The 72,089-nt window shown below is 43.2% G+C and overlaps 2 protein-coding genes across 6 annotated transcripts in view; one reads left to right on the top strand and one right to left on the bottom strand.

The window, feature by feature from the left end:
• Window positions 1-23,258: 23,258 nt before the first annotated feature.
• On the bottom strand, window positions 23,259-59,085 carry cerk (ceramide kinase). Its single transcript, XM_064938237.1, has 12 exons — window positions 58,779-59,085; window positions 41,520-41,645; window positions 41,244-41,366; window positions 40,719-40,844; window positions 39,673-39,739; window positions 36,221-36,366; window positions 31,022-31,096; window positions 30,382-30,534; window positions 29,984-30,178; window positions 28,538-28,749; window positions 26,384-26,592; window positions 23,259-24,871 (listed from the first exon to the last, which is right to left on the bottom strand). The coding sequence occupies exons 1-12, from the start codon at window positions 58,951-58,953 to the stop codon at window positions 24,760-24,762; spliced, it is 1,719 nt and encodes a 572-aa protein (XP_064794309.1). The 5' UTR covers window positions 58,954-59,085; the 3' UTR covers window positions 23,259-24,759.
• A 7,589-nt stretch (window positions 59,086-66,674) lies between these two features.
• Window positions 66,675-72,089, top strand: part of tbc1d22a (TBC1 domain family, member 22a) — a 208,758-nt gene continuing 203,343 nt past the window's right edge. For all 5 annotated transcript variants that reach the window (XM_064938236.1, XM_064938233.1, XM_064938234.1 and 2 more), the window contains exons 1-4: window positions 66,675-66,889; window positions 67,805-67,861; window positions 71,356-71,539; window positions 71,704-71,929. In XM_064938236.1, the coding sequence (XP_064794308.1) occupies window positions 66,828-66,889; window positions 67,805-67,861; window positions 71,356-71,539; window positions 71,704-71,929 (529 nt within the window). In that variant the 5' untranslated portion in view covers window positions 66,675-66,827. The remainder of the gene's footprint in view (window positions 66,890-67,804; window positions 67,862-71,355; window positions 71,540-71,703; window positions 71,930-72,089) is intronic.

Here is a 72,089-nt window from a genome sequence, read left to right as displayed (position 1 = left end):
ATCTACATCTACTCATGTTCAAATCAACGTTCCTTTCTCCCCTAACCTCGATACACACATCTACATCTACTCATGTTCAAATCAACGTTCCTGTCTCCCCTAACCTCGATACAAACATCTACATCTACTCATGTTCAAATCAACGTTCCTGTCTCCCCTAACCTCGATACAAACATCTACATCTACTCATGTTCAAATCAACGTTCCTGTCTCCCCTAACCTCGATACAAACATCTACATCTACTCATGTTCAAATCAACGTTCCTGTCTCCACTAACCTCGATACACACATATACTCATGTTCAAATCAACGTTCCTGTCTCCCCTAACCTCGATACACACATCTACTCATGTTCAAATCAACGTTCCTGTCTCCCCTAACCTCGATACACACATCTACTCATGTTCAAATCAACGTTCCTGTCTCCCCTAACCTCGATACACACATCTACATCTACTCATGTTCAAATCAACGTTCCTGTCTCCCCTAACCTCGATACACACATCTACATCTACTCATGTTCAAATCAACGTTCCTGTCTCCCCTAACCTCGATACACACATCTACATCTACTCATGTTCAAATCAACGTTCCTGTCTCCCCTAACCTCGATACAAACATCTACATCTACTCATGTTCAAATCAACGTTCCTGTCTCCCCTAACCTCGATACACACATCTACATTTACTCATGTTCAAATCAACATTCCTGTCTCCCCTAACCTCGATACACACATCTACATCTACTCATGTTCAAATCAACGTTCCTGTCTCCCCTAACCTCGATACAAACATCTACATCTACTCATGTTCAAATCAACGTTCCTGTCTCCCCTAACCTCGATACACACATCTACATCTACTCATGTTCAAATCAACGTTCCTGTCTCCCCTAACCTCGATACACACATCTACATCTACTCATGTTCAAATCAACGTTCCTGTCTCCCCTAACCTCGATATACACATCTACTCATGTTCAAATCAACGTTCCTTTCTCCCCTAACCTCGATACACACATCTACTCATGTTCAAATCAACGTTCCTGTCTCCCCTAACCTCGATACACACATCTACATCTACTCATGTTCAAATCAACGTTCCTGTCTCCCCTAACCTCGATACAAACATCTACATCTACTCATGTTCAAATCAACGTTCCTGTCTCCCCTAACCTCGATACACACATCTACATCTACTCATGTTCAAATCAACGTTCCTGTCTCCCCTAACCTCGATACACACATCTACTCATGTTCAAATCAACGTTCCTGTCTCCCCTAACCTCGATACACACATCTACATCTACTCATGTTCAAATCAACGTTCCTGTCTCCCCTAACCTCGATACACACATCTACTCATGTTCAAATCAACGTTCCAGTCTCCCCTAACCTCGATACAAACATCTACATCTACTCATGTTCAAATCAACGTTCCTGTCTCCCCTAACCTCGATACACACATCTACATCTACTCATGTTCAAATCAACGTTCCTGTCTCCCCTAACCTCGATACACACATCTACATCTACTCATGTTCAAATCAACGTTCCTGTCTCCCCTAACCTCGATGCAAACATCTACATCTACTCATGTTCAAATCAACGTTCCTGTCTCCCCTAACCTCGATACAAACATCTACATCTACTCATGTTCAAATCAACGTTCCTGTCTCCACTAACCTCGATACACACATCTACTCATGTTCAAATCAATGTTCCCTGTCTCCCCTAACCTCGATACAAACATCTACATCTACTCATGTTCAAATCAACGTTCCTGTCTCCCCTAACCTCGATACAAACATCTACTCATGTTCAAATCAACGTTCCTGTCTCCCCTAACCTCGATACACACATCTACATCTACTCATGTTCAAATCAACGTTCCTGTCTCCCCTAACCTCGATACACACATCTACATCTACTCATGTTCAAATCAACGTTCCTGTCTCCCCTAACCTCGATACAAACATCTACATCTACTCATGTTCAAATCAACGTTCCTGTCTCCCCTAACCTCGATACAAACATCTACATCTACTCATGTTCAAATCAACGTTCCTGTCTCCCCTAACCTCGATACAAACATCTACATCTACTCATGTTCAAATCAACGTTCCTGTCTCCCCTAACCTCGATACACACATCTACATCTACTCATGTTCAAATCAACGTTCCTGTCTCCCCTAACCTCGATACACACATCTACATCTACTCATGTTCAAATCAACGTTCCTGTCTCCCCTAACCTCGATACACACATCTACATCTACTCATGTTCAAATCAACGTTCCTGTCTCCCCTAACCTCGATACACACATCTACTCATGTTCAAATCAACGTTCCTGTCTCCCCTAACCTCGATACACACATCTACATCTACTCATGTTCAAATCAACGTTCCTGTCTCCCCTAACCTCGATACACACATCTACTCATGTTCAAATCAACGTTCCTGTCTCCCCTAACCTCGATACACACATCTACATCTACTCATGTTCAAATCAACGTTCCTGTCTCCCCTAACCTCGATACACACATCAACATCTACTCATGTTCAAATCAACGTTCCTGTCTCCCCTACCCTCGATACACACATCTACATCTACTCATGTTCAAATCAACGTTCCTGTCTCCCCTAACCTCGATACACACATCTACTCATATTCAAATCAACGTTCCTGTCTCCCCTAACCTCGATACACACATCTACATCTACTCATGTTCAAATCAACGTTCCTGTCTCCCCTAACCTCGATACAAACATCTACATCTACTCATGTTCAAATCAACGTTCCTGTCTCCACTAACCTCGATACTCACATATACTCATGTTCAAATCAACGTTCCTGTCTCCCCTAACCTCGATACACACATCTACATCTACTCATGTTCAAATCAACGTTCCTGTCTCCCCTAACCTCGATACACACATCTACATCTACTCATGTTCAAATCAACGTTCCTGTCTCCCCTAACCTCGATACAAACATCTACATCTACTCATGTTCAAATCAACGTTCCTGTCTCCACTAACCTCGATACACACATATACTCATGTTCAAATCAACGTTCCTGTCTCCCCTAACCTCGATACACACATCTACTCATGTTCAAATCAACGTTCCTGTCTCCCCTAACCTCGATACACACATCTACTCATGTTCAAATCAACGTTCCTGTCTCCCCTAACCTCGATACACACATCTACTCATGTTCAAATCAACGTTCCTGTCTCCCCTAACCTCGATACACACATCTACATCTACTCATGTTCAAATCAACGTTCCTGTCTCCCCTAACCTCGATATACACATGTACTCATGTTCAAATCAACGTTCCTGTCTCCCCTAACCTCGATACACACATCTACTCATGTTCAAATCAACGTTCCTGTCTCCCCTAACCTCGATACAAACATCTACATCTACTCATGTTCAAATCAACGTTCCTGTCTCCCCTAACCTCAATACACACATCTACATCTACTCATGTTCAAATCAACGTTCCTGTCTCCCCTAACCTCGATACACACATCTACATCTACTCATGTTCAAATCAACGTTCCTGTCTCCCCTAACCTCGATACCCACATCTACATCTACTCATGTTCAAATCAACGTTCCTGTCTCCCCTAACCTCGATACACACATCTACTCATGTTCAAATCAACGTTCCTGTCTCCCCTAACCTCGATACAAACATCTACATCTACTCATGTTCAAATCAACGTGCCTGTCTCCCTTAACCTCGATACACACATCTACATCTACTCATGTTCAAATCAACGTTCCTGTCTCCCCTAACCTCGATACACACATCTACATCTACTCATGTTCAAATCAACGTTCCAGTCTCCCCTAACCTCGATACACACATCTACTTATGTTCAAATCAACGTTCCTGTCTCCCATAACCTCGATACACACATCTACATCTACTCATGTTCAAATCAACGTTCCTGTCTCCCCTAACCTCGACACAAACATCTACATCTACTCATGTTCAAATCAACGTTCCTGTCTCCCCTAACCTCGATACACACATCTACATCTACTCATGTTCAAATCAACGTTCCTGTCTCCCCTAACCTCGATACAAACATCTACATCTACTCATGTTCAAATCAACGTTCCTGTCTCCCCTAACCTCGATACACACATCTACATCTACTCATGTTCAAATCAACGTTCCTGTCTCCCCTAACCTCGATACACACATCTACATCTACTCATGTTCAAATCAACGTTCCAGTCTCCCCTAACCTCGATACACACATCTACTCATGTTCAAATCAACGTTCCTGTCTCCCATAACCTCGATACACACATCTACATCTACTCATGTTCAAATCAACGTTCCTGTATCCCCTAACCTCGACACAAACATCTACATCTACTCATGTTCAAATCAACGTTCCTGTCTCCCCTAACCTCGATACACACATCTACATCTACTCATGTTCAAATCAACGTTCCTGTCTCCCCTAACCTCGATACACACATCTACATCTACTCATGTTCAAATCAACGTTCCTGTCTCCCCTAACCTCGATACACACATCTACTCATGTTCAAATCAACGTTCCAGTCTCCCCTAACCTCGATACAAACATCGACATCTACTCATGTTCAAATCAACGTTCCTGTCTCCCCTAACCTCGATACACACATCTACATCTACTCATGTTCAAATCAACGTTCCTGTCTCCCTAACCTCGATACACACATCTACATCTACTCATGTTCAAATCAACGTTCCTGTCTCCCCTAACCTCGATACAAACATCTACATCTACTCATGTTCAAATCAACGTTCCTGTCTCCCCTAACCTCGATACACACATCTACTCATGTTCAAATCAACGTTCCTGTCTCCCCTAACCTCGATATACACATCTACTCATGTTCAAATCAACGTTCCAGTCTCCCCTAACCTCGATACACACATCTACTCATGTTCAAATCAACGTTCCTGTCTCCCATAACCTCGATACACACATCTACATCTACTCATGTTCAAATCAACGTTCCTGTATCCCCTAACCTCGACACAAACATCTACATCTACTCATGTTCAAATCAACGTTCCTGTCTCCCCTAACCTCGATACACACATCTACATCTACTCATGTTCAAATCAACGTTCCTGTCTCCCCTAACCTCGATACAAACATCTACATCTACTCATGTTCAAATCAACGTTCCTGTCTCCCCTAACCTCGATACACACATCTACATCTACTCATGTTCAAATCAACGTTCCTGTCTCCCCTAACCTCGATACACACATCTACATCTACTCATGTTCAAATCAACGTTCCTGTCTCCCCTAACCTCGATACACACATCTACTCATGTTCAAATCAACGTTCCTGTCTCCCCTAACCTCGATACACACATCTACTCATGTTCAAATCAACGTTCCTGTCTCCCCTAACCTCGATACAAACATCTACATCTACTCATGTTCAAATCAACGTTCCTGTCTCCACTAACCTCGATACTCACATATACTCATGTTCAAATCAACGTTCCTGTCTCCCCTAACCTCGATACACACATCTACATCTACTCATGTTCAAATCAACGTTCCTGTCTCCCCTAACCTTGATACAAACATCTACATCTACTCATGTTCAAATCAACGTTCCTGTCTCCACTAACCTCGATACACACATATACTCATGTTCAAATCAACGTTCCTGTCTCCCCTAACCTCGATACACACATCTACTCATGTTCAAATCAACGTTCCTGTCTCCCCTAACCTCGATACACACATCTACTCATGTTCAAATCAACGTTCCTGTCTCCCCTAACCTCGATACACACATCTACATCTACTCATGTTCAAATCAACATTCCTGTCTCCCCTAACCTCGATACACACATCTACATCTACTCATGTTCAAATCAACGTTCCTGTCTCCCCTAACCTTGATACAAACATCTACATCTACTCATGTTCAAATCAACGTTCCTGTCTCCCCTAACCTCGATACACACATCTACATCTACTCATGTTCAAATCAACGTTCCTGTCTCCCCTAACCTCGATACACACATCTACTCATGTTCAAATCAACGTTCCTGTCTCCCCTAACTTCGATACACACATCTACTCATGTTCAAATCAACGTTCCTGTCTCCCCTAACCTCGATACACACATCTACTCATGTTCAAATCAACGTTCCTGTCTCCCCTAACCTCGATACAAACATCTACATCTACTCATGTTCAAATCAACGTTCCTGTCTCCCCTAACCTCGATACACACATCTACATCTACTCATGTTCAAATCAACGTTCCTGTCTCCCCTAACCTCGATACACACATCTACATCTACTCATGTTCAAATCAACGTTCCTGTCTCCCCTAACCTCGATACACACATCTACATCTACTCATGTTCAAATCAACGTTCCTGTCTCCCCTAACCTCGATACCCACATCTACTCATGTTCAAATCAACGTTCCTGTCTCCCCTAACCTCGATACACACATCTACTCATGTTCAAATCAACGTTCCTGTCTCCCCTAACCTCGATACACACATCTACATCTACTCATGTTCAAATCAACGTTCCTGTCTCCCCTAACCTCGATATACACATGTACTCATGTTCAAATCAACGTTCCTGTCTCCCCTAACCTCGATACACACATCTACTCATGTTCAAATCAACGTTCCTGTCTCCCCTAACCTCGATACAAACATCTACATCTACTCATGTTCAAATCAACGTTCCTGTCTCCCCTAACCTTGATACAAACATCTACATCTACTCATGTTCAAATCAACGATCCTGTCTCCCCTAACCTCAATACACACATCTACATCTACTCATGTTCAAATCAACGTTCCTGTCTCCCCTAACCTCGATACACACATCTACATCTACTCATGTTCAAATCAACGTTCCTGTCTCCCCTAACCTCGATACCCACATCTACATCTACTCATGTTCAAATCAACGTTCCTGTCTCCCCTAACCTCGATACACACATCTACTCATGTTCAAATCAACGTTCCTGTCTCCCCTAACCTCGATACAAACATCTACATCTACTCATGTTCAAATCAACGTTCCTGTCTCCCCTAACCTCGATACAAACATCTACATCTACTCATGTTCAAATCAACGTTCCTGTCTCCCCTAACCTCGATACACACATCTACATCAACTCATGTTCAAATCAACGTTCCTGTCTCCCCTAACCTCGATACACACATCTACATATGTTCAAATCAACGTTCCAGTCTCCCTAACCTCGATACACACATCTACTCATTTTTCAAATCAACGTTCCCGTCTCCCCTAACCTCGATACACACATCTACTCATGTTCAAATCAACGTTCCTGTATCCCCTAACCTCGACACAAACATCTACATCTACTCATGTTCAAATCAACGTTCCTGTCTCCCCTAACCTCGATACACACATCTACATCTACTCATGTTCAAATCAACGTTCCTGTCTCCCCTAACCTCGATACAAACATCTACATCTACTCATGTTCAAATCAACGTTCCTGTCTCCCCTAACCTCGATACACACATCTACATCTACTCATGTTCAAATCAACGTTCCTGTCTCCCCTAACCTCGATACACACATCTACTCATGTTCAAATCAACGTTCCTGTCTCCCCTAACCTCGATACACACATCTACATCTACTCATGTTCAAATCAACGTTCCTGTCTCCCCTAACCTCGATACACACATCTACTCATGTTCAAATCAACGTTCCAGTCTCCCCTAACCTCGATACAAACATCTACATCTACTCATGTTCAAATCAACGTTCCTTTCTCCCCTAACCTCGATACACACATCTACATCTACTCATGTTCAAATCAACGTTCCTGTCTCCCCTAACCTCGATACAAACATCTACATCTACTCATGTTCAAATCAACGTTCCTGTCTCCCCTAACCTCGATTCAAACATCTACATCTACTCATGTTCAAATCAACGTTCCTGTCTCCCCTAACCTCGATACAAACATCTACATCTACTCATGTTCAAATCAACGTTCCTGTCTCCACTAACCTCGATACACACATATACTCATGTTCAAATCAACGTTCCTGTCTCCCCTAACCTCGATACACACATCTACTCATGTTCAAATCAACGTTCCTGTCTCCCCTAACCTCGATACACACATCTACTCATGTTCAAATCAACGTTCCTGTCTCCCCTAACCTCGATACACACATCTACATCTACTCATGTTCAAATCAACGTTCCTGTCTCCCCTAACCTCGATACACACATCTACATCTACTCATGTTCAAATCAACGTTCCTGTCTCCCCTAACCTCGATACACACATCTACATCTACTCATGTTCAAATCAACGTTCCTGTCTCCCCTAACCTCGATACAAACATCTACATCTACTCATGTTCAAATCAACGTTCCTGTCTCCCCTAACCTCGATACACACATCTACATTTACTCATGTTCAAATCAACATTCCTGTCTCCCCTAACCTCGATACACACATCTACATCTACTCATGTTCAAATCAACGTTCCTGTCTCCCCTAACCTCGATACAAACATCTACATCTACTCATGTTCAAATCAACGTTCCTGTCTCCCCTAACCTCGATACACACATCTACATCTACTCATGTTCAAATCAACGTTCCTGTCTCCCCTAACCTCGATACACACATCTACATCTACTCATGTTCAAATCAACGTTCCTGTCTCCCCTAACCTCGATATACACATCTACTCATGTTCAAATCAACGTTCCTTTCTCCCCTAACCTCGATACACACATCTACTCATGTTCAAATCAACGTTCCTGTCTCCCCTAACCTCGATACACACATCTACATCTACTCATGTTCAAATCAACGTTCCTGTCTCCCCTAACCTCGATACAAACATCTACATCTACTCATGTTCAAATCAACGTTCCTGTCTCCCCTAACCTCGATACACACATCTACATCTACTCATGTTCAAATCAACGTTCCTGTCTCCCCTAACCTTGATACACACATCTACTCATGTTCAAATCAACGTTCCTGTCTCCCCTAACCTCGATACACACATCTACATCTACTCATGTTCAAATCAACGTTCCTGTCTCCCCTAACCTCGATACACACATCTACTCATGTTCAAATCAACGTTCCAGTCTCCCCTAACCTCGATACAAACATCTACATCTACTCATGTTCAAATCAACGTTCCTGTCTCCCCTAACCTCGATACACACATCTACATCTACTCATGTTCAAATCAACGTTCCTGTCTCCCCTAACCTCGATACACACATCTACATCTACTCATGTTCAAATCAACGTTCCTGTCTCCCCTAACCTCGATACAAACATCTACATCTACTCATGTTCAAATCAACGTTCCTGTCTCCCCTAACCTCGATACAAACATCTACATCTACTCATGTTCAAATCAACGTTCCTGTCTCCACTAACCTCGATACACACATCTACTCATGTTCAAATCAATGTTCCCTGTCTCCCCTAACCTCGATACAAACATCTACATCTACTCATGTTCAAATCAACGTTCCTGTCTCCCCTAACCTCGATACAAACATCTACTCATGTTCAAATCAACGTTCCTGTCTCCCCTAACCTCGATACACACATCTACATCTACTCATGTTCAAATCAACGTTCCTGTCTCCCCTAACCTCGATACACACATCTACATCTACTCATGTTCAAATCAACGTTCCTGTCTCCCCTAACCTCGATACAAACATCTACATCTACTCATGTTCAAATCAACGTTCCTGTCTCCCCTAACCTCGATACAAACATCTACATCTACTCATGTTCAAATCAACGTTCCTGTCTCCCCTAACCTCGATACAAACATCTACATCTACTCATGTTCAAATCAACGTTCCTGTCTCCCCTAACCTCGATACAAACATCTACATCTACTCATGTTCAAATCAACGTTCCTGTCTCCCCTAACCTCGATACACACATCTACATCTACTCATGTTCAAATCAACGTTCCTGTCTCCCCTAACCTCGATACACACATCTACATCTACTCATGTTCAAATCAACGTTCCTGTCTCCCCTAACCTCGATATACACATCTACTCATGTTCAAATCAACGTTCCTTTCTCCCCTAACCTCGATACACACATCTACTCATGTTCAAATCAACGTTCCTGTCTCCCCTAACCTCGATACACACATCTACATCTACTCATGTTCAAATCAACGTTCCTGTCTCCCCTAACCTCGATACAAACATCTACATCTACTCATGTTCAAATCCACGTTCCTGTCTCCCCTAACCTCGATACACACATCTACATCTACTCATGTTCAAATCAACGTTCCTGTCTCCCCTAACCTTGATACACACATCTACTCATGTTCAAATCAACGTTCCTGTCTCCCCTAACCTCGATACACACATCTACATCTACTCATGTTCAAATCAACGTTCCTGTCTCCCCTAACCTCGATACACACATCTACTCATGTTCAAATCAACGTTCCAGTCTCCCCTAACCTCGATACAAACATCTACATCTACTCATGTTCAAATCAACGTTCCTGTCTCCCCTAACCTCGATACACACATCTACATCTACTCATGTTCAAATCAACGTTCCTGTCTCCCCTAACCTCGATACACACATCTACATCTACTCATGTTCAAATCAACGTTCCTGTCTCCCCTAACCTCGATACAAACATCTACATCTACTCATGTTCAAATCAACGTTCCTGTCTCCCCTAACCTCGATACAAACATCTACATCTACTCATGTTCAAATCAACGTTCCTGTCTCCACTAACCTCGATACACACATCTACTCATGTTCAAATCAATGTTCCCTGTCTCCCCTAACCTCGATACAAACATCTACATCTACTCATGTTCAAATCAACGTTCCTGTCTCCCCTAACCTCGATACAAACATCTACTCATGTTCAAATCAACGTTCCTGTCTCCCCTAACCTCGATACACACATCTACATCTACTCATGTTCAAATCAACGTTCCTGTCTCCCCTAACCTCGATACACACATCTACATCTACTCATGTTCAAATCAACGTTCCTGTCTCCCCTAACCTCGATACAAACATCTACATCTACTCATGTTCAAATCAACGTTCCTGTCTCCCCTAACCTCGATACAAACATCTACATCTACTCATGTTCAAATCAACGTTCCTGTCTCCCCTAACCTCGATACAAACATCTACATCTACTCATGTTCAAATCAACGTTCCTGTCTCCCCTAACCTCGATACACACATCTACATCTACTCATGTTCAAATCAACGTTCCTGTCTCCCCTAACCTCGATACACACATCTACATCTACTCATGTTCAAATCAACGTTCCTGTCTCCCCTAACCTCGATACACACATCTACATCTACTCATGTTCAAATCAACGTTCCTGTCTCCCCTAACCTCGATACACACATCTACTCATGTTCAAATCAACGTTCCTGTCTCCCCTAACCTCGATACAAACATCTACATCTACTCATGTTCAAATCAACGTTCCTGTCTCCCCTAACCTCGATACACACATCTACTCATGTTCAAATCAACGTTCCTGTCTCCCCTAACCTCGATACACACATCTACATCTACTCATGTTCAAATCAACGTTCCTGTCTCCCCTAACCTCGATACACACATCAACATCTACTCATGTTCAAATCAACGTTCCTGTCTCCCCTACCCTCGATACACACATCTACATCTACTCATGTTCAAATCAACGTTCCTGTCTCCCCTAACCTCGATACACACATCTACTCATATTCAAATCAACGTTCCTGTCTCCCCTAACCTCGATACACACATCTACATCTACTCATGTTCAAATCAACGTTCCTGTCTCCCCTAACCTCGATACAAACATCTACATCTACTCATGTTCAAATCAACGTTCCTGTCTCCACTAACCTCGATACTCACATATACTCATGTTCAAATCAACGTTCCTGTCTCCCCTAACCTCGATACACACATCTACATCTACTCATGTTCAAATCAACGTTCCTGTCTCCCCTAACCTCGATACACACATCTACATCTACTCATGTTCAAATCAACGTTCCTGTCTCCCCTAACCTCGATACAAACATCTACATCTACTCATGTTCAAATCAACGTTCCTGTCTCCACTAACCTCGATACACACATATACTCATGTTCAAATCAACGTTCCTGTCTCCCCTAACCTCGATACACACATCTACTCATGTTCAAATCAACGTTCCTGTCTCCCCTAACCTCGATACACACATCTACTCATGTTCAAATCAACGTTCCTGTCTCCCCTAACCTCGATATACACATCTACTCATGTTCAAATCAACGTTCCTGTCTCCCCTAACCTCGATACACACATCTACTCATGTTCAAATCAACGTTCCTGTCTCCCCTAACCTCGATACAAACATCTACATCTACTCATGTTCAAATCAACGTTCCTGTCTCCCCTAACCTCGATACACAAATCTTATTTGAGGCTGACATTGACTTTCTTATCACTGCCTTGCGTTGTCCCAAAGGTGGAAAACAGACGGTCTGCTTATCGTTCTGCTTATCGTTCTGCTTATCTTGGACAGAGTTTGACGGGAGTGAACCCTCTCACTTCTCCTCTTCCACTCTGATTGGACCTAAACAAATTGACCTCATTACCTGGGTGACCACCAGAGTGGCTGTCAGAAAATCACAGGTATAGTCTAGGGTTTCCCAAACTGTTTCACTCAGGCCCCCCCTTTGTCTTTTATTGCATGAATTTGTTGTTTGTCTGCCACCAGGTGGAATGGTTTGATTTTTGTCTTACACAAACAAAATAAGAAAACATGTTTGTTTTTTTAAATCTACGAAAATAAAATAGGATAAGGGTTGTTTGATAGATAGGTAGTTGCAACACTATGTCCTCCCCCAAAAGCAGTGCTTACTCAAACATATGCTGCTGTGGACGCCCGCTGGGGTTTGTGTGTGTGTGTGTGTGATCATACATAGACATGCGTCTCCTGGATCAGTGCTGCCTAGATTGGCTGGTGGTTTGCGGCCCGGCCTAGGCCTCATGAGGAGTGGCGGTAACAGGAAGTCCGCGTCCCAAATGCCACCGTGTCTCGTGTAGTTATACCCTGGTCAGAAGGTAGTGCACTAAATAGGGAATAGGATGCCATTTGGGACACACGCGCAGCCTCCTGTTTGCCTGGCGCACAACGTAACCTTTGAGAGGATGGATCCTGACTCAGCGGGCCGTGTTTGACTTCACAGCCCGGGAATGTGAGAATCCAACTGTCAGCGGCAGGAAATCATCAGCACAGGCCTGCTGGCTTCCCCGCAGACACTGCCCTGAACACACACACACACACACTGCTGACACTCTCCTCTCCCCGGAAGGAAATATTTCTTTAGCATGCCGTGTAGGAGACGTGAGGTGAATGATTGCGCTGCTTCTGTGGAACAAAGTGTTTCGCTGTTTTTGTTCAATCATACATTGAAGAGAACCTTTAATGGAAGGCTGGACCTACGTTGATTGCTTTGTTTATTTCAATTTTTCTGTTAAGTTCAAATGAAAGGATGACTTGTGGTTGGACTGGGGCAAAGATAGGACTCAACTTAGATATAACCCCGTTTTTTTTTTAATGGGCCTTGCCATTGAGGGCTTTTAAAGTAGTCAACCATTTTTTAACCACTGGGTGGAGATTCCTATGGGATGGGAGTGGTTAGCCAATGGTCAGAGCATTGTCTTCCTCTTCAAATTGGGCGCTATGGTTTGTAAATGGTTTTAAGACATATCACCGCAATCTAGTGGCCACAATAAATACATGAATAATTACTTAGTTCAGGACTCCAGCACTGCAGATGGTGGTAAATCCCAAATATGAGCTTTACACTTTTTTTTCAAACACAAAAGAAGAAGAAAATGAACTACTTAAAAATGGAGAAAGCCTCAATGGCGTTGACCATGTCACAAACGGCATAATGGCACAGATACAAGGTTTAGACCTCTTTCCATCTCTATGGGCTGGGGTTAGATGGTTTTGAATGGATGCGTTTCATAGGTGGATGAGTTCCAGGGGGAAGCATCTTACTGGCTGTAACTGAAATAAGAGCAGGTCAGGCGTGCATACCTGGCTCACAGAGGGAGAGGTGGGTTGCCTTCAGGAGAATGCGGCATTGGAGAACACGGAGGATAGAAATGTAGTGTAGAGACCTGATGAGACTCTCTGTTCTACATGAGAGAATGATGTCTGTTCTACACATCCTAGCAGTGGTCTTTAGCATTTCAACCACATCAAGGTGTAATGATATCTGAAGTGAAGGGGGGCACACAGAGCTATTTGTTTTCCTTCTACACCTGCATTGCTTGCTGTTTGGGGTTTCAGGCTGGGTTTCTGTACAGCACTCTGTGACATCTGCTGATAAAAATACATTTGATTGATTGATTGATCAACTGGTTGTAGGGCAAGGGGAGACAGCCGAGATGGATATTTGACTTGCTCAGGTGACATGGAGAGAGTCTTCTGACTTTCTGGGCATTGACGACAGTCAGCCAGACCACCCTTCGGGGACCGCTGTGATGATCAATGACAATATTACCTGCCGTCAGCAGCCTCTTTGGACCAGTACACCTAGCCACCCCCCCCCCAACACACACATAGAGAATACATGAGTGTGGTCAATGCCCTATGAAAGGAGTAGGTCAGTGCTGTATACTGGTGTATGATAGTATATGCCACCCAGCTCTCCTCCGTTAACCAGGCTGCAGAGGGTGTTGACATCTGAACACCATCTACAATAAGAAGCAGGGAGAGAGATGGTGGCTTTCGTCCTGGACTCTCTGAATGTCAATGGGAAGATAGATACTAAGGACTGTAGGGGCTGTAAATGCCAACAAGAACAGATATAATAAGTGCAGAAGGGACTCCGTGCTGTGGCGTGTTAGTCAGAAAGAGAGAAAATCCTTCAGTCTCTCCATACAATCACAGATTGGGACATTTCTGTGCTGTGTCCCTGTTGACATGCATGCAAGTGTAAGGTCAAATATTAGCACCACAGCAGCTGAGGAAAGACTGAGCTGTTCCAACAAACCCACCTGTTTACCGTCCCAGAGGGTATGCAGTGTACCGACAGAAGTCTTATCATTCCAACACTGTGCGTCTGTGCCTGTGTGTGTGTTTAACGCAACACTTTTTTGTGACTAAACGAGTTGAAAATGCGATGGAAACACATTGAACTTCAGATGTTTAATTCGGTGTATAAAAACTTAAGCGAAACAAAAAGTACAACAAGCATCATCATCATCATCATCATCATGCACTGATTTTCACCCACAACAAGTCTGTTTAGTGAAAACACAACACTGGCAGGAACATTTGCAGATGGGAGAATATTCGCATGAAAGTCTGTCGCCAATTGGATGGACACCTAGCTAGTGTTATCATTCCATGCTGTGTCCACACTCCAACACACCTAGTTAGTGTTATCATTCCATGCTGTGTCCACACTCCAACACACCTAGTTAGTGTTATCATTCCATGCTGTGTCCACACTCCAACACACCTAGCTAGTGTTATCATTCCATGCTGTGTCCACACTCCAACACACCTAGCTAGTGTTATCATTCCATGCTGTGTCCACACTCCAACAGCAGCAGTGTCTTTGTGGATCTGGATGTTCTGTGTGCTCATTTTAATGGGTTCAAAGGCACGGCTCCAGGCGTATGATAAAGCCAGAGAGAGATGGAGGGGGAAAGACTGTAGAGAGAGAGAGAGATGGAGGGGGAAAGACTGTAGAGAGAGAGAGAGATGGAGGGGGAAAGACTGTAGAGAGAGAGAGAGATGGAGGGGGAAAGACTGTAGAGAGAGAGAGAGATGGAGGGGGAAAGACTGTAGAGAGAGAGAGAGAGATGGAGGGGGAATGACTAGAGAGAGAGATGGAGGGGGAAAGACTAGAGAGAGAGATGGAGGGGGAAAGACTGTAGAGAGAGAGAGAGATGGAGGGGGAAAGACTAGAGAGAGAGATGGAGGGGGAAAGACTAGAGAGAGAGATGGAGGGGGAAAGACTAGAGAGAGAGATGGAGGGGGAAAGACTAGAGAGAGAGAGATGGAGGGGGAAAGACTAGAGAGAGAGATGGAGGGGGAAAGACTAGAGAGAGAGATGGAGAGGGAAAGACTGTAGAGAGAGAGATGGAGGGGGAAAGACTGTAGAGAGAGAGATGGAGGGGGAAAGACTGTAGAGAGAGAGATGGAGGGGGAAAGGCTGTAGAGAGAGAGAGATGGAGGGGGGAAGACTGTAGAGAGAGAGAGAGGAGGGGGAAAGACTGTAGAGAGAGAGAGATGGAGGGGGAAAGACTAGAGAGAGAAAGATGGAGGAGGAAAGACTGTAGAGAGAGGGAGAGAGATGGAGGAGGAAAGACTAGAGAGAGGGAGAGAGAGATGGAGGAGGAAAGACTGTAGAGAGAAGGAGAGAGAGATGGAGGAGGAAAGACTGTAGAGAGAGAAATGGAGGGGGAAAGACTGTAGAGAGAGGGTGAGAGAGATTGAGGAGGAAAGACTGTAGAGAGAGGGAGAGAGAGATGGAGGGGGAAAGACTGTAGAGAGAGGGAGAGAGATGGAGGGGGAAAGACTGGAGAGAGAGGGAGAGAGATGGAGGGGGAAAGACTGGAGAGAGAGGGAGAGAGATGGAGGGGGAAAGACTGGAGCGAGAACAAGAGATTGAAGGGGAAAGACTGTAGAAAGACGTAAAGAGACAGGGTAAGAAAGGAGAGAGTATAAGTGGGAGACATGTAAGACGGAGAGAAATAGGGGCTAGCGAGAAAGAGGTGGGGTAGAGAGAAAGAGGGGCTAGCGAGAGAGAAGAGAGAGAGGGGGTAGAGAGAAAGAGGGGGTAGCGAGAGAGAAGAGAGAGAGGGGGTAGAGAGAAAGAGGGGGAAGCGAGAGAGAAGAGAGAGAGGGGGTAGAGAGAAAGAGGGGGTAGCGAGAGAGAAGAGAGAGAGGGGGGTAGAGAGAAAGAGGGGGAAGCGAGAGAGAAAAGAGAGAGGGGGGGTAGAGAGAAAGAGGGGGTAGTGAGAGAGAAAGAGGGGGTAGAGAGAAAGAGGGGGGTAGAGAGAAAGAGGGGGTAGCTAGAGAGAAGATAGGGGGGTAGAGAGAAAGAGGGGGTAGCGAGAGAGAAGAGAAAGAGGAGGGGTAGAGAGAAAGAGGGGGTAGCGAGTGAGAAGAGAGAGGTGGGGGGTAAAGAGAAAGAGGGGGTAGCGAGAGAGAAGAGAAAGAGGAGGGGTAGAGAGAAAGAGGGGGTAGCGAGAGAGAAGAGAGAGGGGTGGTAGAGAGAGAGAAGAGAGAGAGAAGGGGGGTGGCGAGAGAGAAGCGTGAAAAGAGAGAGAAAGTGACAGGACAACCAGAGGGGGGCACTGTAGGGCCGTCACTTCTCTCTCCTCTTCTCTGCACAGACAGTTTCACAAATGTGGGCGGCAAACTCAGAGACATTTCCTCTCTCTCTCATTCTCTCTCCCTCCATCTCCTGGAGAGCCAGGCTGGGACGGTTATTGTGCAGTAAAGAGGAATGGGATGTGGCTGTTCTCTCACAGCAAGGCTTCTTCTCTTCCCACAGACAGTGTGTGCACCCAAGTGTGTCTGTGTGTGTGTGTGTGTTGGTGTGTTCTCCTCCCCGACAAGGATAAGATGTCTCCCTCCTGGAGGGAACGTCAGTTTAACCCCATCAGATAATGACCACATTTGTTTGTCATTGTCATGCTGTGCTCCATACAGGGTCCTTTCCACTGACGCAATGGCCCATGATCCCCAGCAATGACAAACAGGAAGAGAGTCATGTGAAATCAAATGACACAGGAGGGGGGAGACTAATGTACTGTAAGCTTCTAACCAAACATCCCTAAGCTCTAAGCGACCAATGGAGAGAGAGAAATGGATGCAACGGAAGTCGTACACATATATATATATATATAACGGTTCCACGTTGTAAGTCACTAAGCTCTTCAGTAAGGCCATTCTACTGCCAATGTTTGTCTGTGGAGGTTGCATGGCTGTGTGCTCGATTGGATACCCCTGTCAGCACCGGGTGTGACTGAAATACCCAAATCCAGTCATTTGAAGGGGTATCCACATCCTTTTATATATGTATGTATGTATGTATGTATGTATGTATGTATGTATGTATATATATGTGTATGTGTGTGTGTGTGTGTGTGTGTGTGTGTGTGTGTGTGTGTGTGTGTGTGTGTGTGTGTATATATATATATATATATATATATATATATATATAATATATATAAAAGGATGTGGATACCCCTTCAAATGACTGGATTTTGGGCATTTCAGCCACACCCGGTGCTGACAGGGGTATCCAATCGAGCACACAGCCATGCAACCTCCACAGACAAACATTGGCAGTAGAATGGCCTTACTGAAGAGCTTAGTGACTTACAACGTGGAACCGTCGCAGCAATGTCACCTTTCCAACAAGTCAGTTCTTAACATTTTTTGCCGCGCTAGAGCTGCCCGGGTCAAATGTAAGTGCTGTTGTTGTGAAGTAGAAACGTCTAGAAGCAACAACGGCTCAGCCGCAAAGTGGTAGGCCACACAAGTGGTAGGCCACTCACTACCGAGTTCCAAACTGCCTCTAGAAGTAACATCAGCACAAATGTTTGTTGGGAGCTTCATAAAATGGTTTTCCATGGCCGAGCAGCAAGCCTAAGATCACCATGAGCAATGCCAAGCATCGGCTTGAGTGGTGTAAAGCTCGCCGCCATTGGACTCTGGAGCAGTGGAAACGCATTCTCTGGAGTGATGAATCACGCTTCACCATCTGGCAGTCCGATGGACGAATCTGGGTTTGGCATATGCCAGGAGAACGCTACCTGCCCCAATGCATAGTGCCAACTGTAAAGTTTGGTGGATGAGGAATAATGGTCTGGGGCTGTTTTTCATGGTTCGGGCTAGTCCCCTTTAGTTCCAGTGAAGGGAAATCTTAAAGCTACAGCATACAATGACATTCGAGATGAATCTGTGGTTCCAACTTTGTGGCAGCGGTTTGGGGGAAGGCCCTTTCCTGTTTCAGCATGACAATGCCACCATGCACAAAGCGAGGTCCACACAGAAATGGTTTGTCAAGAACTTAACTGGCCTGCACAGAGCCCTGACTACAACCCCATCGGACACCTTTGGGATGAATTAAAACGAGACTGCGACCCAGGCCTAATCACCCAACATCAGTGACCGACCTCATTAATGCCCTTGTAGATGAATGGAAGTCCCCACAGCAATGTTCCAACATCTAGCGGAAAACCTTCCCAGAAGAGCGGAGGCTGTTATAGCAGCAAAGGGGACCAATAATAATTTTGCAATGAGATGTTCGACAACACGGTGTCCACATACTTTTGGACATGTAGTGTAGATGGGAGTTTGTTTTTCCTACGGTGTCTTTGTGTTTGACCCGATTCTGAAGAACGGGTGTGAAGTTGGCAGTCTAGACCAACAGGATGATCAATCAATCAGCCAGCCAAGGCATTCTTCTCAATGCCAAAACACACTCCTAATGAGACCAGGATTGCATCCCAAATGGCACCCTAATCCCTTTATAGTGCACTACTTTTGACCAGGGCCCACAGTGCTCCATGTAGGGAATAGGGTGCCATTTGGGACACAGACACCTCAGTTGATAGAAGGAACCCATCTCATCCAACTGCAAAGGAGTAGAACATGTTTATATTTCCGCCAATGCATTTTTATTTATTTATTTTATTTCACCTTTATTTAACCAGGTAGGCCAGTTGAGAACAAAAAAACAGAGTTACACATGGGATAAACAAACGTACAGTCAATAGCACAATAGAAACATCTATATACAGTGTGTGCAAATGTAGTAAGATTAGGCAGGTAAGGCAATAAATAGGCCATAGTGGCAAAATAATTACAATTTAGCATCAACACTTGGGTGATAGATGTGCAGATGATGATGTGCAAGTAGAGATACTGGGGTGCAAATAAGCAAATATAAATAACAATATGGGGATGAAGTAGTTGGGTGTGCTATTAACAGATTGGCTATGTACAGTTACAGTGATCGGTAAGCTGCTCTGACAGCTGGTGCTTAAAGTTAGAGCGGGAGATATGACTCCAGCTTCAGTGATTTTTGTAAATCATTCCAGTCATTGGCAGCAGAGAACTGGAAGGAAAGGCAGCCAAAGGAGGAGTTGGCTTTGGGGACGACCAGTGAAATATACGTACCTGCTGGAGCGCGTGCTACGGGAGGGTGTTGCTATGGTGACCAGTGAGCTAAGGCGGGGCTTTACCTAGCAAAGAGTTATAGATGACCTGGAGCCAGTGGGTTTGGCAACGAATATGTAGTGAGGGCCAGCCAATGAGAGCGTACAGGTCGCAGTGGTGGGTAATATATGGGGCTTTGGTGACAAAACAGATGACACTGTGATAGACTCCATCCAGTTTGCTGATTAGATGGTTGGAGGCTATTTTGTAAATGACATCGCCGAATTCAAGGATCGGTAGGACAGTCAGTTTGAGGTCGTGGCGATGAACGTATAACAATGCACAACAGATCTTAGAAATACTGCCTAACAACACAAATCCCTTCTAACAACTTATGCTGTACTTGTTTTCTATCCAACCATGCAATCTTTTAGATAAACCTTGTATCCAGTCAATTAAACTCTCAGTGAACCCGAGCCTCATTTGACTTCAGTTGCCTGAGAGTCATCAAACGCAATATGGTTAATAGTATCATTTAGAGGGGAATGGAATGGCCTCAAATGCCCACCTATTCAATTTATGGGACCTGGTCAAACGTAGTTCTCTATGTAGGGAATAGCATGCCATTTGGGATGCACACATTGTTCCCATTGGATTGGGCTGATCTGATGGGGCTCAGCGAAGGGGGGGGGGGAGAAGGAGGAACATTACGTGGTGTGGTTACTTTAAGCACCTTTAGGGATGCAATGTCGCTACTGAACAAGTCCAGCTTGGCTGGTCTGAATTGGACAGAGAAAAAGCTGTTCCACTATACACAGTCCTAATAAACTGACTAACTGTCTGGTAGAGACCAAGGTTTGGAGTCTATTTGAATTGAATGAACATCAATAGCTTTTCATTTTTAAAAGTTGATTGAGAAGTCATTGAAAATAAGACTGCCTTTTTACAATTATTGAATTGGAATTTCAGTGTAAATCCTGAATTGACTGCTTTCAATTTTTTTTTTAAATGGACCTAAACCATGGCACCTGCAGTAGCCTGTTACTACAGCTGAGGGTAAATTGCTACAGGCATAAAGGTCTCTGCTCACATTGCCATGTCATGCATCATTTTATGTTTGTAATTAAACAGGAAGTAAATGACAGCAGTAAATGCCAGTGTTTTGGGAATTATATCCAACAGCTGATTATTGTGGATGGCAATCATTCAACTGCAATGAAGCAGGCCTTCAATTGTAGACAGAGAAAGGTTCCTAACCAATACAGTCTTTACCTCACCACGCTCTCTCCAGTGTTCACTCTTGTCTGCCAGTGACCTCCCAGTAGGTAACATTCTCTCCAGCCAGGCCTGTGAAGTTTTTATTAGTGTCCCACTGTGAGAGGCTATGTAGGGTTACATTGTGAGGGCAAGTGTAGGCCCAGCCGGCACAGAGCTAAGGATTGGGGTAATTGGGTATACACAGCTCTCATAGCAGACTGCCTCGTCTGGCACAGTGGTGTAGAGTGTGTGGTCAGTCCTCTCACGGCCTGCGGTGATGGGTGGGAGGGGGGGGGGCGGGTATCAGGGTGTTTGAAGTGGGCGTGTTGGACCCATTGATCTATGGCAGTCTCACAGGAGTTCTCTCTCACAGGAGAAATGGAAGCAGGAGGACTGCTACAATCAATAGATGGATAGAGCCCAGCGGCAGCCAGCAAGCAACACTTTGGGTTCACTCCTCTGATCCTGGTTCTTGCACTCCTCCGCTCACAGCCACCGCCTCAGGGAATACAAAACACTTTCTCCATCTCTCCCTCTCAGAGGGGGTGGCAGATAGCCTAGTAGTTAGGAGCGTTGGGCCTGGAACCAAAAGGCCGCTGGTTCAAATCCCTGTGCCGAGCAAGGCAGTTGACCCCCAAACAACAAGTACTCCACAACTGCCGATGACGTTGATTAAGGCATCCCCCTTCCCTCATCAATGTGGTGATATCTTTTATCTTATTTTCTTTTAACTTAAGGACCCGAATGATTTGCTTTTACCCAGTTCTGCATCACATGGCCTTACGATTTCTTCTGCATCGCTGCATTGGCTCCTTACCTGGAGTGGCTGTATCTCTAGTCCATTAGAATGCATTACCTGAGCCCAGCTGTGGCTCTTTAGGGCCCGAGATTAGGGATCAGTGTAGACAGCTCCTATCCTGGGTTCTGACAGAGCGGAGCTGTCTCAAGGTGGATGGGATAGAAAAACAACTCATCGTCTGGGTAAAAATGCAAGTGTAATCACACTCACAATGAGTTGTCTCCAATCTCCATGCAGTTCCGGTGTGAGCCAAGGACAGCAGCTGGCTGTGTGTGTGTTTATTGTTGTGTCTCAGGACGAAGGCCGGGTTTCTTGAGAATGAGACAGTGGGTCCCGACGGGAACGCGACCCGAAACCCGCTTTCAATGAAGACACAGTGAAGCACGAAAGATGGGAGGAGAGCGGGAGGAAATTGAATGCACTCCGAGGGTAGGAAGAGGAGATCGGAAAATGACATTACTTCATTGCCATGCCGATCCAGATAGCACCGTTACGTGTGGGACATATCAGAAACAGTGAGTGGATGAACAAATGTGGTCGAGGCAAAATATCTCTCCATCGGACGCCAGGGGAGAAGAGAGGAGCCAGAGACAATTTATATCTCCCCTGCAGTCGTTTTCATGTAATAAGCCCATTAAATGCTGTGGGCGTCTCATTCGTCCCTTTCCCCAGTAAAGCATATCTGTCAGCGGAATGGGCTTCGCGGCACATGCAGCATTATGGAAGACCCTTAGAGATAACAGGGAAACATGTATTGGTTTCATGTAGTTCATTTATAATAACATCCTGTAAACCATGCCAAGAGAGGATAGGGATGCCAGCCACCGACAGTGCTGCGTCTGGGGCCCGTTTTTCAGTCTGTGCTTTTGTGTGTAGGCAAATGTCCTTCCTGTTTAAGGAATAACAAGAGAAGAGACATGGAGAAGACATGAACAAGGAACACACATAGACCCACTACAAAACCTTCACAGGGTTGATGAAGGCTTTAAGTTTATTAAAAGCCTCAAAGCCTACTGTAAAAAAAAAAAATAATACAATTTGCACTTGACACCAAAGTCACAACCTTCAAAATGCCCTCCGACCATTTCTAGAAAAATACACATTTTTCACACACTTATTAGTTTAAAAGCACTTTAATTAAGCTGTATCCAAACATTCATACATATTCAATCTTTATCAAATCACAATCCACATCACAGGTTAGTTACACACAGTGTGTCATGTCATCTTGAGACCTGCAAGATGAATGGTTTACATAAATATTTCGGTCATTATAAAGCCTTCAGCAGAACTCATGTGTTCGTCAAAACGTTCCCCCACTTCAGCTGGCTTAGCGAGTCAGCGTGGGACTGACACCGTTTGGTTCCACACAGATATATCCATTGTACAGCAAAGAAACATCAGCCAGTTCATCAGAACGGGACAGCCACAGACCGTTCACCCACAGGGAACATTATAAGCATGACCTGATTCACTCACAGCTCAGAGTTGAAATATAATCATGGCCTTTCGCAGCAACCAGTAATGATCGTGGAGAGGCTTCCAAAAGAACAGGCCGAGCCTCCCACAGTGTTGAGAGTTTAGGTCTGTGTGTGGTTTCACAGTGGCAGATGATAGATGTGTGTGCGTGCATGGAGTGTGTGTGTGTGTGTGTGTCCTAGAGTTGGCTGATGTTTTGGCTGCAGGAAGCAGCATCTGTCTGATTGTGGGCTGGTGTATAATTGTAACGGCGCTAACTCATTATGATGGCACTCTCACAAAGACATTACCCTACACACAGAGGACAACCCACTGGCAGCAGCCCCCCCCCCCCACACTAGTGAGAGGGGCTACTAGTCTTAACTAAATAACTTCAAAATAGACAAACTGTAGCTCTGTGCCACAGGTGCGAAACTTCCTGGGAAAGCAAAATCACTTAGGGACCTCTGATTGCCCAGGAGTTTCTCTGCCCTCACATTGTATCACAGCGATACGCAGAAGCAGTGAGGCATTGCCGACAGTCTAGCTTGGTGATTTCTACCTCCCATCGCATTGTCTTTGGATGCCCACACAGTACATCAGTCACATACTTGATTGGAGGTACATATAACAGATTCCTCCTTTTCGTTCATCTCCATATTCTCGGGAAACCTGTACTGCAATCTGGTGTAATTGCAGCAGATACTCGCTTAAGCTCCAGAGGGGAGATGCATCAGGAGAGATACTTGACTGGGAAGGGAAAGCGCCATATGACAGCCTATATGTTTTGTCAAAAGCGCAAGCTGATGGCAGTTCTCCTCGAATAAATGGGAAGTCTGAAATAAGTGATCAACCGACTTAAAAAAAAAAAAAATGAAAGTTATAAATTGAAAAAAGAAAAAATGCAGGACTTGCATGTGTGGTTGCAGGATGGAGGGATAAAGGGTCCAAATGCAGGACTTTCTAGCGCAATTGGGGACAGTTGGTCCCCTTAAGCTTGCCACGAGAGACTTGATCCCTCTATTACAGACCATGTGTAAGTGTCAAACGTGGTCCTCCCCTCGACACCTCGGGCAAATAGTCTGATCAGCTGGCAGTGAACACTGTAGAGAGAGAGAGAGACACACACACACACACACACACACAGAGAGAGAGAGAGAAAACAGTTACACATGTATTAACATAATGAGTGTTCGTTTTCAGTCTGACACAGATGTAAAACTAATGGAATGGAGATCAGGTTCCAAACTCAGAAGCGTCCCTTGATCATTTTAGAGTAAAAACCGAGATTGTTATTTAGCGTTCAGGTGGCCTGGTTACAGAAACACTGTGATGAAACTTGGAATGGTCCAGTAGTAGTGTGGAGGTTAATGCATTAGACAGACCCCGACTTCAATAAGGGTTCAACTCAGATTTCATTTTCCAGTCAGTCACACTGGTGGTTCAAATAGTATGTGTGTCTAGCAGTGAAAGAAAGCAGCCTATTTCTTTTCTTTTCAGGGGGGGGGGGGGGTGATCAGGGTTATCGCCATTAATTATCTCAGCCACTCATTCGCGGACTCATTCCAAGAACAATTACTGGAGAGGAAAAAAGGCAATAAATGAAGGGACTAAAAGGCTCTTAACAGTGAAAGGGATATTGAATTAGATAAACTAGGATTACACAGCCATGCCTCATTGGCAAAGTATAACGGAGCATAAAGTAAATGATGTGTTCAGGAAGAAAGCCACTATTGTGCTATATAAGGAACTCTACTCATGTTGTGGTGGTGGGAGGGAGAGGCACCATCATGCTATATAAAGATCTCCACTGATGTTGTGGTGGTGGGAGGGAGAGCCACCATCATGCTATATAAAGATCTCTACTGATGTTGTGGTGGTGGGAGGGAGAGCCACCATCATGCTATATAAAGAGCTCTACTGATGTTGTGGTGGTGGGAGGGAGAGCCACCATCATGCTATATAAAGATCTCTACTGATGTTGTGGTGGTGGGAGGGAGAGCCACCATCATGCTATATAAAGATCTCTACTGATGTTGTGGTGATGGGAGGGAGAGCCACCATCATGCTATATAAAGATCTCTACTGATGTTGTGGTGGTGGAGGGAGAGCCACCATCATGCTATATAAAGATCTCTACTGATGTTGTGGTGGTGGAGGGAGAGCCACCATCATGCTATATAAAGAACTCTACTGATGTTGTGGTGGTGGAGGGAGAGCCACCATCATGCTATATAAAGATCTCTACTGATGTTGTGGTGGTGGAGGGAGAGCCACCATCATGCTATATAAAGAACTCTACTGATGTTGTGGTGGTGGAGGGAGAGCCACCATCATGCTATATAAAGATCTTTACTGATGTTGTGGTGGTGGAGGGAGAGCCACCATCATGCTATATAAAGATCTCTGCTGATGTTGTGGTGGTGGAGGGAGAGCCACCATCATGCTATATAAAGATATCTACTGATATTGAGGTGGAAGAAGTGGGACCCCTGTGTGTGTGTGTGTGTGTGTGTGTGTGTGTGTGTGTGTGTGTGTGTGTGTGTACGTGGGTAAACCTCAAACTTCTTCAATCTCTTAACAAAACCAACATATTACAATTCTGAATAGCATACCTCACTTGTATATCCGCATGAGGCAAGATCTCCCCATCACAGTTCCAGTTGCTATGGCCCGTGTCGTTGTTGGGATGGGCCGTACAGACCTGGTTACAGACCTTCTTCCCACTGGTCTCACTCAGGTCCACCTCTGAGATCCCGTTGCTTTGCTTTGGAACAAAACGGAACCGCCGCACACGGTGCACCTCCACAAAGGACATGTCAAACTGTGGAGACAGAGAGGGATGGAAGTCAGGGGAGGGAGGGACGGAGAGGGAGGGACAGAGAGGGAGGGACGGGGAGGGAGGGAGGGACGAGGAGGGAGGGAGGGATGGGGAGGGAGGGACGGGGAGGGAGGGACGGGGAGGGAGGGAGGGACGGGGAGGGAGGGACGGAGAGGGGAGGGACGGGGAGGGAGGGACGGAGAGGGGGGACGGAGAGGGAGGGACGGAGAGGGAGGGACGGAGAGGGAGGGACGGAGAGGGAGGGACGGAGAGGGAGGGACGGAGAGGGAGGGACGGGGAGGGAGGGACGGAGAGGGAGGGACGGGGAGGGAGGGACGGAGAGGGAGGGACGGAGAGGGAGGGACGGAGAGGGAGGGACGGAGAGGGAGGGACGGGGAGGGAGGGACGGGGAGGGAGGGACGGAGAGGGGGAGGGACGGAGAGGGAGGGACGGAGAGGGAGGGACGGGGGAGGGAGGGACGGGGGGAGGGAGGGACGGGGAGGGAGGGACGGGGAGGGAGGGACGGAGGAATAAGGAGAAGGGAGTAAAGACAAGATAGAAAGTCGGGAAAAGAGGCAGAAAAGAAGGGGTCAGTCAAAGGTCTGAATCTTTCACTGCCCCAGAAAACAATCTCCCTTTATCCCCCCCCCATCACTACTCAGTTCTACTCCACAGATTGTCTGAGAGGAGAGGAGGGTGTTAGAGCGATTTATTCTCCATCACACTCACTTTATGACTGGGCCTGGTTAGTATTCATACCAAGTGTCCCCTAAAAAGCTTTCGACAAAACTATGAATACACTTACTGGCCTCTCACTCCATGTTTCGCTCCGTGGTGGATGGGCTATGCAGATATTACAGAGGTATAATACAATGGAAATCCTAACGTCCCACCTGTGTGTGTGGCAGTATGCGCAGGAGGATGATGCAAGTTATCCAGAGCGCCTTGTAGAATTGGGATATCACCTTGTAGAATTGGGATATCACCTTGTAGAATTGGGATATCACCTTGTAGAATTGGGATATCACCTTGTAGAATTGGGATATCACCTTGTAGAATTGGGATATCACCTTGTAGAATTGGGATATCACCTTGTAGAATTGGGATATCACCTTGTAGAATTGGGATATCACCTTGTAGAATTGGGATATCACCTTGTGTAGAATTGGGATATCACCTTGTGTAGAATTGGGATATCACCTTGTGTAGAATTGGGATATCACCTTGTAGAATTGGGATATCACCTTGTAGAGTTGGGATATCACCTTGTAGAGTTGGGATATCACCTTGTAGAGTTGGGATATCACCTTGTAGAATTGGGATATCACCTTGAATCACCTTGTATATCACCTTGTAGAATTGGGATATCACCTTGTAGAATTGGGATATCACCTTGTAGAATTGGGATATCACCTTGTAGAATTGGGATATCACCTTGTAGAATTGGGATATCACCTTGTAGAATTGGGATATTTACGAAAAGTGAGAGAGGGCGGAGTGGGACACAAGACAGTGTCTGAACTGAGGTATACCCCGATTTAGAAAGAGCTGTGTCAGCCAACTAAACCATGAGGTCTGCAAGCAAAGTACAGGGAAACTCTTTCCCACTCAATCTCCATCTCTCACCCGTGACATGCAGTAAGTGAGAGAGATGAGTGACTAAGCAAGAGACGTAGGAATTCTCCATCTCCCCCCGAACCCCTTGTGACTTTCAAAAACTTGTATTGTGGACCAAGACAGTACATTGCCAGAGATGAATATGGTTTGAAAATAATCCCGTACTTACTTAGCAAATAACTTTGTTAAATCTGATCACTTTTTGGCGGGGTGATAACCACCTCTGATGGAGGCATCTTACATCCAAATGATCTTTTATGCTTTTGCCAATGTGAAAATAAATAAATAAAGCGCTAAATGTTTCTCTCAATGACAACTCAAGAGTTCCCACCTGGTCGTCCTTGTTGGTGTGTCGTATAAGGTGTCGGAGGAAATCGAGGCGGGAGGCCTTGCGTACCAGGATGAGGTCTGTGGTGCCGTCGGCCAGGTGGGCATAGGGCGACAGGCCTCTGGGGCTGCGAGGACAGGCACAGCTCATACTGGCAGCGTTGATTGCTAGGAACTTGCCCCGGATCACACGCCATACACCATCACCACTGGTCTCTTTAAACACAAGAGGAGATGATCGATAAAAAAAAAAAAAGTGTCATCCCTTTTGGGGAAAATTCTTCCTACAGTGCTGCGTCTGTATTATTGCTAGTAAAATATAAAAACATTCGTTGACTCTTTGGGTGCTCTAAAATCAGGAGCGAGGCTGGACAAAATATTATGTTTTATTGCACTCATGTGACGCCACTCGGTAACTGTTAGGTGAATCAAAGTCTTCTGCCATTAAATGACTGGTTGAGTGGTTTAATGGGGGATGTATAGTAACTCCAAAATGTCTGAGTGTTTTACGATAATATCCCTGATGGGGAATATTATGTGATCCGAGTCCATAAAACGCTTAATTATTCTAGTCGCCTCGTAAAACAAACTCACAGGAACGATAACCTGAACCAACGTTAACAAGTCCACCGGGATTAAACAAACTAAACTAATTTACTTGGAAAGTAAATGATTAGACGTCTTTAAAAACTACCAATGGGATTGCGATTAGACATCTACAAACTTGACTGTAGGTCTTGGCATCGTCTTAGCTCGGGAACCTCTCAAGTGTCCCCGCACACATGAAACATTTCGGGAGGCTCGTTTGCGACGTGGCACCGAGCCGGCGTCTTGCCCCATTTGCTTAAGCAATTGTTGGAGATTTGATCACCAAAACGTGTGCAGCAAGTCTGCCGCCAACTCTGGCAGCCAGACCAACTATCTCCCTGATTAGTGGGGTTCTGACTCCCTCTGTCTGTCTGTGTGTGTGTGTGTGTGTCCCAGCACCACAGGGACCTGTCGCCTCAGCCAGCGCTCCAGCCAGCCACAACAGAGAAGCCGGAAATTAACACCAATTAGAGTCCCGGGAGATGAGAGGAGAAAGGGGATCTCTGTGGCTCTCAGTAAACTCAGAATAAATAAATGCAGGCTGAGAAGAGTTTCCCATTTCCCAAAAGTGGGGACTGTAGTGTGTGTGTGTGTGTGTGTGTGTGTGTGTGTGTGTGTGTGTGTGTGTATGTGTGTTGTTTGTTAGATAAGGGTCTGGGATGAGAAGAGTGGGCTGTGAGGAGTGTGTGTGTTCAACACCATACGGTATACTATGACTGTCTGTCGGGCGTCATGGCAGTGAGAGAGAGACAGACGAGGGGACAGACATGGGGACAGGAGGGACATCAGCTTTATCAACAGACATGGCAACAGGGAAAAGACCACACACGGCACACACTTACAGAGGACCATAACCTCTTACCCTTGTCAGTGTTCTCTTCAGCCATCTTGTAGACATGATCCCCTGAGAGGAGATGCCCATTGTTGGCACCCTGCTCACAGATATGACACCCAGTCATGCACGTGACCTTGTCTCTAGGGTTCCCCAGGTTGTCCTCAGCGGGCAGGAAAGCGACGGTCCCTTCATAATACTGATGGGTCAGGAACGTCTTTAGGCCTGCAATGTGTGAAGAAGCAGTGTGTGGCTTTGAAAATCCTGATGTTGACATTGTGTGAAATGTTTAGTTTCTCCACTCATTCCTCCCTTTCCCTGTAGGTCATATTCGGAAATGGAGATAAAAAATTTTTTTTTTACTACATGACGTAGTCACTAAATCGTTGGACTGCAATTGTAATAACACGTATAACTCCATTATTTACCCGAGAAGTCGTATCTGGAAGGACCCATCCAGCGCTTCCTCTCGCTGTCTGTCAGCACGTCGCCGTAGAAACCGTATCCGAGCAGCGAGACGGAGTACCTGAGGAAGGTGTTGTTGTGATGGACAGAACACACATCCATGGGCTGGGAGTCACCTGGAGGAGAAACACACAGAAAAACAGACCGAAAGGGGGCCTCATTCAACTGGTTGGAATGTCGTCACGGAACACTCCCTGTAGAATAGTCTTGGCGTTCGGGTCAATGCCATTTCAATATCAGTCCATTCAGAAAGAGAACCAAATTAAAAATTGGGTCCTCATTGAAAAGCATGGAAGAGAACTGGAATAACCAGTGTCCTTCCTGAATTGACCCAACCCCCCCTGGACAGGACTCTAGTAGAGTGCAATGTTATCTCTTTCAACCACACTCCAGACTGTGCGCATGGGACAACACAAGTGTACCTACAGGACTTAGGATGGTGTACTGTACTCAGACATAGAATGTTTGTACTATTGAGAGATGCAGCTAATTGTGAGCATTGTCACCGAGATATATTAAGACATTCTATTAAATCTCGACGTGAACAGGTAGGAGACCGATAGACCTGTTTGTTTGTGTTTGTGTGTGTGTATGGTTACTTACCCATGATGATGTGCAGGGCTGAAGTCACTGGATCGTTGGTGCCTGTGGTAGAATAGCAGATACAGTCAGTCGAACCTGTTGGATAGGAGAGATACAGGCCTCGTCAGTCACGTAATAGTATCTTGAATCTCAAGAATAATCCCAAACCACCAACTTTGGGGGCCGTTTTCCCCAGAAACAGATTAGCCCTAGTCCTGGACTAAAAAGCACATCCTATGTAAAATCTCTAATGAAATGGCTTTTTACCCCAGGACTAGGCTTTGTCTGTATCCAGGAGTTTTTGTTTAAGTGTTTAAATATGGTTTTTATTGAATCATCAATGGCCATAAAAGTGTTTTATGATTAGAGTTTTGAGATGGAGTTAGAACAAGAGTTTAAGTAGTTTTATTAGGCAGAAAAGAGATGATATGTACCAGGGCCAAAGAAAGATATCATAGCCAATGGGTGTGTCTGGATCTGGCCAATCAGAACTCACTACACAGTAAATGAGGGGAAAGCGAGACGCAAACCCTTCCTGGCACTTGAGAGAAATGTTCCGTTTGACTTCGAAATCTCTGATTTGATATTATGGTAATAGGTGTCTATCGACCGTGCGCTACCGTTCAGCTGGGGGACAGTCATTTCAGGCATATCTGTCACAGTTAGATAATTTACGATCTGTTGAGACGAACCAACGACACCAAGACAGACCGGTGAGGAGACAGACTTATTTCCTATTTCCATCTCTACAGATAGACTGCAGACTGATGCTAGGGATGCTTCCCAAATGGCACCCTATTCCCTAATAGGCTCTGATCAAAAGTATTGCACTATATAGGGAATAGGGTGCTATTTGGGATGCAAGCTAGATGTTTTCAGCTGACTCAGGGAACCGTGACAGAACAGAGAGCCTGGGAAATCAGCCCTGCCGTTCACAGATGGACTCATTGCTTAGTAATCACACTCCTCTCTTTTCAGATTGCTCTTATCAAGAATCTGACAATGACACAGCAGAGAGTAAAAGGGTGACATGGGCTGACTGGTTTGCTTCTCCAATACTTTTTGAAAAGTTATTGAATTAAAAACTAACTGTAGTGCTACAGACTGGTTTACACTTCCATATTTCTTCATCAGGTGAAGATTGAAGATGTGTGTGTGTGTGTGTGTGTGTGGAAGCTTGGCTGTCTTGGGTGTGTGACTGTGTGAGCCGAGCATGTATTTATTATGGATCCCCATTAGTTTGCCCTACTCTTCCTGGGGTCCAGCAAAAGTTTAAAAACATTACAATACATTCACAGATTTCACAACACGCTGTGTGTCCTCAGGCCCTTACACCACCACATATCTACAATACTAAATCCTTGTGTATGTGTGTGTGTGTGTATGTATGCATGTGTCTGTGACATGCATACTTCTCATAAATAAAACTAGTGATGAAGTCAATCTCTCCTCCACTTTCAGCCAGGAGAGATTGACATGCATATTATTAATATTAGCTCTCTGTGTACATCCAAGGGCCAGCCGTGCTGCCCTGTTCTGAGCCAATTGCTGAGTCAAGTCCTTTTTTTGTGGTACCTGACCACACGATTGAACAGTAGTCAAGGTGCGACAAAACTAGGGCCTGTAGGACCTGCCTTGTTGATAGTGTTGTTAAGAAGGCAGAGCATTGCTTCATTATAGACAGACTTCTCCCCTTCGTAGCTACTACTGCATCAATATGTTTTGACCATGACAGTTTTCAATCTAGTGTTACTCCAAACAGTTAAGCCATCTCAATTTCCACAAGATTTATTACAAGATTTGGTTGAGGTTTAGGGTTTAGTGAGTGTTTTGTTCCAAATACAATGCTTCTAGTTTTAGAAATATTTAGGGCTAACTTATTCCTTGCCACCCACTCTGAAACTAACTGCAGCTCTTTGTTGAGTGTTGCAGTCATTTCAGTCGCTGTAGTAGATGACGTGTATAGTGTTGAGTCATCCGCATACATCGACACTCTGGCTTTACTCAAAGTCAGTGGCATGTCGTTAGTAAAAAAAAAACAAAAAAAAAACAAGGGGCCTAATCAGCTACCCTGGGGAATTCCTGATTCTAACTGTATTATATTTGAGAGGCTTCCATTAAAAGAACACCATCTGTGTTCTGTTAGACAAGTAACTCTTTAGCCAAATTATTGCAATAACACATACATTTTCCCAGCAGCAGACTATCAATAATGTCAAAAGCTGAACTGAAGTCTAACAATCAGCCCCCCCAATCTTTTTATCATTAATTTCTCTCAGCCGTTGGGTGTAAGTGCTGTGCTTGTTGAGTGTCCTTCGCTATATGCAGGCTGAAATGCTGTTGTCAATTTGTTTCCTGTGAAGTAGCATTGTATCTGGTCCAAAATAAAATCCAGAAGTTTACTAAGGGTTGGTAACAGGCTGATTGGTCGGCTATTTGAGCCTGTAAAGGGGGCTTTACTATTCTTTGGTAGCGAATGACTAACTTCCCTCCAGGCCTGAGGGCACACTCTCTTCATTAGGCTTACATTGAAGATGTGGCAAATAGGAATGACAATATCATCTGCTATTATCCTCAGTAATTTTCCATCCAGATTGTCAGACCCCGGTGGTTTGTCATTGTTGATAGACAACAATTTTTCTCACCTCTTCCACACTGACTTTAGGGAATTCAAAATTACAATTCTTGTCTTTCATAATTTGGTCCGATATACTTGGATGTGTAGTGTCAGCGTTTGTTGCTGGCATGTCATTCCTAAGTTTGCTGATCTTGCCAATGAAAAAGTCATTAAAGTAGTTTGCAATATCAGTGGGCTTTGTGATTCAATGAACGAAGGAGCCGAGTTGGCCTTTTTCCCAAAATGTTATGTAAGGTGCCCCAAAGCTTTTTACTATCATTTTTTATAGAATTCATATTTGTTTCAGGGTGTAGTTCATTTTTCTTTTTCTTTAGTTTAGTCACAATGTTTCTTAATTTGCAGGACGTTTGCCAATCAGTTGGGCTGCCAGACTTAATTGCCATACCTTGTGCCTCATCCATCTCAACCATACAATTCACAGTCATTTTAATTCCTGTGCTGTTCGTAACTACCCTGGTAGGTTGACTGACAACCTGATTCAGGTTGCAGGCACTGGTTACAGTTTGAAGTTTTTTCCTGAGTGGGCAGCTTGATGATAGCCAATCAATATTTAAAAATCACCCAGGAAATATACTTCTCTGCTGAGATCACATACATTATCAAGCATTTCAGACATATTATCCAGATACTGACTGTTAGCACTTGGTGGTCTATAGCAGCTTCCCACAAGAATGGGTTTTAGGTGAGGAAGATGAACCTGTAGCCATATTACTTCAACAGTATTTAACATTAGATCGTCTCTAAGCTTTACAGGAATGTGGTTCTGAATATAGACCGCAACACCGCCTCTGTTGGCATTTCTGTCTTTTCGGTAGAATATATAACCATGTATTGCTACCACTGTATCAAAGGTATTATCTAAGTGAGTTCCAGAGATATTCAGAATATGAATGTTATCTGTTACAAGCAAGTTATTGACTTCATGGACCTTGTTTCTTAGGCTACATATGTTAATATGGGCTATTTTTAGCACTTTTCTGGGTTGCTTGATTGTTTTTAATGCTTTACTGGGAAGCTTGTCAGAGGTAGACTTACTCATGTTATTTACATTGGAGCTGAAGTGAGCTAAAGTGGGCTTCCTGCTATTGCACACCGCCTCAGTGCTAACAGTAACTTTGGTTTATAGGCTCATGATTACTGCTTACAATAAGCTGTAGGATAAGCAGATATAGTCGGTGAAATTAGGGGTACATCACTTAAATTACTTACATTGTGTTTGCCAATGCCCCTAAGATCATGTACATTTGATGCGGCATTATGACGACTCATTGTCACAACGGTCGGGATTAATTGAGCTGGGTCTTGGATCATCTACCAGTCATTGTTTCAACGCAGTCCTTTTCAAACAACAAACCTTAACACCCAGTCAAAAATATTCACAGAAGAGAGGAAACTAGCTACTCTCTCAGCTCCCTCTGAATTTCCAGATTTTTCCTCGAGGAGATATTTCCCGCAGTTTTGACTTACTTCCTCATTCAAATCATTCCAAAGGCTCTCTCACTATCTCTGTCTGCCTACCTAATAGAATAACAGTCAAGGTTCAGTCATGAACCTAAACATACTACCTTGAAAATATGTGATAAGACAATGTGAATGTGTTGAACGAGACACACAGCCACTAGGTTTCTAGGTAGGTAACCTGATAACACCGTGGACTTTGGGTACTCTAACCAAGGTTGTGTGTGTGCTGGGTTGACTTTGTAAACACTCATACTATTTCAGTCTATTTGATACAGAGAGGTTCTGTTCGCTATCTTACCACGTCTGATTAAAACGTCATTATTACTTTGAGTTATTATTTCTCCTGGTATACGGAACTGCACTACAACATGACAGTTGGTTATCACTATCCCTTATCGGCCTCAAAATTATGTTTCGATTGATTGATAGGTAACAATGTTTAAAATGTTTGTACAGGATAAGCAGTGGCAGCAGAAAAGGCCACACTTGACCTCATGAGACCTGTCAGTGGGACACCAACCAGGGCAAATGCACAAACAAAAACTGTGATACTGTGAGTCCTTTTCTCTAGATATATAGTGTTAACTGGCTTATAGTAATAATTTCATCTTCATCTGACTGACTGGAAAAAGAAAATTCTGGACCCCAGCAGCAGCAGGCACTCAATGCTAAGTAGAAGCATTAACCTACAGAATCACTGAAGCTATAGGCCAAACCAGCTGTGATTTGATTCTCCTCCTCCATCTTCAACCTAAGGTATTGTGAAGTAATGGATTTCAAGGTGGTGAAATGTATGATGATTTTTTTATATATTTTTTTAAACTGGTCACACAGCACAACAGGCCCCCTCTAATTGAGTTTTGAGTGATGGACTCTTCAGAACCCCCTGTGGGACCCCAAGCCCTGTTGCTATAGGGATTCAAACTCGTAACTCAGCAACAGCCAGAAAACAGAACATGGGGATTAAGGTTAGCCACAGTGGGAGTCAATCATAGCCATGGCCACTAACAGAGGTATAACACAGTCCCATTCTATGAGCTAGAACTGGCCTTTACCTTACCATAACTTAACTTAACTTCTCCCATTCCTTCCTCTCCTCTGCGTCTCTCCTCCCCTCATACCTGCAGGGATGATTCCGATGCGGAGCGCACATGGAACCAGGTCCTGGTTCGGTTGGTTCTGGTCCACTCTGGAATCACTCTGGGTCCTAGAGACCAGGCCGTGGACAACCTCGCTGAACATCCCGTCCCCTCCCACGCACACCACCCTGAACAGGGACACACACACACGATGCATGAAAACATTCCATTGAGACCAGCCTTAGGGTCTGCTGGTTTTTGATTTCCTTTTAATTTGTGTCCAATTAAGACCTAGACAACCAGCTGAGGGAATTTCCTAACTAAATCAGTGACCATAATTGATTAATCTTAGGATTCATATGTCGGGTCAAAATGACGCAGCCTAATGTTTTTTTTGTTTTTTGTTGCTGTACTGTTCTTCCCCCAAAATGTCATCTAATATTCCAGGAATTCCTGAAATAATGTGTCTTTACTGTTCTAACATCCTAGTTTTGTTTTTTATATCTTATCTTTTAAGGAAGAGTTTTTGCATCACTACCTCACGTTTTCATATGTGGGTCAAATATGACCGGTATGTATTTCCTATAGAATTCACTGCATTGCACTCGTCAAACTAACCTTTCTTTTTGCTACAACAATAAAATATAAGTAATTAATAACATTGATTAAATATCTTGTTTTTAAATGTTCATTAATCACCTTTTCATGCATCCTTTTGAACTCTTTGAGTAAAAGGAGTTTCATTAAGGAGGCTCATAAGAATGTGGTCAGATATACAACCAAAATGGTTTTACAGATGCTGGATGAGGAAGCCATTGGTGCCTCTGACTCAGAATCTGAGGTATCCAATTCAGATGACACATATTCTATGTGCCTGTGGGTCAAGTTGGAGTTGTGGATGCACCTAGTAGTCCAGCTGTCCTAGATGATTCTACAGATGGGGAGGATTCCTCGGAACCGAAATGAATAAAAAAGGGGTCTTACTGGAGTGAACACTCCTGCCCTCCCACTAAAGTCAGGACCAGAACCAGAACATCCGGAGGAGCTGCCCAGGGCCTGTGCCGGGAAAGCAGTTGTGTCACCAAAAGTAGCCTGGGAGCTGTTCATTAGTGACAACACCGTTGAGGAGGTCCTAAAGTCTACAAATTTAGAAGGACGGAGAAGAGCGACAGGAAAAGGGACAGAGTGGAGAGAGGTCAACAAGGAGGAACAAAAAGGCCTTAATTGGTTGAACCCTCCTCGCCGGCAAGGAGAAAAGGTGGGATGTCTCCACACGGGAGATATTTTTGGATCCACTGCAGAATCCAATGTATAAGGCCACCATGTCGGTCGGAAGATATCTGGCGCTACCTGAGGCTTGATGACAAGAGGACCAGAGTGTTCAGAGAGGCAACGGATCACCTGGCAGCCTTCCAGTATGTGAGGGACCTTTTCAAAGCAAAACTGTAGAAGGTTCATCCCCATCGACTGCGTCACAGTGGATGAGCAGCTTTCCTCCAGACGTGACGCTTAGCATTCCATCCAAAGAGTTCAATCTTGGTTTCATCAGACCAGAGAATCCTGTTTATCATGGTCTGGGAGTCCTTTAGGTGTCTTTTTGGCAAACTCCAAGCGGGCTGTCCGGTGCCTTTTACTGGGGAGTGGCTTCCGTCTGGCCACTCTACCATAAAGGCCTGATTGTTGGAGTGCTGCAGAGATGGTTGTCCTTCTGGAAGGTTCTCCCATCTAAACAGAAGAACTGAGACAATGGAAAGATGTGGGGTGATGAAAGAGCCATGCCACTACCACTCAGAGCAGCCAGGGCCAGAAGAGGAAGAGGTGCCAGCTCTACCCACCACTCAGAGCAGCTAGGGCCAGAAGAGGAAGAGGTGCCAGCTCTACCCACCACTCAGCGCAGCCAGGGCCAGAAGAGGAAGAGGTGCCAGCTCTACCCACCACTCAGCGCAGCCAGGGCCAGAAGAGGAAGAGGTGCCAGCTCTACCCACCACTCAGCGCAGCCAGGGCCAGAAGAGGAAGAGGTGCCAGCTCTACCCACCACTCAGCGCAGCCAGTGCCAGAAGAGGAAGAGGTGCCAGCTCTACCCACCACTCAGAGCAGCCAGGGCCAGAAGAGGAAGAGGTGCCAGCTCTACTCACCACTCAGAGCAGCTAGGGCCAGAAGAGGAAGAGGTGCCAGCTCTACCCACCACTCAGAGCAGCTAGGGCCAGAAGAGGAAGAGGTGCCAGCTCTACCCACCACTCAGAGCAGCTAGGGCCAGAAGAGGAAGAGGTGCCAGCTCTACCCACCACTCAGCGCAGCCAGGGCCAGAAGAGGAAGAGGTGCCAGCTCTACCCACCACTCAGAGCAGCTAGGGCCAGAAGAGGAAGAGGTGCCAGCTCTACCCACCACGCAGCGCAGCCAGGGCCAGAAGAGGAAGAGGTGCCAGCTCTACCCACCACTCAGCGCAGCCAAGGCCAGAAGAGGAAGAGGTGCCAGCTCTACCCACCACTCAGAGCAGCTAGTGCCAGAAGAGGAAGAGGTGCCAGCTCTACCCACCACTCAGAGCAGCCAGGGCCAGAAGGTGAAGAGGTGCCAGCTCTACCCACCACTCAGAGCAGCCAGGGCCAGAAGAGGAAGAGGTGCCAGCTCTGCCCAAGTGCAAAGGATAGAAGTCAGCTGCTGGTGTTCTCAGTGCAACACATCCATCTGCAAAGAGCACAGTCACGTGCTTGTGGTTTGTAACAAATGCATGGACTAAGAGCACAAGTAAGCATCACACACACATGCACACGTTGTTCCTTTTAGTGTTCATGCTTTCTATATTCAAAATTGTTAGTGTTGTCGGTTATATTGATGAACTTTGGATTTTTAAAAAAATGTTTTGAAATATTATAAAACATGCTTAATTAGGGTGGCTTTATTTGGTTCTTCACACTAAAAGGTTGAATGTGAAACTTTGATTGTAAAGATTGACTGTAAGAAAAAGATGCCAATATTTTCAATAGCCATTATGGAATTTCATAATATGTCATCATTGAAATGGAGCGGTTGAAAAGCGACTAAAAAAAACATTTCTAACAATAAAATAATTATTGAAAAAGTCCAAATCATCACTCAAAATAATTATATTTCACAAAAAGGATAATATTTTTTAACCCATATAAATAAAACAGATACGACATTATCGGGTCATTTTGACCTGGCAAATGCATCCATGGGGCGGCCATGTTTACAATGCATCCTCCAGTACAATTTGAGGAGTAAAAACCCACAGACACTCTGCCCCCCTCAGCTTTCATGTTAATGCGGTTGTTGTATTGATACTGCTAATAATGTCCATTTTGCTCTCAGCAGTCTTCTTCCCTCAGACATGAATGCATTGTGGTTGAACATTAACTGTTTTTATACTGAAATCTTCACTTAGTCTTTTGCACCAACAAAGTCATTTCTGACTGAGATAGTAAAAAGTCTAAGCCAGGTGATTGAAGTGTTTTCCTGCTGTGTTTAAAACGCACCCGTCACATTGCTTCAGATCTACCTCCGTCTTCAAGTGATCCCTGGCATGATTGGCACTCTCCGTAACTATGGAAACAAGTTATATCGTCACTATTAAAAACCCATGATGAACATCTCACAAGCTTGTCAAGACGTTGCACACACATTACAAAAAAATGGTTAAGCCAAGAATCCTGCATCCAGTATTGCACTTCCCATTGTCTAAAAGGAAAGAAAATATGTTTTTTACCATAAAGTGTTTCCAACAAATGGTGAAAGGCCAACACCAATTAAAACACCTCGAGCTATGGGTCTGGGTCCAGCCTTAAACCCATGACAGATCTATGGCCGCGAGCTGCCAATACCCTAGACGAGGGATCGGCAACTCCAGTCCTCGGGGACCTGGTTGGTCTCACACTTTTGCTCCAGCACCAGCTAACACACCTGACTCCAATAATCGACTAATCAGGACATTCAGTTTAGAATGCAATAAGTTTTAAATCAGCTGCGTTTGCTAGCGATGGGGAAAAAGGGAAACACCAATCCCGGCCCCCGAGGACTGGAGTTGCCCATCCCTGCACTAGACAATTCATGATCTTCCCAAGCTATGTGATGCCTCCCCCTGCCAATACCTTAGACCCCTCAAACTCAACTCTGGACCTTGAAGCCAACTCCAGTACTCGTTTTCATTTGTCCTCTCTAATCAGGGTCCCGATTTAGACCTGGCACCCCAAGTGGGTGCAATTAACTATCAGGTAGAACAGAAAACCAACAGGCTCTGGACCTCGTAGGGTAAGAGTCGAGTAGCCCGGCCCTAGACGATCCATGGTCTTCCCAAAGCATCCCATGAATCATAGATGTGTTTGGAATGGATTCTCATGTTTATCGACTATCACAGCTTCCATTACAGTGTTCCATTGATGGATGGTGCTATAAATAAAACCATATTCTTGGGAGTGGTTGGCGGGTATAGGCTGTTTGCCAAGTCAACAAATAAATATTTGCCGGGCCATAAAAGCTCATTTTTTATTTAAATGTTAATGTAGGCCCCCTGACAGGAACTCACCGATCACGTCGGTGGAGATGGAGGCTCGAGAGAAGAGTGGGGCTACTCTCTGCTCGTAAATCCACTTCCCGCGTTGTTTCCCACTGTAGGGATTGATGTACACTAGCAAGCGTTTCGGTCGGATGCCTGCAAAGTGAAGGAGAGCCTGTTTGGTCATTAAAAATGGAGGACTCAACATTTAGTTTAACGGACGGTAGAGTGTGATTGTCTGACAACTTCATGAAGTTTCATTAACCAACAAAACTTTACAGAAATGCTCCGTTATCAAACTGACATCCTCTGACTGATTCTCTTAATGTTCTCCAGAATAAATTGTTGGGATATTGAAGGCTAGATGAGCAAAACGCATTGGAAAGGTACTTCTTGGTAAGATGCTAAATAGTGTATTAATGGTTGGTAAAATGGTCCCACTTTACACAGACAACACATTTAAAGAGATACGCCTTCATAGATGTTTCACAAATCGAGAGCCTTTAAAGTTGGTGTGTGTTTAACGTAAAACAGGCTGCATTGAAAAGGACATACTGAGTAGTGAGAGTTGGTTGTTGATTGTCTGGACCCACTGTTGACGCTGTGCCTCGTCTAAGCAATGGAAGATGATGTCTTTACACTGCCAGCAGTGATGTTTGGTCCTCTCCGTGTAGGACACTATTTCGAAAAAGAGAGAAAGACAGAATGGAAAACTGAAAAGTCAAGAGGGATACTATCATTCCAACAAATTCATGGCTTGTTTGGGTTGATTAAACAAAAATGTCTGCCTCCACAAACCATCCCATGCCAGATTATGTATCCCTCCCCTACCTGTAAATGCATACGGATACAACAGAACTCTATGCTTCCTTCCACCATCTTTGTTTGTTTGGTCTTCTTCTTCTTTGGTCTCTCTGGCACCAACTATCTCAGACACCAAGAGAAAATGGTGGTCTGCTGTAAACATTAAGAAACAACACAGAAAAACAGTTAAATACCCCATAATAACACAGCAATTACACAAAGGACAAATTGACATGCGGTCAGGATTTAGAATTCAACAATAGAGATTCGATATCAAAAAGGCAAAGATAACCTAGGGTTAAATTTACCTGAATGGGTGTCTTTTTAGGGTCATATTCCCCAGTGCTTGCATGAATGAAAATCAAGGAACATTATTTATGTCCTGGGATCATGTGAACGCTTAAGAATGAGCCTTCCTGTTTAGTTGACTATCCTATTAACAGGCTGTGGGCACTACATCTTGCATCACCATATGCCAGTAAGCATCTCATGTGACCGTGCCACACTGGGATTAGGGTGACAGTATCAGAGTCATTATGGCTTTGTTCAAGGAAGTGGAGGGTTCAGACCAGGCACAAGGTGACGTTAATGATCTACCTCAGTCATAGACAGTAACCACCTAACGTTGACATACAGTACCAGTCAAAGGTTTGGACACACCTACTCATTCATGGGTTTCTTAATTGTTATTATTTTTTTACATTGTAGAACAATAGTGAAGACATCAACACTATGAAATAACACATATGGAATCATGTAGTAACCAAAAAAAAGTGTCAAACAAATCCAAATGTATTTGAGATTCTTCAAAGTAGACACCCTTTGCCTTTGACAGCTTTGCACACTTGGTATTTTTCTCAACCAACTTCATGAGGAAGTCACCTGGAATGCATTTCAATTAACAGGTGTGCCTTCTTAAAAGTTAATTTGTGGAATTTTTTCCTTCTTAATGCGTTTGAGCCAATCAGTTGTGTTGTGACAAGGTAGGGGTGGTATACAGAAGATAGCCCTATTTGGTAAAATACCAAGTCCATATTATGACAAGAACAGCTCCAATAAGCAAAGAGAAACGACAGTCCATCATTACTTTAAAGACATGAAGGTCATTCAATACGGAACATTTCAAGAACTTTGAAAGTTTCTTCAAATGCAGTTGCAAAAACCATCAAGCGCTATGATGAAACTGGCTCTCATGAGGACCACCACAGGAAAGGAAGACCCAGAATTACCTCTGCTGCAGAGGATAAGTTCATTAGAGTTACCAGCCTCAGAAATTGCAGCCCAAATAAATGCTTCAGAGTTCAAGTAACAGACATCTCAACATCAACTGTTCAGAGGAGACTGCGTGAATCAGGCCTCCATGGTCAAATTTCTGCAAAGAAACCACTACTCAAGGACACCAACAAGAAGAAGCGAGTTGCTTGGGCCAAGAAACACGAGCAATGGACATTCGACCGGTGAAAATCTGTCCTTTGGTCTGATGAGTCCAAATTTGAGATTTTTAGTTCCAACCGCTGTGTCTTTGTGAGACGCAGAGCAGGTGAGCGGATGATTTCCGCATGTGGGTGATGGTGCTTTGCTGGTGACACTCAGTGATTTATTTAGAATTCAAGGCACACTTAACCAGCATGGCTACCACAGCATTCTGCAGCGATACGCCATCCCATCTGGTTTGCGCTTAATGGGACTATCATTTGTTTTTTAACAGATCAAGGACCCAATACACATCCAGGCTGTGTAAGGGCTGTTTGACCAAGGAGGAGAGTGATAGGGTGCTGCATCAGATGACCTGGCCTCTATAATCACCCCAACTCAACACAATTGAGATGGTTTGGGATGAGTTTGACCACAGAGTGAAGAAAAAGCAGCCAACAAGTGCTCAGCATATGTGGGAACTACTTCAAGACTGTTGGAAAAGCTGGTTGAGAGAATGCCAAGAGTGTGCAAAGATGTCATCAAGGCAAAAGGTGGCTACTTTGAAGACTAAAATAAAATATATTTTGATTTGTGATATTTCATAGTTTTGATGTCTTCAATATTATTCTACATTGTAGAACAAAGTAAAAATAAAGAAGAACCCTTGAATGAGTAGGTGTCCAAACTTTTGACTGGTACTGTCATGAACATCTAGGTCTACAGCCTAACCTGCGTCATGATGAAAGCCACTTTTTGATAATGAAAATGATAGAGGGCAGCAAGAACAGCACTTGAAGAATTATCGCTCATAATATGAGCTGCTCCTCATACACACTGCAGCAGGGTACCCCAACTGGTGGCCCTCGGGCCGAATTTGGCTCGCATGCGATTTTATTTGGCACCCCAAGTTCTGACCCCCCACCCCCCCCACCCACACAAACAATCCCCCAGTGTTTAATTTATTCAAAGGAATCCCATGCATAACAGAGCAATATATGTGATCATATACTGTAGAAATGTAAGCAAGGTTTGAAATCATTGTTTTAGTCAAATGTTATATCTGTTTGGGATTCAATTTATATCTGTTTGGGATTCAATCTGTTTGGGATTCAATTCTTTAGTCACATGTGGACTCTGTCTGATTAGTGATAGCAGAGCGATGGGGACGGGTGACTCCAGGTTTACACCCGTCATAATCATAAGGGCTTAAATCGGTTTTATCACTGTGACGCTATGGGCGTATGACATGATGGAATAAACCAAACACTCCAATAAAAATATGAAATACATTGATGAAACACTGGGTAAGTGGAAGTTCACTGGCACAACGACTGACATTCCAAAGATGCTCTGCCTTTATTTCATAGCTTAACGCCTAAGAACAAATCGTGGGGGAAAAAAAATGGTCAGCAAGAAACTGTCAACGTGAGAACAAGTGAACTACAGTGTCATGTGTACATTGCTGGGCCTCAGTCATCTGTGACTGGGTCTTCCTCTTCAAGAAACGTCAGTATTAGGAGCTGATGATTATAGAGCAGACCCAATTTGCGTAAAGCCTCTTCAGCCGATGGCTAACTAAGCACTGCCTTGAATCACTGGCTTGCACAGCGGACTCCCCTACCACGCTGAAAACACAAACCAATTACTGTTGCTGGACAGTATGTGACCTGACCTGGCAGTGTGACGCAGGTTAGAAAACACAGGCGCTTTTGCCACACACTGTTCACTGGTCTGGCACAGCTATAACCAGGAAAAGGTGTCTAACAACTACTGTGTGTAGAATGCACAGTGCTTCGAGATTGTATTGACAACATGACCTAACTGTGACCCAAGAGTTTTTATAGTCAGGTCATATGGTCAGGAAAAATAACTCAGTTCTAATGTGTACAGTCAGATATAACCAAGGGAAGAAGTGTGCATATGATCTCATAATGTCTGGCTAATACAAACGCCCCAAATGGGCAATTAGCAGTCCTCCAGCTACAATTCAAATATATATATATATATTTTTTTTTTAAATCCATAGAAAAAGGTGAGCTGCATAAAGCAAAGCATGGGATTTTTATAAAGTACTTAACTCAGCGGTTTTTGAACCTCAAACCCATTCCTACTTGGCCTGATAATGGAATAGTACAATTTCTAAACGATAACAATCCTAAGTTCCCCCATGTCACCTCGCTCCGACACACACTCCCAGTCAAACCTTTAATCATCTTCAAGACCCTGGTGCTTGCCTACAGAGCAACAACTGCACCTCCTTACCTTCAGGCTCTGCTCAAACCCGACATTCCAATTCGAGAACTCCACCTTTGGTCCCTTGGCCCTCTGTCCTGGCACCCCAATAGTGGAATAAGGCAAGCTTCCTCCTAAAGTCAGGACAGCGGGGTCCCTGCCCATCTTTTGAAAACTTAAAGTCTGAAAGCCTACACCTTTGAAGAGTCTTCTTAAGGCAGTTAACCCACTGTTCCTAGGCTGTCATTGAAACTAAGAACTTGTTCTTAACTGACCTACCTAGTTAAATAAAAGGTTAAACAAATAAAAAAAAAAATCTAAAATAACCTTCACGGTGCCCCCAGCCACCCCTCCCAAAAATAAGCACTTCTCTTTTCCCACTTGCATTGACTTTGCTGATAAATACCTTGTTGAGGGGAAATGCACGATGCCATTGGGATGTGTTGTTGTCTCACCTAGCTATTTTAAGATGAATGCACTAACTGTAAGTCGCTCTGGAGAAGAGCGTCTGCTAAATGAATAAAATTTAATGTAAATTATGGTTGTGGTGGTCAGGAAATTACGCAAATAACTGCCGGTCTCACAGTAATTGACCGTTAATGAACGTTAAGATGAATTAATCTCTTGGCTTCCACGCACTGCCTTCAAGCCACTGATGCAGACCTTTGGAACATCTACATTTTTAAAAATTTAATTAAATTAATTTAATATATCCGGCTATTCCCAAACTGGGGCACCTAGCAATGCGCAATGCCGCAGGGGATATGCCACATTTTCAAACAGTCCATTTAGATTTGCCAACGGTGCTATACATTTGGGTGATGTTTTTTTCCTCGCTTGAGTAGCCTCGTTTCACTGCCCCAAATAAAATGTAACCATCTAGTGTTCAGGGAATTAACAACACAATGTCAAATACATGTAGCCTAGTCAAATAATTAACATCCAATCACATTAACCATTACTCTCTAAGCTGGAATTCCACTAATGGTCTGTATGTAGCCAAAAGTAACTTCTGCTCATTCCGTTTGCTCGAAAATGGATGAATTGTTACAAAAAGTAAGGCCCGCATCCTTAGAGACACATACCAGCTCAACTGGTAGTACTACACCTGTACCTGTCGATGACAAGTTGTTCTCCTTCCACGATCACATCCAATGCTAGCATCAGTAATTCTACATTTGTTGTTAGCACAGCTAGCATGGACACTGACAGTTGTGAATCTCATGCAGCCGAACAGCTACTGCCCCCTCACCCGGGAAAGCACAGAACAACAGACAGGGACGTTGGACCATCGAAGAGGCGCAAATATGATGAGAACTACATTGATTTGGGGTTCACTTATATTGGGAGTAGTGCCTTTCCTCAGCCACAGTGTGTTATATGTGCAAAAGTACTCTCACAACTCGATGAAACCTTCACTCTTGTTCAGACATTTAGAAGTATGCCAATTTGAAAAATAAGACACGGGAGTTTGAGCGTGAATTAATACGACTTTCGAGTAGTAAAACATGTATAAAAGCAATAGATACCATTAATAAGGGTTAGAAGCGTCTTAAATGGTGAGCTACCGAGTGGCTAGTACAGGCAAGCCCCATACTATTGTGGAGGACTTATTCTTCCTGCTACAGCGGATATGGCTAGGACCAATGCTGGGGGAAAAGGCCCCCAAAAAATATTATAGAGACAATGACTTCATAAAACACTTTCACGACGCATCAGTGACATGGCAGGAGATGTTTAAAAACAATTACTGCTTCGCATACAAGCCAGTGAATTCTATGCATTACAGCTCGATGAGTTAACAGAGGTGGCAGGCCTGGCACAGCTGCTGGTATATGCCTGTTACGTTTGTGGGGGGTCAATTAAGGAAGACATCCTCTTCTGCAAACCACTGGAAACCAGGACAACAGGAAAGGATATTTTTTAAAGTACTGGACAGCTTTGTGACATCAAATGGACTTTGGTGGTCAAGATGTGTTGGTATCTATACTGATGGTGCAAAAGCCATGACAGGGAGACATAGTGGAGTGGTACCGCGCATGCAAGCAGTTGCTCCTGGAGCTACTTGGGTTCACTGCAGCATCCACCGAGAGGCTCTTGCTGCCAAGGGAATGCCTGACAGCTTGAAACATGTTTTGGACACAACAGTGAAAATGGTTAACTTTGTTAAAGCAAGGCCCCTGAACTCTCGTGTATTTTCTGCAATATGCAATGATGGGCAGCGACCATGTAAAGCTTTTACAACATACTGTGCTGGTTATCAAGGGGCAAAGTATTGACACGGTTTTTTTTTTAAATTGAGAGCTTAAACAAGCTTAACGGACAATGTCAAATGTGATATAGGGAAGCACCTGAGTGAGTTGGGTGCGCAATTACGCAGGTACTTTCCCAAAACGGACGACACAACCAACTGGATTCATTAACCCTTTCATGCCCTGCCTACAGTCCACTTACCGATATCCGAACAAGAGAAACTCATCGAAAATGCAACAAATCAGAAGCCACTGCCAGATTTCTGGATAGGGCCGCTCTCAGATTATCCTGCCTTGGCAAATCACGCTGTTAAGACACTGATGCCTTATGCAACCACGTACCCATGTAAGATGGCTAAATAAAGAACAAAATAATTGATTATATTATTATTTGTGCCCTGGTCCTATAAGAGCTCTTTGTCCCTTCCCACAAGCCGGGTTTTGACAAAAACTCACACTGATTGTTATATTTAATAAATGTATCGTATAGTGTGTGTGTGGCAGGCTTACAATGATGGCAAAAAACAACATTTGAGAGTGCGCTGACCCTGGTGCTAGAGGGGGTAACGCAGCTGGAGGGTTAATGTTTGAAGGGGTACGGGACTATAAAAAGGTTTTGGAAAACCATTTTTTTAAGTATAAAGAATACAACTGAACATAGCTAAATAAAAGGATATTTTCTCCTAACGATTTCTAAGGAAGTGTGCAAATGCCCATATTCTGTGTTGAGCAGTTAACAAAGAAACAGCTCTTCCTATATCCTTAATTTTAGAGTTATTTATGCAACTTTAGTTGTGATACAAAAGTCGGCTAAATTTTTCGATTTTGAATACCATTCAAAGGCAACATGATTCGACTAATGATGATTTGAAAAAAGTGGCATGAAAGGCATGAGATCTGATTTGTTTCTTCTGCAGGCTGCACACATTCTCTCACAAGATAATATTCTCACCAGGCATTGAATTTCCCGGCGGGATTGGTATGTGTGGCTGTAATGCCTCCTAAAAAAATCTGTGCCCTTGGGCTGAATATAATATTTATAATTCCCTTCTCCCGTGCTCCAAAGCACCTCTCACTCACATGGCTCTCTCAGATCTCAATTCTTATTAGCCAATGCCATTACTTGATCGGGTCCTTCTCACAAGCATCTCAGGTAAGAAGTAGGCTACAAGTGAAGACAGACACATCGGGGACGCAACTGCGCATATCCCTCTTATCGAATTCCAAGGTGCATATTGAAGATGACATACAAACTGTCCACATTTAGCCTACTTTTTTTGTCAGCCAACAAGATGAGTAGGCCTAACAAACAGCAAAAGCACTAGCCTATGTCAATCTACTATCCCCCATAGCAAAAAAGTTGACCTATTATATTGGTCAACATGTCCTTCTGTGCAAGAAATAAAATATTCCTAGCATACTCTGGGACAGTTGTGGGATGCGATAGATTCCCCCCCACCAAAAACAATAAATAAATAAAATGATTAAAAGCAATAATGCTGATGCAACAGATCATTTAGCTTAAAATGTTGATAAAATGTGGAGAAATAGTTTGTCAAATGGTTTAAGTGCAGCAATGAACACAGGTTATAGGTTATAAGGGCAAATGTTTCAAAATGAAATAAATTAGCGCAAAAACACTGTCCTCAAAAGTGACCACAAATGCAATTACGCATGTAATGGTTTATTATAGAGGTGAATTTTTATGGTGTGATTAAAACATGTAGGCCTATGGGCTAGTCTACATGAGGTGTGATACTGACATCATTAAAACATATAGGCCTATGGGCTAGGCTACATGAGGTGTGATACTGACCTCATTAAAACATATAGGCCAGGCTACATGAGGTGTGCGACTGATTAGAAAAAAGATGCAAAAAAAAGGCATGTGCTATTTCTTGCCTTACTGTATGATCAAGTGATAGGCTAATATTAACACCCAACAGACTACTCTTAATTTAATCTTGTCTTGTCTTTACATATTCCAAATAATGTGTGTGAAATTACAAACATATAGATTACAAACATATAGACGGGTATACAGAGATGACCAGTTTTTAATTTAGAAAGGTGCGTGATAATGCTCCAGTCTCGGAACAGGGGCATAGGGAATGCCAGGTAGGCTATTCTCCTGTTGTAAAGTGAAGCAATCTGCTTAATATTAGGAAAGTTGTTAAATAAATATAGTAGGCCAAGCCTATAGAGAGCTGATGGGATCTTCTTTTAATATGTAAAAAAAATATATATATATAAAAAAATTAATGCAATTGCATAGAAATGTTGCGCAAAATGAGCTCTCATGAAGTGTTTGATTTGACTTTCGAAAAAACATTCACATTGATGTCAGAGTGATTAGTGGGACAATAGGGCGCGAAGTACCAGGCAGTTAGCTAGTTCTACTAATGACAGCAGCAACAGAGCTTGGAGAAGCCTAATTACTGTGACTAAATGTTCATGTGGAATTTCACTGTGGTCATAACTCATGATCGCCGGTGTGGCGGTAATGCGGTCAGCCCTAGTGTAAATGTAATACACTTTGCCCGCAGTCTCCCATAATGTAGTCAGGTGGCATACTGACAGACAGGATTCCTGCTCTGCGCAAACAGAACATACTGTACTGTTTTGGTGTCTCCTTCACGCTCCAGATCTTCCCTTATGCAAATAGGCCAAGAGGCCAAACTCACAGCTAAAATACGTTTCCTGTAAGCGCAGATTTTGGACCAGCTAACCCTCAAACAATTGTAACCATAACTACTGTGGGAAATGACAACATGCAGTCATTAGGCTATTTCAACTACACCTGTTGCTGAACAGTGTAAAAAAAAAAAAAAAAATCATACAGTCATGCAATCTCCATAGACAAACACTGGCAGTATTAAAGCCTCCATGAAGAGCTCAGTGAATTTCAACTTGACATTGAAGGTGGCATCCTTCACTGTCAAAGGATGCCACCTTCCCAAAAAGTCAGTTCATAAAATGTCTGCCCTGGTCAACTGTATGTATGTGCTGTTATTGTGAAGTAGCAACGTCTAGTAGCAACAACTGCTCAGCCGCGAAGTGGAAGGCCACACAAGCTCACAGAACGGGACCGCTGAAGCGCGTAAAAATCTTCAGTTGCAACACTCACTACTGAGTTCCAAACGGTCAATGGAAGCAACATCAGGACAATAACTTTCATTGGTAGCTTCATGAAATGGGTTTCCATGGTGGTGTACGTTGGCTGGAGTGGTGTAAAGCTCATCGCCATTGGACTCTGGAGCAGTGGAAACACGTTCTCTGGAGTGGTGAATCACACTTCACCACCTGGCAGTCCGACAGACAAATCTGGGTTTGGCATATGCCAGGAGAACACTACCCTGCCCCAATGCATAGTACCAACTGTAAAGTTTAATGTAGGAAGAATAATGGTCTGGGGTTGTTTTTCATGGTTCGGGCTAGGCCCCTTAGTTCCAGTGAAGGGAAATCTGAACGCTACAGCATGACATTCTAGACGATTATGTGCTTTAAACTTTGGCTTCTATGCCTTCATTTCCTAAAAATGTATTTAACGAGGCAAGTCAGTTAATAACAAATTCATATTTACAATGATGGCCTACCAAAAGGCCTCCTGCAGGGACCGTGGCTGGGATAAAAAAAATAAAAAAATGTTTTATATATATATTTAAACTAAAATGGACAAAACACACATCACGACAAGAGAGAACACTACATAAAGAGAGACCTAAAACATAATAGCAAGGCAGCAACACAACATGGTACAAACATTATTACTGGGCACAGACAACAGCAAAGGGCAAGAAGGTAGAGACAACAATACATCACGCAAAGCATCCACAACTGTCATTAAGAGTGTCCATGACTGAGTCTTTGAATGAAGAGATTGAGATAAAACTGTCCAGTTTGAGTGTTTTTTTGCAGCTCGTTCCAGGTGCTAGCTGTAGCAAACTGAAAAGAGGAGCAATCCAGGGATGTGTGTAGATATCTCAGATAGGGGGGACTGAAGCCTAAGAGGGTTTTATAAATAAGCATCAACCAGTGGGTCTTGAGACGGGTATACAGAGATGACCAGTTTACAGAAGACGATAGAGTGCAGTGATGTGTCCTATAAGGAACATTGGTGATGGTCGCTCAAGAGCCCCCTCACCTGCGATCTATAAATTATGTCTCCGTAGTCTAGCATGGTCATTGAATTAGGGTTCGTTTGGCAGCTGGGGCAGCTGGGGTGAAAGAGGAGCGATTATGATAGAGGAAACAAAGCCTAGTCTGCAGCTTTGATATGTGCTGAGAGGCCAGTGTACTGTTTAGCCATACACCCAAGTACTTGTATGAGGTGACTACCTCAAGCACTAAACCCTCAGAGGTAGTAATCACACCTGTGGGGAGAGGGGCATTCTTCTTACCAAACAACATGAGCTTTGTTTTGGAGGTGTTCAGAACAAGGTCAAGGGTAGAGAAAGCTTGATGGACAATAAGAAAGCTGTGGAGTAGAGCATATAACACAAAATCCAGGGATCGGCCAGCTGATTAGAATACTTTCATCTGCATATAAATGGATGAGAGCTTCCTACTACCTGAGTGATGTTGTTGAGGTAAATTGATAAGAGTGTGAGGCCTAGGATTGAGGCCTTGGAGTACCTCCCTTGATGACAGGCAGTGGCTGAGACAACAGATTTTCTGACTTTATACACTGAGGTATTTAGCAGACCAGCCCAAAGACCCCTCAGAGACACCAATACTCCTTAGCCGACCCACAAGAAAGGAATGGTCTACCCTATCAAATGCTTTGGCAAAGTCGATACAAATAGCAGCACAATATTGCTTAGAATCAAGGACAGTGGTGACATCATTGATGACCTATAAGGTTGCAGTGACACATCCATAACCTGAGCAGAAACCAGATTGCATACCCGAGAGAATACGATAGACATTAAGAAAGCCAGTCAGTTGATTGTTGACAAGTTTTCCAACACTTTTGTTAAATAGGGCAAAATAGAAATAGGCCTATAACAGTTAGGATCAGCTTGATCCCCCCTTTAAATAACAGAACCGTGGCTGACTTCCAAGCAATGGGAACCACCACATAAAGAAGAGACAGGTTAAAAAGGTCAGAGATAGGCTTGGCAATAATAGGGGCAGCGAACTTAGAGGGGTCAAGTTTAAGGAGCTCCTTTCACACCTCGGACTTAGTGACTGCCTGCAGCGAGAGACTTTGTAGAGGAGCAGGGGAAACAGAGGGAGAAGCACCAGGGATAGTCGCATTAGAAGGGGTGGGAGATGAGGAAATGTTGGACAGCCAAGGAGGCATGGCTGAATCAAATAGGGATCCTGACTTAATGAAGTGGTGATTAAAGAGCTCAGCCATGTGTATCTTGCCAGTAACAACCACATCAACTTTAAGGGACATGGACAGCTGTGAGGAGAAGGGTTTATTCTCCAGGTCTTTAACCATTTTCCAGAACTTCTTGGGGTTAGACCCACAGAGAGAGAACTGCTCCTTAAAGTAACTAACTTTGGCCTTCCGGACAGCCTGAGTGCACTTATTGCTAATTTGCCTCAACGAAAGCCAGTCAGCCTGAGTATGCGTGTGCCGAGCCTTTAGCCAAATGCAATTCGAGATGGAGTAACCCTGCAAGATCACTGTCGAACCAGGAGCTGAACCTGTTTTTAATTCTCATTATCTTTATGGGGGTGTGTTTGTTAACAATACCACTGAAAATATCAAAAAGAAGGTCCAAGCGTCTTCGACAGAGGGGATCAAGCTGATTCTATACCATTTTACAGAGGCCAGTTCATTAAGGAAGTCTTGCTCATTTAAGTTTCTTAGCAAGTGTCTATGACAAATCAGGACAGGTCATATCACTGAGCAGCCATTACAAACACAGGCTGTAAAACAGTGATCACTAAGGTCATTACAGAAAACACCAGACTGATACCGATCAGGATTATTTGTGAGGATAACAGAGGAGAGTAGACTTTTCTGGGTGTTTGGGGTCATACCTTGTGGGATTGGTAATAATCTGAGAAAGATTTAGGGAGTCCCATTGCTTTCGGACTTGGTCAGGTGGTTTAAGCCCAGTTTAGGTCACCTAGCAGGACTAATTCAGACTTGGTGTAAGGGGCCAGGAGAGAGCTTAGGGCATGTAGGGTACAGGCCGGTGTTAATGGAGGACCATAGCACCCAGCAACAGTCAACAAAGACCTATTTGAACGTTTTATACTAAAAACCAGCAAATACAGTAAAATACAGACTCTTAGCATTCATATGACACACAATTTTATAAGCTCCGATTGGTGCTCATGGGTGCTCACATGTTGGTGCTCATGGGTCCTTTTGGAAGGAAATGCCCTAATGAGTTATTAGCCAGGTTAACACCCTGACTCCCCAGCCCCTTTTTTAGTTTACAGATAAGGACAGTGACCCTTGTTGTCAGTGTGCTAGTCGAGGGTGTGTGTGTGTTTGTGTGTACGTTTGATATTGCTGCCATGAGTGAACATTGACCTGAGAGCTTTCGAGGGTTATTAAAGGCCATTTGGTTCCACTTAGAGAAAGGCCAATGGCAGTGCGCAATGTTAAGTGATGATAATCACTGTATTTACTGGTGTAATAGGATTGTGTCGTGTCTTTACTATCATTAACTGAAGACTGATAGTTCTTATCAAAGATTCTCTGTAATTATTTACTGGAGCAATCAACTGATTAATCACGTAACTAATTAACTAGGAAGTCGGGGCACCAAGGAAAAATATTCAGATTACAAAGTTATCATTTCCTAAAATAACTTTTCAAATATTTTATCTGATCAATTAGTCTTTGAATTAATGAATTATTTACTTTACCTCATGTTAGTCTCATTCCAAACCTCGTAAATCGTTGGTTGTCTTCACTATGAGTCACCCATACATCAATTGTCTTAAATAATTTATTTATTACCAACTAAGTAATTCACAGAAATGCATAAACAAACAAGGTAAATGTGGTTACATGAAATGATAGGAGAATGTGCCCTAGTGGGCTAAACCGGCATGGCGGCTTGTTAGACAAAAGGGGAGGTGGGGGTCGACTAAGAAATCACTAGAGAGTGATAATTATAACAATTGAAACGCTAATCCTTTGCACATGAATGCTCACTCATTTGGGAACAAATGCAATCAATATATATATATTTATGCTCAGTGCTTCGTCTTGCTCGCTGGTGAAAAGTTAATTTCTTTAGTAGAATTGTGAGTCTCTCTCCCTCTCTCGGGTTGTGGTTAGAGAGGATTGTTCAGAGTGACATTCGTTATAGAATGGTTGTTTCGGCGGTTGTCATTCTTTGCGTTCAATATTCCCGAATTCCTAGCTGCAGACTAGCAATTAATATCAAAGCCTTGTTCTTATTCTGTCGGTATCGATAGTCTAAGAGTTTAACCACGTGGTATGGTTAAAAGATTCAGCAATGGTCTACAACCTTTGTCCTCCTAATGGAGAAAACCATGGTCTGCAACCTTTAGCCATCTCATAATTGAGGTAAGCTTGGTCTGCTGATCATTCCTCAAAGTTGGGTTTTATTCAGAATGGCAGAAAAGGGGCTGTCCCAGGAGACTGGGGCTCAGGGGCGGTCCTCTGATTTAGTTCAAATCAAAAGGGAATTGTATTTTCTTCATTAAACAGTCCAAAAACCATATTACACAATTATACAAACAGTATCATACTCACTCATTCATCTTATACAACAATTAGATGTAAACCTTATATCTGAGGCTATTATATAAACAGCGTTATGGTAATGTGGCCACACCGTCTCCCATGAGCTTCCCCAAGTTGTGACAAACGGACCAGTTCGTAGCTGGATTCTTCACCGATCTTTTATACTTTCTCCGGAACATGAGATTTGTTCGTACCTCATGTTCTGTGAGGTGGAAGGATTTCATTTGTTCGCCATGAAAATCTACTCTCTCTATACTGTGTGTCCATGAGGAGATTCTCAGGAATTTACGACGTCTCTCTGACCACAGCAACCTAGTTGAAGGAGGAAAGGGGGAAGCAGGGAGAGGGGGATGGGCTTGCTATACCCAAAGAGGTCAACGTCATGACAATGCAAGGACCTCATTCACTTGAATAAACAATGTCAGGGAGGCAGAAAACATTGGCAGATTGAATAACACCTATTTACATGTTAGATATTAGTGCTTTAAGTTTTTCTTTAGATATGACATTTCATAAATAGAGGGCATTTTTACTAGGATTAAATGTCATGATGACCATTGTTATGTTTGGAGGACAAAGGGGGAGGCTTGCAAGCCAAAGAAAACCATCCCAACCTTGAAGCACGGGGCTGGCAGCATCATGTTGTGGGGGTGCTTTGCTGCAGGAGGGACTGGTGCACTTCACAAAATAGATGGCATCACGAGGAATGAAAATGATGAGATGTTGCTTCAATATATCCACAAGACATCAGTCACAAAGCTTGGTCGCTAATGGGTCTTCCAAATGGACAATGACCCCAAGCATACTTCCAAAGTTGTGGCAAAATGGCTTAAGGACAACAAAGTCAAGGTATTGGAGTGGCCATCCCAAAGCCCTGACCTCAATCCCATAGAACATTTGTGGGCAGAACTGAAAAAGCGTGTACAAGCAAGGAGGCCTACAAACCTGACTCAGTTACACCAGGTCTGTCAGGAGGAATGGGACAAAATTCACCCAACCTATTGTGGGAAGATTGTGGAAGGCTACCCGGAACATTTGACGCAAGTAAAACAATTTAAAGGCAATACTACCAAATACTAATTAAGTGTATGTAAACGTCTGACCCACTGGGAATGTGGAAGAAATAAAAGCTGAAATAAATCCCTCTACTATTATTCTGACATTTCACATTATTGAAATAAAGTGGTGATCAGAACAGACGTAAAACAGGGAATTTATACTAGGATTAAATGTCAGGAACTGTGAAAAACTGAGTTTAAATGTATTTGGCTAAGGTGTATGTAAACCTCCGACTTCAACTGTAGCAGTTGCATTTGGTAGGAAAAGGTTTTACAGCCAGACCCTTGCTACATGAGACTGACATACTAACAAACACTTCAGATACCCCTGCATGGTTTTGATAAAATACCATATGAAGGTAAGTATTCAATATATATTCTTTAAAGTCATACTTTTTCATTCACTGCCACAGGTTGGTGTAAAACCATGGATATCATAGAGTAAATAGACTGAAAAAAATATTAACAATTTAAAAATGTTACTAGGTTAAAGTTCATATCAGCATATCAGTCAATTGAAATAAATACATTAGGACCTAATCTATGCATTTCATATGTCTGGGAATATAGATATGCATCTGTTGTTCACAGATACCTTTTAAAAAGTTAGGGGCGTGTATCAGAAAACCAGTCAGTATCTGGTGTGACCACCATTTGCCTCATGGGGCGTGACATCTCATTCGCATAGAGTTGATCAGACTGTTGATTGTGGAATGATGTCCCACTCCTCTTCAATGGCTGTACAACGTTGCTGGATATTGGCGGGAACTGGAACACGCTGTCGTACACATCGATCCAGAGCATACCAAACATATTCGACAGGGGACGTCTGGTGAGTATGCAGGCCATGGAAGAACTGGGACATTTTCTGCTTCCGGGAATTGTGTACAGATCTTTGCAACATGGGGCTGTGCATTAGCATGCTGAAACATGAGGTGATGGCAGCTGATGAATGGCAAGACAATGGGCCTCAGGATCTTGTCACAGTATCTCTGTGCATTCAAATTACTATCAATAAAATGCATTTTCGTTCGTTGTCTGTAGCTTATGCCCGGTACAGTTGAAACTGGGATCATCTGTGAAGAGGACACTTCAACATTCCAGTGACCATCGAAGGTGTGCATCTGCCCAATGAAGTTGGTTACGACACCAAACTGCAGTCAGGTCAAGACCCTGGTGAGCACGACCAGCACGCAGATGAGCTTCCCTGAGACAGTTTGTGCAGAAATTCGGTGGTGCAAACCCACATTCATCAGCTCTCCGGGTTTGCCCGTCTTCGACGATCCCGCAGGTGAAGAAACTGGATGTGGAGGTCCTGGACTGATGTGGTCTGCGGTTGTGAGACCGGTTGGACGTACTGCCAAATTCTCTAAAACAACGTTGGAGGCGGCTTATGGTAGAGAAATGAACATTTAACTATCTGGCAACATCTCTGGTGGACATTCCTGCAGTCAGCATGCAAATTGCAAGCTCCCTCAAAACTTAGCATTGTGTTGCATGACAAAACTGCACATTTGAGTGGCCTTTTGTCCCCAGCACAAGGTGCACCTTTGTAATGATCATGCTGTTTAAATCAGCTTCTTGATATGCCACACCTCTCAGATGGATGGATTATCATGGCAAATGAGAAATGCTCATTATAATAGGGATGTAAACAAATTTGTGCACAAAAGCTGAGAGAAATAAGCTTTTTGTGTGCGTATGGAACATTTATGGGATCTTTTATTTCGGCTCATGAAACATGGGGCCAACACTTTACATGTTTCATTTTTGTTCAGTATTTCAGATATGTTCCTGTTTATTGTAAATACCCCACAATTTAACTTGTACAGTGGCATAAAGTACTTAAGTAACACTACTTTAAAGTACAACTTATGTGTCGTTTTTTGGTGTAACTGACTTTTACTTCACTACATTCCTAAAGAAAATAATGTCATTTTTACATCAAGTATATTCCCTGACACCTAAAAGTACTCCATTAATTTTGAACACTTATCAGGACAGGGAAATTGCCCAATTCAGGCACTTATCAACAGAACATCCCAGGTAATCCCTACTGCCTCTGACCTGGCAGACTCACTAAAGAGAAATGCTTCGTTTGCAAATGATGTCTGAGTATTGGAGGGGACTGTTGGCGATCAGTAAATTATAAAAAGAAAATAGTGCCATCTGGTTTGCTTAATATAAGGAATTTGAAATGATTTTTACTTTTGGTACTTAAGTATATTTGAGCAATTACATATACTTTAGATACTTAAGTATATTTAAAACCACATACTTTTTGACTTTTACTCAAAAAGTATTTTAATGACTGACCTCTATTTTCTATTAAGGCACAGCTGTCAAATTCATTCCATGGAGCGACAAGTGTTTGCGGGTTTTCGCTTATTTCATTGTAGTCACTAATTAGTAAGGAACTCCCCACACTGCTTGTCTAGGGCTAGACACTCCAGGTGAATGAGGTTGACACCCCTGTATTAAGGGATCTTATGACAATTGGGTACTTTTTCCTAAACTGAATTTGTAATAGCAACAATAACAACTTGGCTGTTACTACGGCTATCCAAATTAGCACTGGCCAATGAAACGGATGGTCTGCCTAAAAACTAGACCTTATAATAATAGCATTTCATGTGCTTACCATCTTTAGAAATACAATTGAAGCTCGCAGAGCGTTTTCTCCTCGTCTCAATCTCCTTCCAAAATCCCAACATAACGCGGTTCAGAGTCACTTCTACAACCCTGTTCTTGTACAAAAGTTGCGTTGACAATAACGTTGGTTGATTTACCATAATGAAGAATTCACTGATGAGCATTGTTACAATGTGTAGTGTTTCACAGCACGCCGAGGTAAACACGTTGCATAAACTCAATCGCTCAACAATGTTTCGCTGACAGACAAAATGAGAGAGCGGGCGCGTTCGAGCAGATCGTTTTTTTGTCTAGCCATTGAGCACTGTTGGATACCTTCTTTCAAAAAGTGTGTTTTGTTATGGTTGTAAAAAATTGTTTGACTTGCAATTACATGTCGACTGCGTGAATGATAAAAAATGTGATTAAGGTCATGCAGTTTTTTTTAATATAATTGCTGCAGTTGCTTTTCACCAACTGCACTATGCAGCCACCACCTCCATTGTGGGAGGCACTATTTATCAATAATTTGGGTGTTTTTGTTTGGCCCATGTGAGTGTGGGCAAATACATGACTGAAACAGGAAGCAACATTTCAACGCTACAGGCGATACAAATTAAAAGTGATTCGAAACCTGTCTCGAACCAATTAATTATACACACGTTATGTTTCCAGTTTGAGTATGTGACATGGGTGAATAGTAAAGTTTATTTTGTCATTTTACAGACAAACGTATATATATTATGTTGACAATGCCATGTTGATCTGAGCCTTACTGTTGGAAAACCCCCACAGTGTTCGACTTTTGGCTGTGGCAGATACACCTCCCCTGATATCACTACTTTACTTTCATCTTCAGTCGGTTGCTTTCACCTTATTGCTCAACCCCCCATGCAGTTGACATGTAGGCACAAGTCAGAAATGTTTAATCCCCATAATGCAACCCTCCTTGAAAGACTTGACAAAAGTGATCCAGTCGAACGCGCCCAACGTCAAATACGATAGCCAAATATTTCTACAACGAAAACTAACCCAAGATAGACCAGAGCCTGTCGTTTTCATTGGGAACATATTTGTAGTGTTGGAAAAAGTACCGTATTGTCATATTTGAGTAAAAGTAAAGATACCTTAATCACTCAAGTAAAAGTGAGACATTCAGTAAAATTGTACTTGAGTAAAAGTAAAAACACGTATTTGGTTTTAAATATACTTGTGTCAAAAGTGAAAGTACAAATAACTTCAATTTCCTTAAATTAACTAGACAGCACTATGTTCTTGTTTTAACTTTTTTAATTTACGGATAGCCAACACTCAAATCAAATCAAATTTAAACTAACAATTCCTAAACTACTGTCTTATACACAGTCATAAGGATAAATGAATAAATTTTTAATTTACGGATAGCCAACACTCAGACATAATTTACAAATGAAGCATGTGTGTTTAGTGAGTCCGCCAGATCAGAGGCAGTAGTGATGACCTGGGATTTTTTTCTTGATAAATGCATAAATTGAACCTTTTCCTGTCCTGCTAAGGCTAAGCATTCAAAATGTAACCAGTACTTTTGGGTGTCAGGGAAAATGTATGGAGTACAATGTACCTTCTTTTTTTTTAGGAATGTCGTTAAGTAAAACTTGTCAAAAAATATAAATAGTAAAGTACAGATACCCCCAAAAAACAACTTAAGTAGTATTTTAAAGTGTTTTTAATTCAGAACTTTACACCACTGCAAATGAGTCAAAGTGGGCAGAACAAGGAGGTGGGCAGAGCTCGCGAGATCCTATTGGGTGCGTTCTACCATGTATTTGCATAGTCAATATAACTCTTTCTTCAGCACTTTTGAAATGTACAGCGACAGAATACAGAATATGGGCCGTTCTTACAGTATTCTCCCTGTACAAAGTCAGAACCATAGGATAATTCAAGGGGGCAGATACAGTGCATTAGGTTAGTTTTCAGACCCCTTTACTTTTCCACATTTTGTTACAGCCTTATTCTAAAATGGATTTAAAATTGTGTCAATTTACACACAATTCACCATAATGATATTTGAAATTTGAGCAAATGTATTAAAATATATACGTCTATTAGATTTACATAAAGCTTTCAGACCCTTTACTACGTTCTTTGTTGAAGCACATTTGGCAGAGATTACAGCCTCGGGTCTTTTTTGGTATGATGCTACAAGCTTGGCACACCTGTATTTGGGGACTTCCCCATACAGTACCAATCAATACTACTCACCCAACACTCAGGTTAGGTGTGGACCAGTGCTGCCTTGGCTGCAGTCTTGTGGTTCGCTGCTGCTCCCTTCTTAGCAGGCACAGCCATGGCATCAGTCATGAAGTTCAACTTCAACTTGAGAGTTGAGTATGGGCCTCCCGGGTGGCGCAGTGGTTAAGGGCGCTGTACTGCAGCGCCAGCTGTGCCATCAGAGTCCCTGGGTTCGCGCCCAGGCTCTGTCGTAACCGGCCATGACCGGGAGGTCCGTGGGGCGACGCACAATTGGCCTAGCGTTGTCCGGGTTAGGGAGGGCTTGGTTGATAGGGATGTCCTTGTCTCATCGCGCACCAGCGACTCCTGTGGCGGGACGGGCGCAGTGCGTGCTAACCAAGGTTGCCAGGAGCACAGTGTATCTTCCGACAATACGTGTTTTTACTTTTACTCACGGTGTATCTTCCGGGTTGGATGCGCGCTGTGTTAAGAAGCAGTACGGCTGGTTGGGTTGTGTATCGGAGGACGCATGACTTTCAACCTTAGTCTCTCCCGAGCCCGTACAGGAGTTGTAGCGATGAGACAAGATAGTAGCTACTACAACAATTTGATACCACGAAATTGGGGAGAAAAAGGGGTAAAAAAAAGAAAAAAAATGGAAAAAAAGAATTGGGTATGTATTTAAATGGCTAGACAAATAAGCGGTCATCTAGCCAGGCTAATATTGCGAACTAAACTCAGCAAAAAAATAAATGTCCCTTTTTCAGGACCCTGTCTCTCAAAGATAATTTGTAAAAATCCAAATAACGTCACAGAACTTCATTGTAAAGGGTTAAATACTGTTTCCAATGCTTGTTCAATGAACTATAAACAATGAATGAACATGCACCTGTGGAATGGTCGTTAAGACACTAACAGCTTACAGATTAAGGTCACAGTTATGAAAACTTAGGACACTAAAGAGGCCTTTCTACTGACTGAAAAACACCAAAAGAAAGATGGGTCAGGGTCCCTGCTCATCAGTGTGAACGTGCCTTAGGCATGCTGCAAGGAGGCATGAGGACTGCAGATGTGGCCAGGGCAATAAATTGCAATGTCCGTACTGTGAGAAGCACAAATCGTCCTCGCAGTGGCAGACCACTTGTAAACAAGCCAAGCACAGGATCAGTACATCAGAAGATCACACCTGCGGGACAGGCACAGGATGGCAACAACAACTGCCCGAGTTACACCAGGAATGCAGAATCCCTCCATCCTGTCCATAATAGGCTGAGAGAGGCTGGACTGAGGGCTTGTAAGCCTGTTGTAAGGCAGGTTCTCACCAGACATCACCGGCAACAACGTCGCCAATGGGCACAAACCCACCGTCATAGGACCAGACATGACTTGCAAAAAGTGCTCTAAACTGAAAAGTCACGGTTTTGTGGGTAATGGTTGGATTCACATTTATTGTCGAAGGACTAAGCTTTACATCGATGCCTGTACTTTGGAGTAGGATACATTTTGAGGTGGAGGGTCCATCATGGTCTGGGGCCGTGTGTCACAGCATCATCGGACTGAGCTTGTTGACATTGCAGGCAATCTCAATGCTGTGCGTTACAGGGAAAACATCCTCCTCCCTCATGTGGTACCCTTCCTGCAGGCTTATCCTGACATGACCCTCCAGCATGACAATGCCACCAGCCATACTGCTCGTTCTGTGCATTAATTCCTGCAAATGTCACTGTTCTGCCATAGCCAGCAAAGAGCCCGGATCTCAGTCCCATTGAGCACGTCTGGGACCTGTTTGATCGGGGGGTGAGGGCTAGGGCCATTCCCCCCAGAAATGTCCGGGAACTTACAGGTGCCTTGGTGGAAGGGTAACATCTCACAGCAAGAACTGGCAAATCTGGTGCAGTCCATGAGGAGGAGATGCACTGCAGTACTTAATGCAGCTGTTGGCCACACCAGATACTCACTGTTACTTTTGATTTTGACCCCCCCCCTTTGTTCAGGGACACATTATTCAATTTCTGTTAGTCACATGTATGTGGAAATTGTTCAGTTTATGTCTCAGTTGTTGAATCTTGTGTTCATGCAAATATTTACACATGTTAAGTTTGCTTAATATAAATGCAATTGACAGTGAGAGGACGTTTCTTTTTTTGCTGAGTTTAGTTAACCATGAGCTAGGTTTAGTGGCTTCGAAAGTATTCACCCCCCTTGGCATTTTTCCTATTTTGTTGCATTACAACCTGGAATTAAAATTGTTTTTTTGGGGGGGTTTGTATCATTTGATTTACACAACATGCCTACCACTTTGAAGATACAAAATATTTTTTATTACAAAAAAACAAACAGAACTTCTGGCCACTGTTCCGTAAAGCCCAGCTCTGTGGAGTGTATGGCTTAAAGTGGTCCTATGGACAGATGCTCCAATCTCCGCTGTGGAGCTTTGCAGCTCCTTCAGGGTTATGTTTTGGTTTCTTTGTTGCCTCTCTGATCAATGTCCTTCTAGCCTGGTCCGTGAGTTTTGGTGGGTAGCCCTCTCTTGGCAGGTTTGTTGTGGTGCCATATTCTTTATATTTTTTTAAGACTGGATTTAATGGTGCTCTGTGGGATGTTCAAAGTTTCTGATATTTTTTTATAACCCAACCCTGATCTGTATTTCTCCACAACTGTGTCCCTGACCTGTTTGGAGAGCTCCTTGGTTGTCATGTTACCACCTGCTTGGTGGTGCCCCTTGCTTAGTGGTAGGGCCTTTCAGAACAGGTGTATATATATAATGAGATCATGTGACAGATCATTATATTGCACCCAGGTGGACTTTATTTAACTAATTATATGACTTCTGAAGGTAATTGGTTGCACCAAATCTTATTAGGGGATTCATAGCAAAGGGGGTGAATACATATGCACTCACCACTTTCCAGGTTTTAATTTTTTAGAATATTTTGAAACTTTTAATTTTTTAATTTCACTTCACCAATTTGGACTATTATGTCCATTACATGAAATCCAAATAAAAATCCATTTAATTTACAGGTTGTAATGTAACAAAATAGGAAAAACCCCAAGGGGGATGAATACTTTTACTAGGCACTGTAGCTACTGCAAATAACAGGCATTTAGACAGATAATTTGCCCAAGACAGTTCACAGAATTGCCCATTTATTAATTACAAAATGTAGCTAACATTAGACAGTTTATCCATAGATTCTTACCTTTGTCTCGATTCGGAAATCTCATCCAGATCATCATGTCCCTGGTGAGGGACGTGTCGCTTGCTACAGGCATTTGTAGTTCTGTATGATAGCCACATTAGCAGCGAATTTGCATGTCATTTTGGGGGGAGGTGGGTAAATACAGGCAAATGTATTGATTAAAGTTACCTTTTCCGAGAGATTTATACAGGTAACAAAATGTTACGCCAGGGTAGGCCTACACGAAACACAGCACTTATTTGAAGTCTTTCTAAAATCCAAAATGAATCAAATTAATTTTGGATATATATTTATATTTTTCTTTATTTTTTGGGGTAAGGGAACCCTAGCGGCCAGGGTCCCTAAGTGACCACCTATGTCTGGAACCAGCATAGTACAGATCTTAATAACTGTTTGTTGCTGCTTTTGATAATTTTATCTGTATATTTTAGTCATTTAGCAGACATTCTTATCTAGAGCAATTAGGGTTCAGTGCCTTGCTCAAGGACACATCGTACATTTTCACTCTTGTTGGCTCTGGGGTTCAAACCTGGAAACTTTCAGTTACTTGCCCAACGCTCTTAACCATTAGACTACCTGCCACCATGTACAGGAAATTATCATCTGTCATCTTCTTCTTCGGTGGGGTTTATTGACGGTTGGAATCCAACGTTATGGTGCATTACTATCTTATGTTTCACTGAGTAGTAGCTGAACGACGACACAGATAATATAGAGCTGGCGGGATTTTCCATGCACCGGCAGAACAGAGAAGCTACGTCTGGTAAGATGTCTATTTCTCAATAACAGCTGGTGCGAGTTATTGCTCACCTGAGGTAGCTGTAGACCACAATATCTACCAAGAGAGTTCTCATCTATATTATTTGTAGCCGTCTATTTACCACCACAAACCGATGCTGGCACTAAGACCGCACACAACCAACTCTATAAGGCCATTAGCAAACAATAAAATGCTCATCCTGAAGTGGCGCTCCTAGTGGCCGTGGACTTTAATACAGGCAAACTTAAATCCGTTTTACCTCATTTCTACCAGCATGTCACACGTGCAACCAGGGAAAAAAATAATAATCTAGACCACCTTTACTCCACACACAGAGATGCATACAAAGTTCTCCCCCACCCTCTATTTGGCAAATATGACCATAATTATATCCTCCTGATACTTGTTTACAAGCAAAAACTAAAGCAGGAGGTTCCAGTGACTCGCTCAATACGGAAGAGGTCAGAGGGCGCGGATGCTACAGGACTGTTTTGGTAACATAGACTGGAATATGTTCTGGGATAATCCAATGGCGTTGAGGAGTATACCACCTCAGTCATCGGCTTCATCAATAAGTGCATTGACGATGTCGTCCCCACAGAGACCATAGCCCAACCAGAAGCCATGGATTACAGGCAAGGTCCATATCAAGCCAAAGGCTAGAGCTGCTGCTTTCAAGGAATGGGACACTAATCCGGACGATAATAAGAAATAACAGCGTTTAACACAATAGTGCCCTCAAAGCTCATCACTAAGCAAAGGACCCTGGGACTAAACACCTCCCTCTGCAACTGGATCCTGGACTTCCTGACAGGCCGCCCCCAGGTGGTAAGGATAGGTAACAACACATCTGACACGCTGATCCTCAACACTGGGGCCCTTCAGGGGTGTGTACATAGTATTTTTTTACTTAATATTTTTTTGGTTTAGTCGCTAAATATTTTCTTAACTCTTCTTGAACTGCACTGTTGGTTAAGGTCTTGTACATAAGCATTTCACAGTAAGGTCTACAGTTTGATTTATTTTTTATTTAACCTTTATTTATCTAGACAAGTCAGTTAAGAACAAATTCTTATTTACAATGACAGCTTAACTCCGCCAAACCTGGAAAAATTGTGCGCCGGCCTATGGGACTCCCAATCACGGCCGGTTGTGATACAGCCTATAATCAAACCAGGGTCTGTAGTGACGCCTCTTGCACTGAGATGCAGTGCCTTAGACCGCTATGCCACTCAGGAGCCAATTTAATTGATTTGATATCCTCCACATTCTGTACTGGAGTGTGGGCCAGAGACAGGGAGAAACTAAATCCTACCTGCCAGCTCATCTGCCATCCACACTGACCGTTTATATTATACCAAGTACTAGTCTACACAAGGAAACTTGGAAATGTCCGACTTGCTCAATGGTTGTTGTTAATCACGTGCTGCGTTTCCTATTTCCGACTTGGACTTGAACGCTGTATTATACCTCAGCGACGTTTACTGCGTTCACAAAGCTAGTCGGAACAATGAAACTTGGACATTTCTGTCTTCCTGGTTCGGTGAACGCGGCACGTAGATAACTATAGCCAGTCGGACAATTCAGAGTTTCTAGTTTCGACGAGTACATGAATGCAGCAACTGACACATTTGAAGATGACGTCGATCGCGTCTCAACTCACATACAGTAGATTGTACTTGTGATTGGGCGATGGCTAGGCATTGTGAAACTGACCAATCCCTACAGCGCTTGCTCAGACTAACGCAGCTCCAACATGGCGGCGTTCTGAGTTTTGGAGGAGGGAACTGGGCGTAAATAAACACGCTTTAGACTTTTTAAAAACTTTCGGTAACAACACTCGTATTTTTGTGTCTGTGACATATTGTACCAAGGAAAGAAAATGTCAACTGACGGAAACAAGAAACAATTCTGGAAAAGAAATACAGCTAAGGTCCCTGGCAGGTATAAGTGACGTGTTCCTTCTTGGTAGCAACATTTGCTCGCTGCTTGTTAGCTAGCTCCGTTCCACTATTACATTCGAAATTACAGGTCACACTGACTGTAACGTTGAAACATTTAGTTTTTCACACATCCAATAATTATGTGTTGCTTCATGTCATACTTTATGGGGTTGTCAAACGTGCGCATGCTCTTGCCCCAGTGATTCTAGAGAATATATTACCAGCCGGCAACGTTAGCTAAATGATTGTAGTATGAGTTCGTCGTTTGGTATTCAGCTAGCTTAGCGAACCAGATAGCCAAGCCTAGCATTCCTTGCTAGCCAGTTAACTTTCTAAGGTTTTTATTTAGTTAGCTGTTAGCCTTTTCTGATTTAACTGACTCGTTGTCAGAGCGTATTGTCAATATAGCAAAAATTAAATATCAATATGACGTATTGAACTTATTTTTGATGTGTAGCTAAGTTCCAAGTAACTTTACATTTAGCCTCCAGTTCGCTAATTTTCTAAGGTTTTAATTTTGCTAGCAAGTAGCCTTTCCTGGTTGAACTGACTCGTTGTCAGAGCGTATTGTCATCATAACGTTACCAGCAATGAAACGTTAAAACGACTTATTGAACTTTTATAATGTGTAGCCAAGTCAAGTAACTTTACGTTTCGGCTAGATGGCTACATGCTCATCAAATTCGGCATCATATTGCCAACTACTGTTGACAGCTGCTTTCAAATGAAACCTAAGTAAACCAAAGTTGGTCTGCTCAATGAATTTTCTCATTATTGGAGTGCACTTTAACTTAAGGCATTAGTTGACAGAGACATGTCATCCACTGTTTACTAGAATACACTGTAATACATTAATTCAGTAGATTTCTTGTCAAATCATAGCAATAGGTCATTGTGTTTTTCCCCCTCTCCACAGCATACAACATGTGTATGGTGCTCAACATCCTCCTTTCGACCCTCTTCTGCATGCTAAGTAAGTGTCTGATTAGTTGTACGGTATATGTCCAACAGTGTCTGAGTCCCAAATGGCTCCCCATATCCTTCTAGTGCTGCACAATATAGGGAATAACATGCCATTTGGGACATATTCTATAATGAATGAATGATTGAATGGTGACTGTTGCTCTCTGGTATGTAGGTAGCTTTTGTCCTTTGATAGGGGATTTAAGATGGCCATTCAGGTTGGAGTAGTGGACTGACCGGAAAATCCAGTTTCTAACTTTCAGGAAATGCTGAGGTTAAAATTCAATGCTATTATAACTTCCTTTCGCCTCAATCACACCGGCAGCGACGTTGGATTTTGATACAACAGAAGTACATTCATTTACTATGGAACGCTGTGCTTTCCTTGCGTCATTGCATTGCAGAGACAGTTGCATACGTTGTATTTATCCAACATACACATCAACTTGCTTGACAGAAATGGTAGCAGAAGTTTCTAACTTTCAGGAAATGCTGAGGCTAAAATTCAATGCTATTATAACTTCCTTTCGCCTCGATCACAGCGACGTTGGATTTTGGTTCACCAGAACTTGAACTTTTGTTGCAGACATCCAGATGACACTGCATACCCTTTTTGCGCTGTGTGATCGATGAGTTAGGACTATTGTAATTAAAAGAAACACTGCATGTCCTTGTTTGACTGTCTTTTTAAGCACCCGTTTGACTTGATTGAGGATAGGGAATTATGTCCGCTCCACTTTAGCCTGGGTGTCTAACTGTTTAATCAGCACTAGCTACATAGTTTCCTTGCCAATAGAACAGCAAATTGGCATAAGGGCAATTCCACGGCAATAACATTATCTTTTGACTCAGATTTTTCACTTTCAAATGTATGACAAACAAAAAATACATTGATTTCAAAGTTCACCAAACCATGCAAATCTATGCACAATTACTTTGGTAAGGGAATTACAATAAAATCTCCCCCATGTTTTTATGAGACCATATTGTCCAAAAACTCAGATAAATATCTGCTCCAAATTAAGTTTCAAAGATGTCTGCAGAAATAATGGCATGTCAGCTCATTTTTTACAAGTTTGAATATCACAGCGGTGGACAGTACAATACAGCAGCGTTCAGTAAAGTGTGCTACTGTATTGTCCTATATTACACTCTACTATTGTATGTAACTTTACTCTACTGTGCTCTACTCACTGTACTGTGCTCTACTCACTGTACTGCACTCTGCTATCCAAATTTACATCTGTGATGATAGGTTCAGATTTGGTCCAGTGCGTTTGGTCTGTGGATGTTCACATCAAGGCCAGGGGTGGCCTGACCAAATGTGAACTACTTTTCAATGTCCATGAACGTCCGGTGTTGGCCGTTACTCAGTGAGTGAGGATGCTGGTTACAGTAAATTGAAAGAGAGAGGGCTCATGGATAGGTGTCAGTAAGAGCTGGAAGAGGTGACATTAACTGGGACCATTAACACTCTTGGTTTGACCACCAGACAACAGAAAGACAGACAAAGAAATCAGTTCTGAGCTGAACATAAGTATGCCAGTGGAAGAGAAGACAGTAGAAGGTGACCCAACTGTGGTTTGTGACACATTATTTCCCATTGTAGCCATTTCAGTTGCAGTGATTTTTTTGGGGGGGTAATTCCGCTTCCAATTTGGTAACTGATTAGGAGTTTTAATAATTAGTAAACAAAATTGATATCAGTAAATTCACTGTAACTAACTGGTAGGTCTACCATTACTTGTTACTTCTGTGAGCTTACATTATCCTCCCTCATGAGGGAGAGAAATGAGAAAATATCTTAAGATATGTGGGGTTTTGGTAACAGAATTACAAGGCACAAGACAATATTTCTTAAACTTACAGAAGGTAAACCATTTCTCCAATACTAAATATAAGGTTTGATATTAGTTGGCAAGGGTCTATACATCGACATTATTGTGTTTTGATAAGACCCCTTTTCCATCTGTTTATCAAGAAATACAACCTTTAATTATGCCACATTTTTTAGATGGAAAATGTATGCCTTAAATTTGCCAAAATGTATACTCTTTGCTTTCATTTGACACAATTTTATATGCGCCTATGAACTTCACATTTTGGTGCTCATGGGTCGTTTTCAATGGAAATGCTCGAAAGCAGAGAGATTTGGCACCAAGAAGGGCTTACTTCTCAGGCTGTGGCACCTACTATTTTTTTTATTTTTATGACCTGTCTTATCTCCATTTGACACCTGTTAGATTAACTCACACAGACCCAAGGTAGGCTGAATCAAATATTCTATATAGGTAACCGAATAATAATCTCTCTACTGGCTCTTTGGGCTGTGCAGCCCAGCCCAGTCCAGTCCAGCGTAGTTCTGAAACTCCACCCATCTGCTCACGTACCTGTATACCAAGTATATTCTCCCAACTGTTGGTTGTGGGTTGACAAGGAGAGAGCGGAAACAGATGAAACAGCTGATATTCAGTAATAGGCTTTTGTTGCTTTGCCTTTAGATTAAAGTGCTGCAAGTCTAATCATGTGGCTGATGTCCACAGAGGGTTTTATTTCATTTACTTGTTATTGTTAGGCTGACTTCCATGGTTTTATCACCTGTCAGGAGTGGGCTAGTCACAAGTAGAGTCATATTGAACTTGGCTTTGCTTTTGTTATGCTAATGCTTTCGTTTTGAGTGAAAATAATAAGATGGAAAGGAAGGGTCCCCTCTCCCTCTCTCCTTCCTCCCGTGCTGCTTTTCAATCTCTGGTGCACACCTGAGTCTCATGGACACGAGAGGAAAAAGGATAAATTAAATTGGCTTTTTATTACGTTTTTTCCCCCCTGAAGAAAACGTCTCTCATACACAAAGGAAGGATTTCTGTGAGAAATTGTTGTTAATTGATTGAATCTGCGCTGTGATTGTGTACCTTTTACAATAAGCTTTTTGAAATAATTCAAATAGATGCTGACTCATTGATTGTCCTTGCGGAATGTTTTTGTGATTGTTTAATTTCTTTCATTATCGTCATTCAGTTTTTTCCCCCCAACATTCTCGTCAGTCAGTTCTTTTCAACATCGGCTCGCTGCGTCAACGGGAGAATATCCATCTGTAGATGGGGCACAGCTGCAGTCTCATTAATAGAACTTAAAAATACACGCAATTGAGCTTTTTTGGAATTTAGTACAAGGGTATGTTCTTTGGCTGAAGTAGGCACTTTTTGACCAACTGTATTTGGCATTTGAATCTTAATTCCATTGAATGAACAGTTGAGTGATGTTTGTGAAGTGGCCCTACCAGAGTGAATTTGTCTCCCAGTCCTAATCTTTCATGGTCTTTCTGTTCATCCATTCTAAGTTTTACACCTGTCATTCAATTCAACATTATTACCAACCTCTTCCACCTTCCGCTAAAAAAATAACATGAATTGAAAATACATGTATAATTTTTTTTGTTTTTTTTTTTAATGCTTTGGATAACTTCTTGTACCCTTAATTTCTCCTCATATTTCCCCATCTTAGTCTAATCAAAGCGGGCAACAAACCCCAGATGACACCGGGAGGGAAGCCAAAGAAAGCCACCACCTTCCAGGAGTTTGAGAGCATCACCAGCGATGCCTGGGAAGTGGGGGACGACGACGACGAGCTGCTCGCCATGGCCGCACAGAACCTCAACACCGAGGTCGTCATGGAAACCGCCAACAAGGTGATTCTATGCCGTCAACATACACAGCAGTCAGTCGTCCTTGGGTGTTTCAAAGGCCCTTATGTACTCATAAGCCCTGTTTATATTAACTTATCCGCCCTTATAATACATTAAGCTGTTTTTAAGGAGTTACATTTTTTAAAGATGTTATTGTCATTTTGCAGGTGATCGAGAACCACAGCAAGCAGCAGGAGAAGCAGAGACAGGACGATGCCGATGCATCAGAACTGGAGGACCGAGAGGAAGAGGCGCATGAGGAAGAGGTGGAAGAGCAGTGGGAGGAAGGGGAGGAATTGACCCCTGAGGTGTCGTTTGCTTGTGAGCCTAGCCCTCTCAGTGATGGCAGACTAGTGAAGTCACTGAGTGAGGCCCCCATCGGATCACCTAAGGGTAAGTAGACATATGTCGCACGTTTCTCTTCTCAGTCTCTCTCCTCTCTATCCATCAATCAACAAACAGACAAAAAAATGTAAGCGTCAGGTGAGGTGACAGATGTGAGCAACAACTTCCTAACAAGAAAGGTATCTTGAAAGGAGGAACCCCACTCCAT

Source organism: Oncorhynchus masou, chromosome 26 (genome assembly GCF_036934945.1).
Source record: "Oncorhynchus masou masou isolate Uvic2021 chromosome 26, UVic_Omas_1.1, whole genome shotgun sequence".
Classification (NCBI taxonomy): Eukaryota; Metazoa; Chordata; class Actinopteri; order Salmoniformes; family Salmonidae; genus Oncorhynchus; species Oncorhynchus masou.
The sequence above is the reverse complement of the archived record's forward strand: the minus strand, read 5'-3'. Positions and strand labels throughout refer to the sequence as shown.

What these genes read in the sequence shown, in the direction of transcription:
- cerk (XM_064938237.1), bottom strand. Translation starts at nt 58,953, where the DNA reads ATGCTCATCAGTGAATTCTTCATTATGGTAAATCAACCAACGTTATTG. An exon ending in GTATCCGTATGCATTTACAG is followed by an intron (nt 41,367 to 41,519) that starts GTAGGGGAGGGA and finishes TTTTCGAAATAG; the next exon opens with TGTCCTACACGGAGAGGACC. An exon ending in ACACCAACAAGGACGACCAG is followed by an intron (nt 26,593 to 28,537) that starts GTGGGAACTCTT and finishes CTGTCTCCACAG; the next exon opens with TTTGACATGTCCTTTGTGGA.